Here is a 72,089-nt window from a genome sequence, read left to right on the forward strand (position 1 = left end):
CTTCTGGTAGAGGACTGGATTGACGTGGCACATTCTGCCAGCTGACATTGGTTGGGGGTACCTGTGGACATGTATGATATTTGTTAAATTCATTCTCAGATACATATTCTGCATTTCTGGGTTTCCTGTGGGATGGGTGTGGTTTTTCCACATTTGGTTTGTGTATGGTGATGCATTGTTGGATTGGTAGTGCTACATGCTGCCCATGCATTACTGATATGTGTGAATGCTGACCTTGGAGAAGTGTGCTTATACCAGGGGTACATTGTTGAGGGTGGTTATTGTGGTGGTTCTCTGTTTGGGATGGAGTGTTCTCTGTTTGGGATGGAGTGCGGTGAAGGGAGATAGGGTGACGGAGAGACATGCCATGCAGGTGTAGGTGATGGTGGGGAAGTAATGCTGACTTGCCAGTGTCCAGCCCTCCAGTGATTCCAGTGAGGCCCTCGGAATGCAGGATAGCCAAGACTTTCTCCTCTCATGTTGTCAACTGTGGGGGAGGAAGTGAGGGTCCACCGCCAGTCTTCATGACCGCAATGTGCTGCCTGGATGCCGTTGCACGCACTCTCCCCCGTAGGTCGTTCCACCTCTTTCTAATGTTGTCCCTTGTGTGTGGATAGATTCCCGTGGAGTTCACCTTGCCCACGACTCTCCGCCATAGCTCCATCTTCCTGGCAATGGATATCTGCTGGACCTGTGCAACTGACAGCTGTGGCTCTACCCTAACGATTTCACCTACCATGACCCGCAACTTCTCATCAGCAAAACTTTTTTTTTATTGGGACATGCCAGTTTTGTAGTGGGTGTAGTGTGTGTATTGTTCAGAGGGTGGAATGTTTGGTCGGGGTGCAGGGTGTGTGAGTATGTGGGATGCTGTGAAGTAGTGATTGTGTCCAGTGTTGTTGTGTGTGTTAGGTGTAGAGATGTAGTGTGTGATGCGTAAAGGGTGTATAGATGGTTGTGTGTGCAGTTCTGAAAAGTTGTGGGCTGGCAACGTGTAGCTAGATTTTCGCGTATGCAAAGAATTGTGGGTTGTGTGGGGTTGTCTTTCATAGTGCTTTTGGTGGGTGTGCACAGTGTGTGTATGTGTGCCAGGTGTGGGGTTTTCATTCTGGCCAATGTTGCCTTCTGTTGGTGTGGAGTGGCCAAATCAACCGCACCGGTCCGCACCGCCAATGGGTTACCGTTGTGGTGATTCGTGGGTCACTATTTGGAGGGTGGTGTGCTGTAGGCGTGGCAGGGAGGGTGGTGGGACCGACTCTCTAACGCCTTTGTTGGGTTTGACGGGATTGTACCTTTGGCTGCTTTCAGGTGGTTTTGTGTTTGTGACTCATGATCTGGCGGGCAGATTGCCACCTCCGCAGCAGTCTTTTGGTGGCCATCACCACGGCGGTCTTCAGTAAAGACCGCCAAAGTCATAATGAGGGCCAAAGTCTGTTCACAGGGGACAAGGATGATTAAAAAAAAATCCTGCTGGCTGGAAGCAGAATTTTGATATATTTTACTGCCCGCACTGATGCCGGTAGAGAATAGATCAAAATATTGCTCCCATCTGGAGGGAGCAGCATAGGTAGCTGCTCCCTGTGGGTTGTAGCAGTGCTAGCTCCAACACCATGTGCTAGCTGGGGCCCAGAGACCTTGGGGCTCCCCAAGCATCCCCAACAGGTATATGGTGGGTATCCACTCTTAAGTAATGAGAGCCCCAGGTAATGGGGTCCTTAGGGGCCAATAACGGCACAAGGAGGGGGGTCGCGCAGCCCTCTTCCCTTGTATTTTAAGAAATGGCCCTTGGAGATGGGGGCATCCAGGACCTAATAATAAGGCTCGGTGAGGGGTGCTACATGGCCCCCTCCACTTTCATTTTTTTAATACAGCCCTGGCGGATAAGGTCCCCAGGGCCTCATAAGGGTTGGAGAGGGGGGGGCCACTTGATCCCCTCCCCTTGAAAATTCATAGAGCCTTGAAGCCTCCCGAATGCCTAATGAGGCTCTGGCAGGGGAGCCACGTGGAACCCCTCCATCTTTAAAAGATATGGTCCTGGGAAGGTGGTGTCCCCAGGGCTTTTTAAAGGCTCCGGGAGAGGGGGAGGGCCCCTTTGCTTAAAATAACCATAGCTACGGGGGTGGGATCTCCAGGGCCTATTAAAGCCTAGTGAGGCTCAGGGAGGGGTGGAGGGGTGCAACTTGGCCCCCTAAAAAACATAAGGCCATGGGGTTCACAGGGCATATTGGGATTAATGAGGCTCAGGGGAGCACGTTGCCCCCCCTCCCTTTTGAAAAAACATAAGTCCCTGTGTCCCCCATGGCCCAATGGACGTAACGAAGCTCAGGGAGGGGGGAATGGCCAATACCCCACTACACGCAGCCTTTGGGTTGGCTTTACATATAGTATTAAAATATTACTTATGTTAAAAAAAGTAGAGGTTCACTGAAAAAAAACAAAGACTAAATTAACGTTATACTGTAATTAGGTGTGATAAAAAAAATCTGTTTTTAAAAAATAAAAAATAAATCACAGAAAGTATAAAGTAATGGTATAGTTAGATGAATACGACAGTGACAACATTTTAAACTAACTAAAAAAAGACAGAAATTCATCTGTTATAATTAGCAGAGCTAACTATAACTTGCGCCCCCACCATGCACTGCTTTTGACCTTACATATTACATCACTCATAACAGGTTCTATGGCATCATTTATTTATAACATCACTGATGATATCTCAAATTACATAGTGACGACATCACTGATGACATCCTGCAAGCTTCTTTTGTACACATTGCTCTTTAAATAGGCATAGTATTACAGCTATGAAAGTAAGTGCAACATTGTACTGCTATCATACGTACAACCCTCATACAACCTTCATAGGTAAAGCAAGCTTGTGGTATGTGACACATTGACCCTATACCATACACTTCATGGGTAGCCAAGTTCATGTTGACTATGAACCACAGTTGAAAGGGTAACCTATCCTGCATACAGTGTTCAATTTGTATACATCTGTTCAGGGAAACCCAAGTGCCTCCAGAGATTGAAGCCCTGATACATAACTAATGCTGTACTGTGAGCAGTCTTTACCTGTATCAAGCAACTGAAAGTCACTGAGCATACATTGAGAAACAAAGTAGAATAAGTAGAAAAGTGGATACTGTTACATTGTTTACTCTATATATGAAGTTTACTATGTACCACACTGTTTGCAGACAGTGAAACTCTCACCAGAAATATACCACAGGGTATTAAAAAGTATACTTGTTTCAAAACGTGTCCAAAGAAAATTCACTTAAAATAACAATGGCCTGAAGGTGCTAAAATCATACTATCTGCAGCATTCCTGCTGTGGTGAAAGCCTTACAGATGGCCCATCTTCTGAAGCAAAACAAGCACATGTACAAGGATTAGGACCAGGTGCACACAGTCTTCTATATAAAGAAGAAATTGGCATGCTGAGAAGATTATACCTGATAAGTCAAGGCCGCTTACAATACTTAGCGTGTGATAAGTAGAATCTTTGCCTTGCTGGAAACTTTTTCTGCAGTACCAAAGAACATGTGTGGAACATAATGAACGCAAGTTGTCAACTGTCAAATGCACACAGAGTTGTTCTACAATACAGATATTTATAAAATGTTCAATACCTCTACACACCTATAATGCATAGGAGCACATGAGCTTTGCAAACATTTACACCCATTAGCTGGGCCTTGGCTGTACAAAATTAGGTAGAAAATAAATATAGTAGTTACCCACCACTATGTACACCATAAAACAAACAAATGCATTAATTGAATGATGCCATCAATGATGTAATTTGAGACATCATGAGTGAAGTAATATGGGAGGTCAGAAGCACTTTATGGCGAAGCGCAAGTTATAGCTAGCAGTGCTAGCTATAAATGGTGAATTTCTGTGTTTTTTTTTAGTTCAAAATGTTAATGTTGTCACTGATGTATTCCCCTCACTATGACATTATTTAACCTTTGTTTTTTTTCAGTCAATTTCTAAGTTATTAAACAACAAAAAACAAATCTTTATATCACACCTAATTATTACATTACTTTAACCCTTGTTTTTTTCAGTGAATTTATATACACTCACACACACACGCACACACACACACTCTCTCAACAGTATATGCTATAGTAAATAAAATATTTAGCAACTGGAGAGAAGATTAAAAAGAAATGTTCTTTAAAGAGTTATGAAGTAAAGAAAACAGTGGTATTTGACACAAATTGTGTCAATGCAAAGAGATAAACATGAAAGATAAGCAATAGTCCATACCAATCAAATAAAAATCAACCATTTAAAACAGCATATAAGAGATGATGAGAAAATACGAGTGATCTAATATAGTATTAGAACATTGGAATGCTGGGGGCTCCATTGAAAACAATGGAGTGCTGCGGGCTTTTACTGGCCGGTAAAAGCCCGCAGCGCCAACATTCCAATGTTCGCTTTGTTCACAGCAACAGCTGTGAACAAAGCCTCATGGAGCCCGAGGGGATTTTAATCCCCTCGGGCTCCGTGAATTTTTTTTTTTTTAATAGAACATTCTGCCCTGAGTGGCAGAATGTTCTAATAGCCTTAGAACCCGCCGTAGCAGGCTCTACCGGCTATTAAAGTCCCTCTCCCTTGTTAAATGCCCTCGCCTTCGGCTCAGGCATTTAACGCGGGGAGCGGGCCTTTAATAGCTGGTAGAGCCCGCTACGGCGGGTTCTAAGGCTATAGTAGATGTTCACTGACCTAGTTGATCAATGAATGGTAGAGGGTTAAATTACTGCTGTAAGGAAGTCCACTTTTGTCTTTTGGAATATTGGTCACAATGTGGACACCAGAGTCTCACTAAAGCTGGCAAAAGTACCTTATACAGAGTGAAAGAAAGCCAAAGCCATATATTAGGATGGTATGGTTACATAGTGGATACACAGTGAAACAAACACATGAGGCATCCTTTCTTGATTGTTAACAGTCAAGTCATAACATTATGGAAGTGTTGGAGGATGTCATTAATAGAATAAGATGGAAAAATGGGTGATTTTAAAGATTTAGGTCAGTAGACACTCACCTATTCTGTCACTTGCGGACAGAGAGAAATGTTTTACCTAAACCCAGAAGAACACACAGCATACTTATCCATCTCTACCATCCATCTGCTGTAAATAGCCACTCCTGGCTTTGGTGCACTACTAGGAACAGTGTTGAGGTGGAGGCAGGTGGTGGATGGGACAGCAACACAGTCCTCTACAAGTGTATTAAAACAAGAAGTGATTGAGGATATTTGTGAGTTAAAAACTTGACTATAAGTTATAGTTTGGTACATTAGCTCTTCAGAATGAAACACCAATGCAAATGTGAGGGTGCAGCAAACAAAGGTATAGAATTCCTTAGGTGTGTTAGTGACATTGATAGCATATAGACATGCTGGTGTGTGTTGTAGGGATATGCTTGGAGACAGGCCCTGTGTGTTGCCCTGCCACATTTTGAAATACTCCTGCCCCATCCGTAGCAACCAAATTACTTGTGCGGTGACTTTATGAGAGGAAAGAAGAAAGACAATTATTATAGAGAATATTGGAGTTGAAAGGGAAGTGCATCAGCAGCTGTGTGTGAGGGACATGTGTTGGATATCTGCATAACAGTGTAAGATGGGAGAAGGACAGAGTTGTGTAAGCGGTTGTAAGATCACCTTTAGAGAGAGAGGAGATTAGTGCTTACCTGACCTGATGTTAGGGTTTACTGCAACATGCAGGCTATATTGCAGGTCACGGTGCATTGTGGAGAGAAGACACTGCTTGAGGGGTGTGAAACAGAGACGGGATCCAGGTCTGACTCTATAAATAGCCTTTGCCACCTGAACTTTGGAGAACTTCTCCTTCACCCATTTTCTCTCATCCTGCCTTTCTAATGCTCTGCATGGTGCACGCCTTCTCTCTGAGTACATTGTGGTCAGGCGGCCGTTAACCTCCTGATCACAAATTTAACTACAAAGATTGACTCCCCCACAGTGAATTTCCTCTTCCTCTCCAATATTGTAGTTTGTATTCTGGGGGTTGGAAGTGGCTCCACTTGGCTGCAGGGTCATGTAGTTCAAAAGGAAGAGGGCAGGGCCTTTGATGTGGGTTGTATTTATTCTTATATATAAGTGGGTGTCAAGTGTGTGTATGATTCGAGTCATGTATATAGTAACTGCCTATTCCCTGCCATTCAGAGGGCTCCACCTAGGAAGTGGAGGTCTCCCAACTTCTGGTGAACATCTCTGCCAAACAAGTGGAATGTAAAATATGATCATAAGGTTACTTCTAGCAAATTTATAGTCATAATTGCATTTACAGGAGGGGCTAAGCACTCTTAAATCTACACATAAGTATAAATCTGCATTCAGAAATGAGGAATAGCTAAAAAGTGGAGAGTTACACGGAAGTGTAGGAGTAGATCCACATGTATAGATCTAATCATGCGTACTTACCTTTGTGAATCGGGCCTCCGATATTCAGATATGCACCTTTAATAAGCATGCACAAATATCTGCTTTCGTATTTGTGTTCAGTCTTAATCATGTGGTTCGTCCAAGCTCATATTATATATAATGCAAGTGGAGAAGAAACTATTTCTCACATTACAGTGCTGCATAGTTATCAACAAATGGTATTACTACAAGAACAATAATGAGTTAGCATTCATTCCTTGGCACTTGATTTGCTGGCACATCGAATGTGTTGGGTCTTGGGCTGGTAGAGGTAAAGGGAAAACTGGGCCTACTAAAACACAGTGGGGGTGATTCTAACCCTGGCGGTCGGTGATAAAGCGGCGGCCAACCCGCCAACAGGCCGGCGGTCCAAAAAATGGAATTCTGACCCTGGCGGGAACCGCCAACACAGGCCGCCACATTAACACTCCGCCCGCCACTGCGGTACAAACAAACAGCGCGGCGGTCACCGCCAACAGACAGGCGGCAGACAATGTACCGCCCACACTATCACAACTCACCAATCCGCCACCTTTTCCGGGGCGGGAGCACCGCCGATAAAAAAACGGCGGAAACAGACTACGAACGGGAAAACGCGCACCTCTACGCACTCCACGAGGAAGGAGGACAGCATGGAACCCGAATTAAACATCCTACCTGCTCTCGTCTACCTGCTCATCTACCACGAGTACGAACGCCGGCGCAGACGACAACGGTGAGTACTGCACCTACGACACAGGGGAGGGGGGAGGACGAAAGGTTACGGCACACACATATGTGACCCCCACCCCCCCCCCAAACTATGTACACACCAATGCAGAGCAACAAGTCACAGTGACACCACCCAAACCCCCGTGAAAAAAGCAAGGACATAATTAAATTGTGAATCGAAATTTATGGAGAAAAAAAAAGCCACTGATAAGTCATGGTCAAATAGCAATAACAATGTAAAAAAATCAATTCAATATTTAGTGCATTCGATAAACCGAGGCAATTAGTCCTGTACATCTAACGAATTTCCAAGTGTCCGTGGGCCAAAGTGTATCAACACAAGGGCAAAGCCCACACAGGACACCTGAGTCCTTTGGAGAGAACACTGCAGGGGCATCTGATGACAAAACTACAGGCACCTCAGGGGGAAGGGAAGGGGGGGGGGCACCACAGCCACATGAGTCCACGACGCCAGATCCACGAAGGGGCCACCATGCCCACTGTGCCATCCTGGGGAGTGCAAAGCCACAGTCTCTCAAGTCTCTACAGTGGGTGGCTTGCCCACTGTGCCATCCTGGGGAGTGCAAAGCCACAGTCTCTCAAGTGGATAACAGTGGGTGGCTTGCCCACTGTGCCATCCTGGGGAGTGCAAAGCCACAGTCTCTCAAGTCTCTACAGTGGGTGGCTTGCCCACTGTGCCATCCTGGGGAATGCAAAGCCACAGTCTCTCAAGTCTCTACAGTGGGTGGCTTGCCCACTGTGCCATCCTGGGGAGTGCAAAGCCACAGTCTCTCAAGTCTCTACAGTGGGTGGCTTGCCCACTGTGCCATCCTGGGGAGTGCAAAGCCACAGTCCATCAGGTGGATAACAGTCTCCACCGGTCAAGGAGGAGGCATGGTGGGCACAGTGAACCGTGAACAGTATCTCGAGACAGATCCGGCACTGTCATTGTGCCAGTGGTGCTTCAGACGGCGGGGCCCAGCGGAGCGGTGCTTGACAGGAAGGGCCCAGCAGAGCGGTGCTTGAGACGGCGGGGCCCAGCGGAGCGGTGCTTGAGACGGCGGGGCCCAGCGGAGCGGTGCTTGAGACGGCGGGGCCCAGCGGAGCTGTGCTTGACAGGAAGGGCCCAGCGGAGCGGTGCTTGAGACGGCGGGACCCAGCGGAGCGGTGCTTGACAGGAAGGGCCCAGCGGAGCGGTGCTTGAGACGGCGGGGCCCAGCGGAGCGGTGCTTGAGACGGCGGGGCCCAGCGGAGCGGTGCTTGACAGGAAGGGCCCAGCGGAGCGGTGCTTGACAGGAAGGGCCCAGCGGAGCGATGCTTGAGACGGCGGGGCCCAGCGGAGCGGTGCTTGAGACGGCGGGGCCCAGCGGTGCGGTGCTTGACAGGAAGGGCCCAGCGGAGCGGTGCTTGATAGGAAGGGCCCAGCGGAGCGGTGCTTGACAGGAAGGGCCCAGCGGAGCGGTGCTTGAGACGGCGGGGCCCAGCGGAGCGGTGCTTGAGACGGCAGGGCCCAGCGGAGCGGTGCTTGAGACGGCAGGGCCCAGCGGAGCGGTACTTGTCAGGAAGGGCCCAGCGGAGCGGTGCTTGAGACGGCGGGGCCCGGCGGAGCGGTGCTTGACAGGAAGGGCCCAGCGGAGCGGTGCTTGAGACGGCGGGGCCCAGCGGAGCGGTGCTTGAGACGGCGGGGCCTAGCGGAGCGGTGCTTGACAGGAAGGGCCCAGCGGAGCGGTGCTTGAGACGGCGGGGCCCAGCGGAGCGGTGCTTGAGACGGCGGGGCCCAGCGGAGCGGTGCTTGACAGGAAGGGCCCAGCGGAGCGGTGCTTGAGACGGCGGGGCCCAGCGGAGCGGTGCATGACAGGAAGGGCCCACAAAGCGGTGCTTGACAGGAAGGGCCCACAAAGCGGTGCTTGACAGGAAGGGCCCTGTTCAGCGGTGCTCTTCTGCGCTGCGGGGCCCTGTTCAGCGGTGCTCTTCTGCGCGGCGGGACCCTGTTCAGCGGTGCTCTTCTGCGCAGCGGGGCCCTGTTCAGCGGTGCTCTTCTGCGCGGCGGGGCCCTGTTCAGCGGTGCTCTTCTGCGCGGCGGGGCCCTGTTCAGCGGTGCTCTTCTGCACGGCGGGGCCCTGTTCAGCGGTGCTCTTCTGTGCGGCGGGGCCCTGTTCAGCGGTGCTTGTCCAGTAATTCAAGGGAGCCAGACCTGGCCTGGACTCCCTGCTCAGTCGCCCTCCGACCGTGCAGTCGCAGGACCCTTCGGTGACAGAGTCCTGGGCCCTTTGGTGTCCTTCCTTACAGCCGGGATGGGGCTTGTGGGGCCCTCCTGCTCCGCGCTCCTGCTGGCTGACTTCTCCGCCCTGCTGCCATTTCGCTCCTTAGAAGAGGCTCTCTGGCCCTTGCCTCCCCTGGATGTTGTGGCAGGTGAAGTGGCCGAACTCTGGTCCTTGGGGGCAGCCGTGTCAGTCCTCTCACGGCGGCCCTTGAGTTTCCGGGTCCTCTTGCCTGGGGGGGGGGCTGGCTGTCCCCTTGCTGCTGATAGAAGTGTTACTGCTGCCAAAGGGGGGACTCCAGAACCCATGCACCACAGTGACACTCGATGCTGGGCTGGTGGTGGCTGAGGTGCTCTTGGGACTCTTAGCAGATGGAGGGGGTGGGTCAGGGGAGGGAAAGAGGTTAAGATTGGAGAGGTAAACTTTTTTAGGACCAAGGTAAAGGGTGGGAGTAGTGGTGATGGGAGTGGAGGAAGAGGATGTGGTTGTAGGAGAGTCAGGTGTGCTGTCTTTGGGTGCAGGTGATTGTGACTTAGGCTGTCGTGAGGTGGATGGCTGTTGGGTGGGTGGCTGCCTGCGTTTGTGTGTCTTGGAAGAGGGGGTGACAGACACAGTGGGAGAGGACACAGGGGACGTGTAAATGGCAGTGGGGGTGGTGACTGCACGTGTGCGGACTGTACTGGAGGGTGTGCTGGTGATGGAAGCACTGGCTGATGGTGGTGTGCATGCAGGTGTGAGTGTAGACGTCACAGGGAGGGAGGAGGGAGACGAGGAGGAGGGGGACACAGAGGTGGTAGTGACTGTTGGAATGTCTGCATCTGGATGTTGCTTGGGTGAGTGTTTGTGGGATCTGTGGTGCTTGTGTCTGGATGAGCTGACCTTGGGTGTTGACGTGTGTGCAGGCTGGTCTGATGGTGTGGATGGGATAGGCAGAGGAACAGGAGACAGAGACAGGGTGGAGGCAGTTAGAAGAGGGAGGCTGGAAACAGGGACAATGGCTGCCGTCAGTGCTGAGGCCAGAGCATTGAACGATCGTTGATGGGCAGCCTGACCCGAATGAATGCCCTCCAGGTAGGCATTGCTCCAATGCACCTCCCTTTCTACCCCCTGGATGGCATTCAAAAGGGTAGTCTGCCCAACAATGATGGTCTGAAGGAGGTCAATGACCTCCTCACTGAGGGCAGCAGGGGTGACAGGGGCAGGGCCTGAGGTGCCTGGGGCGAAGGAGATGCCCGCCTTCTTGGGCGAGCGGACACGGAGCGTAGGCTGAGGGGCTGCTGGGAGGGCGGGGCTGGTGGGCTGGGTGGCGGCTGTACCTGTAGAGGCGGGGGGCCCGGATGTTGCCGCCACCGATAGGGAGCTCCCATCCGAGGACGTGTCGGTGTCGCTGGTGTCACCACCGGTCCCCGTTGTGGTGCTCCCCTCGCCCTCCGGATCACTGGTGCCCTCGGTGTCTGTACCACGGCCCACCGGAGCCTTGTGACTTGCAGCTCCCTCGTGCTCCGATGCCAAATCTCCTCCGCCTGATGATGCTAATGCACACATGCACAAGATGATCAAGAAAAAGGGTGGGGGGAGAAATAATAAAACAGGTTGAGTGCATGCAATGTCAACACCGTTGGCGGAGAGGACAGACACAGGAGCCTCATGCACTACGCTGCGCAATCGGGGTATACTACTCAGTACTTGTGACCAGGCCTACAGGTCTATGCACAACAAATACACACATGGATGATGCAGAACCATGGATAGCTGTACTTGGCACCCTACAGAGGTGGGGGGCGGGGGCACAGGGCCATGCCTAAAGGAGAGGACTACACTACAGAAAACGCCCTGGCCTAATGTCACCCACAACCCTCCTCCCCCACCCAGACGCCTCAACTGCGCATAAAGATAGCAGAATGTGCTGATACTCACCCCCTTGTGTCTACTGTGATGTCCTCAAGCGCCCATCCAAATCAGGGTAGGCCACCGCCAGGATCCGGGACATCAGGGGGGTCAGGGTACGACTGGCACCCCTCCTAGGTTGGGAGGCCATCCCCAGCAGTGACTCGGCGGTCTTCCTGGTCCCGCGGCGGATGTCCTCCCATCTCTTGCGGCAGTGGGTGCCCCGTCTGACGTGGACCCCCAGGGCCCGGACTTCCTTGGCGATGGCACGCCAAATGTCGACTTTCTGATGGGCGCTGACCTATTTGACATGTACAGGGTGGGAAAGGAAAATTCATCATTTATCTGCATGTTAGATGTGATTGCCCCCCCCTCCCCAAATTTGCCATGTGGCACATGCTCTCATCTGTTGTGCGTTGCACTCCTCATTCGCTCCCCACCCCACCATCTTACATCCACCCCACTCAACACAGGCATAGCCCATTCCATGTGCACCCAGTGTACTTACCTGTTGGTCTGGAGGACCGTAGAGTAACGCATACTGGGGGAGGACCCCATCCACTAGTTTCTCCAACTCTTCAGACGTGAAGGCAGGGGCCCTTTCCCCAGTCGCAGCAGCCATTGTATCTTCCAGACCGAGGTGACAGCAGCACTTCCAGTATAGGTCCTCTCCTGTGGATGATCAGGTCTCGAGTGATTAAGCAGATAGAAAATGGCGGTCACGCCCGCGGCGGTGCGTACCGCGGCGGTGCATACCGCGACCGCCGGCGCACCTCGTCATTGGCTCCAGAAACCCATAGGCTTCAATGTTAACCAATGCGGCTTCGTATAGCGGTCTTCGACCGCCTACCGCCACGGTGTGCCACGCCAGCGCATTGACCTCACATCCCATTGTCCCACTTCACAGGTCAGGCAGCCGCCATTTCAAGGGCCCACATGGCATAATTTGTACTACGTCACACAGGCCTAGGCCTTGCATTGCCACACATACACGCCTTTCAATACCTAGATAATCGTGTGCTATGCATGCTGTGGTGAACGTACCTGTGATTTGCTTGACTCTGTGCTCCATGTTGTCCTTCCTAGGCACCGTCCGCTGGGACTTGCGAGGAGAAGGATGAATCCTCGCGTGTACCGACCGCTGGTGGACCTGTCGACAATGGAAGAACGCCATATCATACTACGATGCCGCCTTGACCGAGCCACTATACATGAACTGTGTGCCCAGCTGGAGCCAGCCCTGATGTCCCCCATCCGCCAACCCACAGGAATTCCCCCTCTAGTGCAGGTTCTGTCAGTCCTCCATTTTTTGGCAAGTGGCTCATTCCAGACAACAGTGGCCATGTCATCTGGAATGTCTCAGCCTATGTTTTCAAAAATTTTGTGTTGTCTGCCCTGACGAAACACATGCGGAGCTACATTGTATTCCCTGAGGAGGTTGATTTGGCCACTGTGAAGGGTGATTTTTATGCCGTTGGACATATCCCCAACATAATTGGTGCCATTGATGGGACCCATGTGGCTTTAGTACCCCCAAAAGACGATGAGCAGGTGTACAGAAACAGGAAAAGTTACCATTCTATGAACGTCCAGGTGGTCTGTTTGGCTGACCAGTACATCTCCCATGTAAATGCCAAGTTCCCTGGGTCAGTGCATGACGCGTATGTGATGCGTAATAGTAGCATCCCTTATGTGATGGAACAGCTACAGAAACAACATGTGTGGCTAATTGGTGACTCTGGTTACCCCAACCTGCCTTGGCTATTGACCCCAGTGAGGAATCCCCGGACCAGGGCAGAGGAACGGTACAATGAGGCCCATGGGCGAACTAGGAGGATCATAGAAAGAACCTTTGGCATCCTGAAGGCCAGGTTTAGGTGCCTGCATATGACAGGGGGATCCCTGATGTACTCACCAAAGAAGGTGTGCCAGATCATTGTGGCCTGCTGTATGCTTCACAATCTGGCATTGCGACGTCAGGTGCCTTTCCTGCAGGAGGATGGTCCAGATGGTGGTGTTGTGGCAGCTGTGGAGCCTGCGGAGAGTGAAGAGGAGGAAGACAAAGAGGACGACACAGACAACAGGGACAGAGTTATCCAACAGTATTTTCAGTAGCACACAGGTAAGAATCACCCACGCCATTTAACATTTACTGAAAGCCCCCTGCATCTTTACTTTGTGTATTTCCCCCCAGTTCTTTTAAACTGATGTTTGATTTTCCCTTCCCTTTTCAGTGCTGTATGACCCACTGCGTGACTTCTGCTTGGTTAGCCCATGGACTAATGCTTATTGACATCGGTATGTTGTCATCACAAAATTAACTGAACATTATTGATCAGTAATGTGTTATACATTCGTAAATAATACAGGCTGACTCCTGAATGATTTCAGTGCAATGAGTGATTTATTTTTAGTGCTAGATATTGGTACATGATATTAAAACGGTGATGGGTGAGGGTGGAGTTATGTCCATGGCAGAGTCCAGTTCTCAGTCGCACAGGTGCATTGTCCATATGCCTGTGGAAGGATGGAGCAGGGGCAGTTCAAGGTTGGACAGGGTGACAATGTGGGACAGTGGGATGACATCAGGGGGTATCTTATGCTGGCGGGGGTCTTGGCATCCTACTCTGTCTTCCTGTGAGATCTCAGGTTCCTCTTGCGGGGTGGTTGTTCTTCAGCAGGAGGTGGGGTTCTGGTGGCCCGTCGTTCTGTGGGGGCCTCCTGACCACTAGCGCCGGCGGAGGTGGTAGGCTGTTCCTGGCTAGTGACAGGGGCCCTTTGTGGTGCCACATGGTCCCGCAATGTGTTTTCTATCCGGTTGAGGGCCTGGACTATGGTCCCCATAGCGGTAGCGATGTTCCTGAGTTCATTGCTGAACCCCATGTAGCGTTCCTCCTGCTGTGCCTGGATCTCGGTGAACCTGGCCAGTACCGTCGCCATCGTCTCTTGGGAGTGATGGTATGCTCCCATGATGGTGGTGAGGGCCTCTTGGAGAGTCGGTTCCCTGGGCCTGTCCTCCCCCCCCTGTCGCACAGCAGCCCTCCCAGTTGCCCTGTTTCCCCGGGCCTCTGTCCCCTGGACGGTGTGCCCACTACCACTGCCCCCAGGTCCCTGTTGTTGTTGTGGTGTTGGGTCAGCCTGGGTGCCCTGTAGTGGCGGACACACCGCTGCTTGACGTGTCCTGGAGACAGAGGCATGGGCCCGCTGGGTGGGAGCTGTGCTGGTGTTCCCAGAGGGGGTTGGGTCTGCTGTGGCCTGTGTCTGTGTGTGGGGAACCGACTGTCCAGAGGTCCCCGATGGTCCGGGCTGGTCATCAGGTTCGAGGTCGACAGAGCTGCTGTCCTCACTGGGGGCCTGTTCTGGGGGTGGGATGGACAAATCTGGACCCTCCGTGGCGGTGTGTTGGCGTTCGGGCCCTGCAGGGGTAAAAGAGTATGGTTATTGTTTCTGTGTGTGCCATGGCGTGCATTTTGAGTGCCCTTGTCCCCCAGTGCTGGCATTCCCTTGTGGGAGGTGTTCTGAGGGTGGTGGGGGGGGTGTATGGGTATGTGCAATGGTCATGCTTTGGTGGTGGCTGTCTATGGTTTGTGTTGGCATTCAGGGGTTGGTGTTGTTTAGGGTGGGTTGTGCTGGTGAGAGATTGGCAGGGAGGTTGTGTGCTGGGGGGTTGAGATTGGGGGTGGGGGGGGGTGGGGGTTGGCATGCTGGTGGTTGGAGGGGGGGGAAGTAGTTGAGATTCGACTTACCAGAGTCCATTCCTCTGTGTACTCCAGCGAGGCCATCAGGATGCAGGATGTTTACTACCTCTTGCTCCCATGCTGTGAATTGGGGTGGAGTGGGTGGGGGTCCGCCGCCAGTCTTCTGCACAGCGATGTTGCGTCGCGACACCATCGAGCGCACCTTCCATCGCCCTAGGTCGTTCCATCGCTTTCGGATATCTTCCCGATTTCTGGGATGCTGTCCCACAGCGTTGACCCTGTCTACGATCCTTTGCCATAGCTCAGCCTTCCTTGCTATTGTGGTGTGTTGCACCTGTGTGCCGAAGAGCTGGGGCTCAACCCTTATAATTTCCTCCACCATGACCCTGAGTTCTTGGTCCGAGAACCTGGGGTGTCTTTGGGGTGCCATGGGGTGGTGTGGATGAGGTGTGGGGTGGTGTTTGTGGTGATGTGCGTGGTGATGTGTGTGTAGATGTGGTGTGGGTGATGAAGTTGGGTTCCTGTGTGTGTTGGGGTTTTCGATTGCTGTGCTCGCTCTCTCTATCTCTATCACCTTCTCTCCGATTTCCAACTAGTGGGGGTTTGTGGGTGATGTGGGTGTGTGTTTTATAGTTGATTGGATGTGTGGGAGTGTTGTTTGTATGTGTGTCAGGTGTGTGTATTTCAAATTGTCCAATGTGGCTGTGTTTTGGAGCTGTGTGTGTATTTTGAGCGCGGCGGTGTGTACCGCCAATGGAATACTGCGGTTGAAAGACCGCCGCGTGGATTCGTGGGTCAGAATGGCATGGGCGTGTTTGTGTTGGCGTGACGGTGGAGGTTTGGTCATCTCCAGTTTTCCGCGGCCCGCTGATGAGGCGGCCTTCCTTGGATGTCGGGTTTTTGGCGGTTTCACAGTTGGTGGTCAGAATGACCGTGGCGGTTTACCGCGGCCGCAGCGGTAGAATGGCGGACTTCTGACCGGCGGTAAGGGCCTTTTACCGCCGAGGTCAGAATGACCCCCAGTGACTACTCTGTGAAACAGATTACAGTTGCTAACTTTAATACTTTAGCAGACTCCTCGGGGACCTGGCTATATATCCAACAGAGAGGTTTCTTCTAGGAGATATTATTGATTAGAGCTATCACCAATACTGCAAAGCTATAAATATGTGTCTGTGCTGTACCTGACCACCATTATGAGTTGGAATGTGAACAAGTCATCCTTTACGTGATTGCTTGTAAATGTGTAAAACAACACCTGTTTTCCATTATGTTATGTTAAATTAAAATGCATTATACCTCAGAATGGCATCTTGCCATGCTTATAGGCTTATGGCACCTTACGTACTACAGCAAGTACTCATTATGTATAGGCACGAATAGAACATATTCACTATGTTTAACTTTGGCATACCATCTGCTGGCACCTGGATACTAGGAATGTGCTGACACACATTTGAAAGTGAAACCCTTCAGAAAATAGCCAAATAAATTTCAGAGTAATAATATCTGTTATTTGGATCTGTAAGGTTAAAATGGGATACAATATCTAATGTCTAGCAAACAACCCATCAGTCAGTTACCCACTGTTTTGGAGTACAAAACTGCCTAAATTATTGAATATGAAAATCCCTAGGTGCCGCTTGCATAGGATTCCATGCATGTAGGATAACACAGGGCTTTCCATTGGCTATACGTTTTCTATTACTTCTGCCAAAGTATTAGTTCAAATATGGCGTGTAAAAAAATGGTTATCTTCAATGAAATAATTTTTAAGTTGCATTTAGAACAACAATTTAGCAAGCTTTAGGAAGTCTAAGCTTCATTCTGTGTCTTTTCCAGGTCTGATACATTTTGTTAATTTCTAGAAAAACATGACAGGGAAGCTTCCCAGTGCAGATGTGTAAGTTAAGTATTTACCTGCTATTCTGCTTGAGAAGATCAGGAAAATATTAAAAATGGGATCAAGCCATTTGACTGGGTGAATTTTCCTGATGTGCTGGAAAAGAAATGACAAAACTGGCTAAAATTCATCTGATTGTTTTCAAAGTTGGATATCTTATTTCTTTCACATTTAATCCTGAACATCAAAATGTTCACAGACCAAACATTAAAAATTGACAGTATAGTGTAGCATGTTCTTTATAGGAAGGACATTTTTTAAAAACCTCTCCCAAAAATTGTTGTAATGGGAAAGAGTTAAAAATCGACCGGTACAGCAGGAGAGATTAAATCACTTATACAAAATCTTCCTGGCTGGCCATGGTGGCCGGGATAGAAGGAAAAAAACAGAAGGGCTCATCTGCATGAGTTGTGTCCATAAGCAGAGGTGTATTTCTATATCTCGTAAACCTTGCTCAATGGCTGGGAAACTCCTAAACAAAATCTTCTCTGGACCTGCCTATGGGCCAGTGAGGATTTGCCTGGCTCACGTCATACATATTACAAACACCTCCCTGCCCTTTGGGCAAGGTTATGCTGTCCTGTGCCCCCCAGACTTGTACCAGGTTCGGAAGGGTTGTGTTAGCCAATTGCCAAAATTCTAATTTCTTCCAGGATTTCTCCCTAGTCTTGCATAAAGGCCAGGAAGTTTTCAGATTCCCCACAGGTGAACCCTCCCTTGCAAAAGGACCATGTAGTATTCTGTCTCTGTTACCAGCCATTCTTGTTTTCTGTGCGCTTTGGAACATTAGACTGCTGATCAAGTGTCCCAACCACAATTGTGAACTTCAAGTCATCCTCCTTCCAGAAATCGATGTGTGAGAAGAAAGAGTAGAACAGCTGACAATTGCCAAAGTTTCCTAATTACACTGGCAATGTGTATTCTTGGGTATATGTCAGTCATTTGCTCTAGCCAACATAGGTGTTACATTAATGTAGGACACATATGAAACACTAATGTAGGACACATATGAAACAGTAGGGGGACTCAACATCACCCGTAGTGTAATACATACTATTTTTTTTAAAAAGGGGGACAACAGAGGTCTAAACCAAGATGTCATACCTCGTAGACACAAAAATGGAATCGTCAGTGGGGTAACTTTTCAAGTAGCTCATTAAACTGTTTAGAACAATATAAATTACTATGGCCCTCATTTTGACCTCGGCGGTCTTTTTCAAAGACCACAAAGGAACCGCCGTGCTGAAGACCGCCAGTTCAGGCAGTTTTCCGCACGGCGTAATAAGACTGCTGGCAGCCCTCCGTCCTTTTTCGGACAGAGAGCCGCCAGCAGCCATACTGGCGAGGTATAATACCCATGATTCGGTGTGGCAGTGTTCTGGTGGCGAGGTGCTGGCGGCGGAGCAGCCCCCATGGATCCCGTCCCCTCCCAGAGGATCAACGGACAAGGTAAGTGGATCGTCCGTTAGGGGAGGGGGTGGGGGGGCGTTGTGTGTAGTGTGCATGCATGGGGGTGTGCATGTGAGTATGTAGAGGGGGTGTGTGAGTGCGTGTATGCATGCGGGGGTATGTTGTGTGTATGGAAGTGTGTGCGAGTCGGTCTGTGTGCGTGTCTGTATGTGTGTGGGTATGTGTTGCAGTGTATGTGTGCGTGTAGGGGTGTGTGTCTGTGCATGCTGAGGGTGGGGGTGGGGAGGGGGTGTGTGTCTGTGCATGTTGGGGGTAGTGGTGGGGAGGGTAGTCCTGCCACGTTTGGGGGGTGACAGGGGGGTGTGGGGGGAGGACTCAGGGGTGGGGGAGACCCCTATTAGTGCCAGGGAAGGAATTCCCTGGCACTGATAGTGCCTACCGCCATGGATTTCGTGGCGGTTCCAAACCGCCCGAAATCCATGGCGGTATGCAGGGTCATGATACCGCCAGCGGTCTTGTGACAGCCGCTGGGCTGGAGACCGAAGTCTCCAGCCCAGCGGTCGGAGTGGAGAAGTGGCAGATGACCATGGCGGTAACCGCCATGGTCATAATTCAATTTTTTTTGCTGCTGGCCTGTTGGCGGTATTACTGCCACTTCTCCCCCGTCCGCCAGGGTTGTAATGAGGGCCTATATGTTCTTCATGTCTGCTCTCATAATGTTTTTAAGCATCAGGGAAACTAAAAATTATTTGAAGTGCAGGGGAGGGGCTGGCCCAACCATCCTTTTGAGAACAGCGAGGCAGTGGCCTCATTACCACATCTTCACTAGCTTCTGGACACAATCAGGACAAAAATTTAAATTGAGACAATGTAGGGTCGACTCAATTCTCCCTTTTCCATGGATATGGTCAGGAGTAAAGGTGAGCCTCAGAAAGCCTAAACTAGTTCAGCTTAGAGGTGAGCATTATGACTTTTGACTTTGAGATGAGGCAGCCTTCTTAAAAGCTATCTCTACTGAATAAGGCACATGTCTGTATGATGGTGGTAGATTGCAATGAAATACAGATGAGAGGGCATTTTTTAATAAAGCAACAGTACATCATATTGGCAGCAGACCTGTGCATAAGATTGTGGAAACGTAATACAGGGGGCAGTATGTCAAGCTGTTTCTAGTGTTCTCTTGAATCTGATAGCAGTACCTGAAGCTGTTACTAGAAATAGAGAGAAGGACTTGAGCGAGGGTGCGAACAAGATGGCTGCCCTTGCTGATGATCAATACGTTGATTAAAGGATGGTTTTCCCTCATTAATAGCCTCTATCTGGCAGCTCTCTGAGACCAGCACTTTGTGGGGCTACCTTTTTCTGGGACTTTTGAAGTGGGTTTGAGGTTGTTTTGTCGAAGAGTTTCTCACCGGTCTTTCCAGCAAGGCTTTGCTGAAGTTTCCTGTCGGGAAGAAGGAGTTATCCTTAGGAAAGTGTGGGGCTGATGCCTCAACCACTCCCAGAGCTGGTTTTAGCTGCTGCACAGCCTTTATTTGTGGTGGTTTTTATTCAGGATTATTTATACTTCAAATATAAACTGTGCTTATATTTAATACAGTTTAGTTGCTAATATGGAGCGGAAAAATGTGCATGTTGTGAATAATACGCGTAAATAAACATCTCCACCACCAGTCAAATCTAAAATAGTTGATTCTAATGAACTTTCTTTATCCACTGTATTGGATGAATTGCAAGCTATTCCCTTAAACACAGATAATATAGCAGCAGAAATAAAAAATATTCTCAAAGACATGGCTAGTCTTTCTATTAAAGTTTGAATTACTCTTTATCACATGTAATGATCTAAAATATAAAATAACATTGCAAACACTTTGTTATGAGTTAAAATGTACTTGTTAAGTCCAATATTAGGCAAAATGACCAACATTCAAAGCTAAATTCTGTTTTAGTGCAAATAGGACCAGGAGAATTTTGGCAAATTATCTACATATTAAAAAAGATAAAACTCAAATTAAGGTAATCCATTGGTTTAATGGCAAGATTGCACTTTCTCAAAGACATAGTTGATTAATTTTGTTGTTATTATTTTGAGTAATCCTCCATCGAATGATACCGCACTTATTGATATTTTCTTTGAAAGTTGTGGACTGCCAAATATTTCCCATTCAGTTAAAGATAAATTGGATGTACTGATTTCTATAGAAGGAGTTGAATTGGCTATTAATTCCTATACATTGCTTAAATTTCTTGGTCCAGACGGTATTCCCACTGAATCTTATAAGGCATTTTCAGTGCACCTTAGACCCCATTTGTTCAATCTTTTTACCCACATTAGTATTTCAGGATCAACATCTGGGTCCTTCACTGAAGCATTAATTATAGTTTTTCCAAAACCTAACAAAGATCCCACCCTGTTTCAAATTATCACCCTATTTCATTAATAAATTAAGATTGTAAATGCTATGCTAAAATTCTTGCAACAAGGTTGACCTCCGTACTTGATTCCCTTATTTATATCGATCGATCTGCTTTCATGAAACATAGACATTCTGTAAGCAATACTAGATTGACTTTGGCTTGTCCTTGAGGATACCGACTGGTGTAATGCCATTAGATGCAGAAAACGTTTTTTACAAAGTACAAAGGCAATATTTATTTTGCACCTTATTTGCATTTAATTTTGGAAGTTCATTTATTCATATGATTTTGGCACTTTGTTTGAGTCCTACAGCTCGACTTTTCATCAATGGTAAAATCTCTAATACATTTTTCCTTTTTGGGGGGCACTGGCCAAGGTTGCCCTTTGCCATTACTACTTTTTCTTCTTGTTATTGAACCTTTGCTCAAAGCCATTAAGAATTGTGAAGGAATAGAAGGTAGCAACATTAATAGTGTCATTGTACTAAAACGTCAGTTTATGCTGATGATGTACAGCTGTATATTAATAATCCAGAATCTTCCTTTCTCTTTTATTTGATATGATTCATTCATACTCGCAGATTTCAGGTTATGCCTTAAACATACAATGCAAAATATTTTCCTTTGAATGTTTATTGTGCCTCTGACATGCTCCACATCATTAAACAATCAATTACATCGAATAATAATACTTGTTGTATAAGCTATAAAAAACTTTAAATAGCTTTTGGTTTACCAGATTTTCTGAACCACTATAAAGCATTTATATTAAAACAAAGCTTCTTTTGTTTCAAGAATTCTCATCTTAATAACATACCTGTGTGGCTTCTCAATTCCTTTACATGCTTTACTGACTATGTCAAATTCTACAACTTTATTAAACAAATTCCATAATATTGAAATCTGCAAAATTAATATTACAAGATTGAGACTCTCTTTCATTCTCATATCTCACATACATTAAATATGTCTTTATGGTTTAATCTATTGCTAAAACGTGAAAGAAATACAAAAATTGTGGCATTCAAAGCTGGCATTTTTTATGCTAAAGTTGTATATGAAAACAACACCTTTTTCAGTTTTGATCAGTTAAGACAAAAATTTATTTTACCTCCTTCGGGTTTCTCTAAATACAAACTTTTATGTAATTCTATCCTTGATTATTTTCTTGGCACTTTTCCTTCAAATGTCACCTCAGATTTAGAAATTTACATTCAAACAATAGTTACATCATTTCATGCAGTATCAGAGTTTTATAAAAAAAAACATTTTGAAGGGTAAAAAATTAATTTTCTCTCTACCTTTTGGAATATTATACTAAATGTATTGTTATCCCTTGCTATATGGAAGAACATTTGGATGAGTAATATTTCTGTAAGGTTACTTATGTCTCTGTAACAAACCAATGACTTCATATTATTTAATTGCCCAAAGACTCTGTTAAAGTTATTTCATGTAAAACTTTTATCTTTTTCTATTTGTTTGCAATGTAATCTTAATCCAGATTCATAAACAGATTTGCTTTATGACTGTAATATTGTTTCTAAGTTTTGGAGAGAGGTTTGGGATGTCATTACAAAAATATTTAATTTCTCTGATACTCTTTTGTATAAAATATTGATTTGTAAATTGCTTTCCACAAACACGTTTGGCTTAAATTGCAAACTCCTACATTTTTTTATATTCTCAGCTTTAAAATCTATGACTGCTAATTGGAAAAATGCTTTGTCGTTATCAGTTCATACTTGGTCGTCATGGATGATTTTTACTAGAAGAGGGGCCAATTTGCCTTTATTGGGTGTAGTAAGCAACAAATCTACTTGTCATTTCTTTTGGAAACCTATTGATAAATATATAGCACTCAATTTATGATTAAATGCCTCATTACGAGGCTGGTGGGCTGGCCATCGGCCCCGGCATCCCCATTGAGAGGAGACCACCGCGGAGCTAGCGTTCTCCCACCCCCCCCCGGGCCCACTGAGAGGTTTCCACTGGGCTGACTGGCGGAAGCCTCTGAAATCAGAACCATGAAAACACTAGCAGAAGCTGGACTCATGATCAGTGCAGCAGCGCTGAATCAGTGCTTCAGTGGCTGCCCACAACTCCGACTGCCGCTAGCCCATCGGGAATCATGTTCCTGGTGGGGACAGCGGTCCCCTGGTGGTCTGACCCCCAGAGTTGTAATATGGCAGTTGGACTGCCTGGAGTGCAACGGTCTGACTGCCACTGCGGCATTGGCATGTTGTAATTAGGCCCTAAATGTTTTCTAATATCTTGTTCTTAATATGCTAAGAATTTAAGGTTAAGTAAATAGCACTAGTAAGACATATTTTTATAGGTGTCTAATTTATTTATCCCTCTTTTTATTATTTATTTTAATTGTATTATCATATTATTATAATTATACTTGTATAGGTACATTTATCATATTATTATGTGTATAATGCTATATTCCCCTAAATATGCTCTTTTTTGTATAGTCTTTTGCCTATTTAAAAACTCACTTAAATATTTTGAACACTAGAAATGGAGAGAATGAGAGAGGTGCATTGCTTCAGTGTAGATGTTTGCATATATTGGCGGGTGTGCTGGAAAGGAGTAGTAAATCTGGCACATAGTTCAGAAGTTTACAGTTGACCAACATTATTTGAGGTCTTTAGTTAAAGAGCAGTTTGAAAATGAAACAGATAACCATTATCACTAGTTAGAAAAATGAATACCTTCAAAATGGTGATTATGCCAAAATACACTCCGTGCTTGAAACCATTCCACTTTATGTTTGCATAAAAAATTAGTGGCATGCCACTGTCAGGAATTTTATCAGGGTAGATATTATCATGGAGGTAACATCTCTGGACGATATGGTAATAGTTGTTAGTCCATGCTACTCTCTGCAAATTTCCCTGCACTGCAGTCTTGTCTTGGATTATGTATTTTTAGCCATTTAGCTTTTCCCCCAGGAGCCTGACTTGAGTATTATGGAACAGAAGAAAGCAACTATCTTCCATTGACCATTTGGCTACATGTGGACGAGAAAGAGCCAGTCTGCAGGTCTAATTGGATGTCTGTCTAAATTTCTGCCATACAAAAAAAGTTAAATGGGATTTTTCACTCCAGAAAGGGAGTTGCACCAGCCTTGTGCTGGAGTAAATTTATGACCCTTTCCAGGGTGGAAAGATAAAGGAGAGGAGTTTGGCAATGCCCACAAAGGTATATGGTTGTGGGTGTTCCCAAACTTTAAATGTACATCATACCTTGGAAGGCCAATTTTTGACCACTTCAATGGGATTTACAGCTACAGAGATCTCTGTACTCATGGCACAAATCTTTGACCCCGTAAATGTGTTTTTGCTTTTCAGGAATATCTTTGTGAATTCCTGGCAGGCACAAAAAAGGTAAATTTAAAATAGTTAAATTCAGTTTCAAGCATACACTCCATGGGCAATACAACTAAAGAAGCAAGTGAACCAATCATACATAGGGGTGTGGTGGGGGTTTCTGCTGCCCTGAACTATTCAGGAAACCCAAACCCTTGAGGGGCCCTCCGTCAGCCCAAAGCCAATGAATATCTTTGACACCTGGGAGGCTCCAAGTCCCCTCATCAAATTCTGCAAGGGGGGCCATCATTGTGAGCTACACCACTGATCAAACCGCAGGATGAATATGAGAGGGATGCATTAAATTAAATCACACCTTATTCTAATGCATCCATAGGCTTTATTTTTAAATTTGTGAATCATAATGGCAGACGCTACAGTTTTCGGACTTGGAATGGGCAAAACATTTCACTTAGAAGTGAAGTCTTAACACGTTCTGCTTCACTTCGGGTGGAGAGCCCTGCAATGTCACATGACTCTAATCCGCTTGGCAGAACACCTTGTATATCCCGTTGGCCACTGCTGGGCCGTAGTACTGAACAGTGGCTCGTGCACCTTTTTCTACTGCATGGAACACCCTGTCTGATGCTCTTCCATTTATAATTGTTTTTTTCGGGAACACGGTACAAAAAAGAGTCCTCGCGGTGCACAGCATATCCTATGAGGCCGCACGTCGTCAGGTGTGAATATACAGTTGCGTGAGTGCTGGTTAGAAGCGATCGTGCTTACCCGAGGAGCCAAGACAGGCAGTGTCTGCACTGAAAGCCAGTGAACTATTTGAAAGAGCCTGACTTTATGAGACAGAGTCACAGCTGCGGGGGTCAAGGTGAACAGAGAGCAGTGTAACAAGGAGCACAAACTTCGGGGTGAGACTATGGTGCTTTGCTCACCACTGTGATTCAGTACATTTTGTTAATTTTGAGGCTTTTATATCAGGATGCATGCGATACTTTCGGTTCAAGAATGCGCGCATTTTTAATCATAATGTTTAATTTGCAATGTACCACGTTATGCACATTAAATGCACTTGCTTGTTATAAATCTGCACTATCGCTGATATTAAAGACTTTTCTATTTTGATTACTTTCTTTCTATTGCATATAAGCAGGGCCACTGAAATTATGCAGCCGTAGCTTTTTTTTTCATAATTATGGATTTGCCATATTTCCATGTTATCCATCGTCTGCTGCAAAAAAAATGTTTCTAGTTCTAATGGTTCAAGATTACTACAAACGCAGCAACACGAGTTGCCCACAGTGGAAGGCCCTTCGGAAAGTTTGACTGGTCACTTTATTTTTGCTTATTGCTGAATTTGGGTGTTGCACTGGTACTAGCGAATTACACCTATGCCCAGACAGTGTTAACAATTGTAAAAAAATTAGAAAATAATGAAGTAATATTATCACCAAATGTTCTTCATTACTTGCCCTTTTCTTGCTGCATAATTTAGTCAACAATGCAGCATATTTCTAGTGGCCCTTTATAAGCATTCTCCCTGCTCTCCTTTTCCTGTGGTACACTCTGGGATGAATCACACACATATTTACATGTGCTCTTTTTATTTTAATTAAAGTATACTAGCGATGTCATGATGTTTGGTTCTTTCTGCAGACAGATGTTGCTGTCTGCATTAATCTGGCTTTGTATGGTTTTCTATTGCAATTAATCTTGGCCAACCACTGCCTTCTGCACTAATGCATTAAACGTCTTTGATGCACACAGTTAATATGAAAATGCGTGAGTACACGAGGAAGGGAGAGGTAGCTGCGGGTATGGTAGTGATGCCATGACTCTTCCCCTATTCGAAAAGTCTTAGGTGAACACAAATTCCTTAGGGCCAGATTTAGGAAAAGTGGCGCTGTACCCAGTGCAGCACCACTTTTCTTGCGTCCCTTAGCGCCTACCCCAACGCCCCCAAGTGTGCACCGTATCTAACATATGGCATACCATGGCAGTAGTTAGTGAATTAGCGTCAACATTTTTTATGCTAGTTCCGAGCTTTGCAAGATTAGCGTAAAAACTGTTGATGCTAATCCTGCAAAGTTTATTGTAAACAATAGTGTACCTTCTTTTAACGACTGCTATGAACGGATGTTAAAATTGCAGAAAAAGTGGCACAAAGAAATCTCTTAGATTTATTTGCACCAATTTTTCAGCCCCCCTAACGGGTAACGCCCCCTTGCATACATTATGCCTGGCACTGGCATAATGTGGCTCAAGGGGTTACAAAGAGGTGAAATGCATGCATTGCACCACTTTGTAAATTTGGTGAAGCGATTTTGGCCTTGTTGGGCCACATTAGCTTAAAAAAATGACGCTAATGTGGTGCAAGGAGTTGCTAGGGGCTCTTAAATCTGCCCCTAAAAATCACCCAGACGTGAAACGTCAATTTAACATTGAAGAGTGGGGTAGGCCTGGTTGCAGAACGTGCAAGGAGTGTCTTTTCACTGCCACGGGATGGAATCCTTTGCAGTTACCCACCTGGTCACAAAGCACTTACCATCAACCTAAAAACAGCATCATTAACAGAACCAGCAGATAACTATAGATTCAGAAAAAAATTGCCATGTTGAGTAACTAAAAATGCTTATGTAGGAAATTTACAACAAATTAAAGCCTAATGCAGAAATATGACGAACAAATCGAAGCTTCAACTGTATATTAAGTGCAAGTAAAAGCAATTTTAAAAGCATAGATTAATGGAATTTGGAACTGCACAAGCCCATATGGTGTTCTTTCTGCTCAAAATCTATTCACAGCAGAGCATAGACAGTAAACACTTGCTAACCAGCTGTGACACGATCGAAACGCACCTCAATACGGTGCCCACAGAGACACCGGAAATGCTATTAGCTTCAGCAATTGTTTGTGAAATAATCAAGTGTAATTACTGAAGGCAATATCCGCTTCACACACAGTATAACATTTCAGCTACATGTAGCTAATGTGATGACATTGACAAAGCACAGGTCATGCCTTGAGTTCTCTCCACAGAATCCACTTACATTGCAAGGCCTGAAGGTTTACCCAACCATTCAATGGAAATTTGTCTTATGCAACTGTCATTAAGCATTGAAGGTGGTCAACAAGGCAGTGAAATGAATGTATTATGGGACGTGTATTTTTCTATGCGACGAGGAAGGCCATGCTGACCTCTGCATTTAGTACCACATGTTACAACAGCACCAGGGAATGGTAACTTTAAGACCTGAAGTTTTATAATGAACTCAGGGAAATCATAAGGATTTTGGGGGTGGCAACCCAAAAATAATTTGGTTCCATCTGCTCAGAACAGCTCTGAATTTATTATCCATTTTCAGCTCATTCAAGCTCTCGGCAACTGTGGTTGGATCATTCACAACCCTCTTCGTGCGCCAGCCTACATCTGGGTCCACCACTAGACCAAACAGTCTCTCAGTGGCTGGCCGACAACTGAGAAGCAGAAAAACGATGTGGCCTGAACAAACCTGCTGCATGTTGTACAGTGGAGTGGTGCCTCTCCGTTTGAGCTTGTGTATATGAAGCATGTATTTTTTTGTGTACTGCTCTCTTGCCCCTACTGTTTAAGAAACAGGGAATATGAGTCAGGTGGTAATAGGGTGTGATTACACCAGCTTATCAGAAGCTCCACATGGACAGTTCAATCTTCGAGGAACAATAGGATGATGCTTTGTACTGCACATAGACATAGGCCTACCATCACGTGCTACCTCAGCATAAACGGTCTCTTACTGGAATGCACCAGAAAAGCAGAAAAACTAGTGGTCCAACCCGAACCTTCTATCCACAGTGTGTGGTGTAGCTAGACTGTCAGCTACATTTGGGCATATAGTGCTGATGGGTGCTTTTGTTTATTGCAGTGCCTTTGCTGCTTGGGACCGGTATTCAAAGTCATGTGGCAGCAGGATACTATGGTATCGGTCTGGCAGCAGCTCCATAAGGATGATGCAGCCACAGAGCCAGCACAAAATGCCAATCTTTACGGCAGAGTAAGAGGCATATGCTGCATATAAGGCAACAGCTTGTGTTGTTGGGCTGGGCCTATGTACTTTAAAAGGTTAAAGTTCATGCTGAATTTCACCAGAATCTGTAAGGTATTTTTCTTTATCCTTCACGATCTCTCAAGTGGATGACATGCTGGCTGGACAACCTGGACTGACTTAAAAACAAAGCATTAAGTAAACAAAATAGCTATTTTTAGGCTCTAGACAGTCTGGGACGACATACAGAGACCTTCATAATGGATCCCCAAGAAAGGTGAAGGCCCTTGGGCAGAGCCACTTTGCCTGTCTTAAAACTTCTCAGGATGAACTCTATGAAAGATTATGTCAATGCCATGTTGTCTTTGCACCATATATACCATTTCACACACCAGCCAAGACTGAAATATGTGTCAGGTAGTTTAAAGAAAGATGCCCATCTGCTGATAATGCTTCAGTGTATACATGGGATATTTCGATGGATCTTCGAGGTACTTTGCTTCACTCACCAAGGCTCTCAGCTGTGGTGCCACCCATCTGTAAAACACATCTCTCTTCCTGCAAATTGTTTTAGCTCTTGAAGGGATAGCCGTCATGTTTATGATGAAGTACCTGTCTGACAAACTCTAACTTTAGCCCTAAACCTGTCCAGCAGTACAAAATGACACAGCCATTTGCTTTTATTTGAGCCAGACTCTAAGTGACTCATAAGAATGTGGGGCTTGGCACCAGCACCTCAACCTAGTGAACTAAGACGGCCACAAGTTCAGAGAATAAAGACTGCAAAAACATAGGAGGCACCGAAAGGGAGGTGCACAGAAACCCAGAACCAGTAGCCTGTATGCATCAGTGTGCTTGAAGGAAACAGCACATTAAAGCCATATGTGTTGGCTTTGTCAATGCTTGCTGTTAATCTGTTTGACTTTTCTACATTTGACCATTTCCATATATGGTTTACAATCGAGAGAATGTGCTATTGTCATCATTTTGAAATGAGTGAAGCAGTGATCAGACCATCTAATTTGAGAGGGTTAGTGGTTTTGATGTGGTGTTTCTTTCTGAAAATAAGGTTTTTACCAGAGCCACTATTGTGACTTAGAAAGATAAAATTCAGGAAACGAAATCTTGTAGAAGGTTTTGGTCTGATAGGAAGGATTTGAGGAGGGATAGGTGGGTAAATTTGGGGTGATGAGTCAATTACCAAACTTGCAAGGACGAGGCGGCTGCCAACCTGGGTGCCTCACCCCAAATGTATTATGATGTTACCACTGGGCTGACCGGCAGGAACATCATATTATGATGTTCCGTCCGGTCAGCCCTGCAGGAACAGCGCTACGGTATTGGTTTTGGCTCCCTTAAGGGAGCCGAGGCTAATACCTTAGCACACCAGCACCCTTGGAATGTGCACTGTCTGCAAACCAGACGGTGCGCGTTCCATGGGTGCTGGGCAGGGAGGCTTCTGCACTACCCATGTCATTGGCATGGGCAGTGCAGCCCCCCCCCCCTGGGGCCCCTGGCACAGCCTGTCTGCTAGCCTTTTCTTTGCGATTGAACTGCCATGGAAAGGCTAGTGGAAAGGGGACTTGTGCTCAGCACGACGGTGCTGAACTTAGCACCGCCGTGGCTGAGCAATACTCCGAGTGCCATCAACCCATTGGGAACCATGTTCCTGGCAGGGATGGTAGACCTCTCCAAGTCATAATGTGGCGGCCGGACTGCCTGGAGTGCAGCGATCGACCACCACTGCGAGTATGCCGGTCCTTGGACTGCCAGATTTGTAATGAGACCCTTTGTCTTTTTCACAGGGGATGTGTACAGCTCCCAGGTAAATCTAATCTATATAAGAAATGAGTTGAACAGTGCTATAATCAAGAAAACCATGAATAAAACCCTATTGATGGGCAGGTGCCCAGTATGAGATGTTTAGCCTCTGTGGTTTAGTTTTGGTAATGGTATTCTTTGGTCTCTCTTGTGTATAAAGGCAACCTCACCAATTTCTTTTCCTTCTAACAAATTGGCGATTTTTTGTTCCAGTTGGTAAGACGTGGTTCGAATGAAAAGCAGAATCAGGTATGTGAGGGCATTAAGGTCGCAACATATGTGGAAGTTGTATTAGAGACAGCACACCTACAATTCAAGAGGCTTAGCTTTATTGTGATATGAGGAGATAGGTCACTAGGCTGAAAGTTGGTGGTATTTTTGTTTTCTGAGGTTGCTTGACTAGATTTATCTTTGATTGTGGTCTTGACAATTTGCTCTGGAGATTGAGGATGCAGGTTGTGATGTGAGATCTATGATCACAGGATATTCTAGTCTGTTGGGTGAGTTAGAGGTCATATGCGTCAAGGAATGTTCCAAAGTATTGGGGTCAGTGTGTGTGTGTTGGTCTCTTCAGGAGTAGGTGTGCCAAGTGCAGTGTAATGGAGAGGACACAGTAGGAAACCACTTGTGCAAGAGAGCTGGAGAGTGCAAGTGGTGGACTTTGCATTATTTTGTGCAGAAGGTCCGGAAGCATTTTAAGGTCAATCATTTAATTCTTGGGATACATAAGATGAGTGTTTTCTGGTCAGTTGTATGTGTCATTACTGAAGTATTAGGCAAATAATCACACCCGTCATCTGAATATTGCCTATGGGAAATCTATGCTTGCTTTAGGATAGGTTTCCATATTAATATGAAAAGAATCACATAAAGGGTATTGATCTTAAAATGCATATTTAGTATGAGATAGGCACAATCAGCAGCAGTGGGCTATCACTCAGTATATAAAGAAAAAGCTGTAGTGAGATGCAACACTAGCTATAAAAGGTGTAGATGAATATTATGTCACATTTATTCATAGCACATTGAGATGCAGTGCAACTTCATCACAAGTGTGGAAACCTTTAGGAATACTATTCTTATTTATACTCTAAATCACTTTCAGGTGCAAAGTCACTTTTATATGCAAAATCACCCTTAGTGCAATATAAACAAGGGTATGGAAATAGTCGGTGGAGCTCAAATATATTTTATGAGAACATGTTTACATTTTAAGTAACCATTTGACCGGTATTGACCAGGAGAGTGGAAACACATTTAATTGCAAAATGACTCCCAGGTGCAACATCAGCCTTAGTGCAACATTAAAAGGGAAGTGAAAACATATTTAAGTACACAACACAAATAGGCGAAAAACTCACTTTGGCACAAGATCACAGTTAGGTCGAATATCAACATGTGTGTAACTTCAACAGGTGTGTGGAAATATGTTCAGGTGCAAAAACACAGAGGAGCCATATCCATTTAGATGCACACTGATGGGTGCCTTCATGCTTATTGCACAGTTAACATGAAAGTGGTATCACGTTCTGGTACAAAATGATCAGTCCAGAAATAAAATGCTGTAGTGGGCAGTTATATTTGGTTTAAAATGTGGGCATCATCATGAAATCACATTTCATTCTCATCGTATTGAGAAGCAAAAGAATGTTCATGAACAAAAAGCAGCATTTTGGTATCAAATGAAGGAGAAAATGAGTTGTATGTCACAAATCAGGTTAATGTGCAAAAGCACTCTTGCTGTAGTATTAGTAGGAATGTAAACATCTTGCCCCAATCACATTCAGAGGAAAAAACACAGTTAAATGCATCATAAATAGCAGCGGAACATCTTTGAGGAGCACAAAATGACCTTCATTCCAGTGCATGGATGCTGCACTTCATCGCCAATGCATTTTCATGAGACATTTTAACTGAATGTGTGCGGAGCTCACGGTGTTCTGCTCCCGAAATTCTGCTGGGTTAGCTAAAAATTCAGTGAAATTCTGCAGAGTTCCACGTGCGGCAAAATGCCACCTGCCCTACGTGACAAATGCAAATAAATAATATCCAGGACCAGTGCCCCTGCCCCGTGCCCATAGATGAGACTCTCATCATGGTTTCTGTGGGTATGAGGGGCAGGGCACTGGGCCTGGACTTTATTTATTTGCCTATGTGACGGGAGGGCTGTGCTCTGAAAAAAGGAATATTGCAGCCAGAGCGCCATGGAAAAGAGAGAACATGTTTCTCTTTTCTGTGGAGCTCTGCCTGTTTCCTTTTTTCTGCGCACAGCCACAGCCACCCCTCTCATATACAAATCCTGTCCATGCCCAGTGCCATCCCCTGTGTGCACATAGAAGAGAAAGCGAAACGAGGGCCTGCATTCTGTCTGGATCCAGGGTCCCCATTGCCAGCACCCTGGCTCTCTGCCTCCCTCTGCTCCCGGGTTGCTGAGGACAGTGAAAGGAGGGAGGCCTGGATCTGGAGCTGGCGCTGTTGCATCCCCTAAGCAGCAGCTTGCAGCAGCTCTACGCTGACCGGCAGAAAGCAAAGCCAGGTGTATTCAGTGATGTATCTATGGCCGTAGGCAGCAAAATCTGCTGTTTCAGGCCTCTTGTGCTGATATAGCCCACTGGCCTGGAGCCTGCAGCTCTCAACCACACCTGCACACTACCCTTCACCAACTGCCCTCCTTCACAAACTTGCTATGGAGGGCGGAACACACCACTTCTCTTGCACCAGCGTTGCAATCACTTCCTCTTCACTTTCACACTGACTCTGACTGCCCTTTCTTTAGGGCCCAGCACTAGCAGCAGCAAACCAGCCCACCACCACCAGCCTGGTATTTTCACAAAGTACCTATCTGTGCTTGCCACTGGGCTCTAAGGCACTCTTTCGGGCTGCACACATCTCCATGTGGCGGGGGATGCTGGGCTACCACTCAGCAGCTTATTCTCCCTCGGTCTCTAACTCTCCCTACTGGCCTCAGCACCGTAACCCATAACACCACTTACTTTCCCAGGGACTCTGGGGAGACAGGTTCTTTTCAAGTGGAGCTCTGACTGCAAGTTTCCTTTTTTTCCACGCACAGACCCCCATCATGTGCAAATCCTGTCCGTGCCCAGTGCCGGACCCCATGTGTACACAGAAGAGAAAGCAAAACAAGGGTCTGAATGGTGGCTGGGTCCAGGGTCCCCATTACCAGCGGCCTGGCTCTCTGCCCTTGCTCCCTGGCTGCTGAGGACAGTGAATTTAGGGAGGCCTGGATCTGGAGCTAGCGCCGGTGCACCCTCTAAGCAGCAGCTTGCAGCAGCTCTATGCCGGCAGGCAGAAAGGAAAGCCTTAGCTAGGCTTCCTTGTCTGTCATAGGGGAAATGTTGTCTTCATTTTGAGCCAAGTCTAAAATGAAGCCCATTTATGGGCCACCCAGGGGCAGGGCAGTGCGCACGCCAGTGAGCTCTGCTCCGCTGCTGGGCTAGCAGAGTTTTTTTGCGGAACTCCATGCTCCAAGCGGAGAGTGGAGTGCCAAAAACTCCTTTAGCTCTGCCAGCGCAGTGGAGCTCACCACCCACCACTAACTTTAAATCAAGAAGACTATTGCACCTAATAGCTCATAGTTAATAGTGAGACTGAATTATCCCTCTGGCTTCACCAAAATTGAGAATGACATGGTCTTCAAGCATGGCTTATTGGGGTTGACCCAAACAAATCAATGGGTAAAGGGGGCTGACACAAATAACTCACCAGTTGAAAAAAACGGAGCTACAGATTCTCTCTGTGTTTGTTTTTGTTGTTGTCTTAAACATTGTAGCAGTCCTCAAATAACCTTGTTATGGACTTTTGCAGTAATTTGGTATCCCCCAAGGGGTTGCACAATGATACTGCTTAGCTTTGTCATGTGGCAGCTTTAAACCTGTCCTCCTTCTCATCGCCATTCATTTGTGCATTCATCCCAATGAAATGTATTGTTTTATTGATATAGGCATTTAGAATAATATCCACTGTCTGTCTCCACATATCTGTACCATAAATTAGGGATACTGCACCTCAATTCACAATGTACGCATGTGTTTTATCTTGAAATCTATTCTACTCTCTCTGTACCTTGGATTTCTACCCTGCATCAGTTCGTCTCTTTTTATCCATGATGGATCAAATCTCTATGCATCTTTTTCCCAACAGAATTCCTTCCTTCCCTGACCTGCTGGAATTCTAAACCATGCACAAACAGGAGTTTGCACCACAGTCAAGATTAATAAGAATGCGGGAATAAGTATGCCCTGAGATTCATTATTGCAATTTTTTTTCAGGTAGAACCATCATTACCTAAGGAGTGCAAAAATAAACATGTTATTTTTGCTTGTCACTGAAAGAAGAATAGAGCAGAAGAAACAAAAGTAAAAGTTTATTTTTGTTGCTTTAAACAGCTCTTCCGTGACCTGCCTTTCACCTTGGCTGCTGGCATTGGCGCAGGCCTTGTGAGGTCAGAACTCAACTGTCATAACTTATTACAGTTGCGCTCTGACGTCTTTTCTTTATAATCGGTGACTCGTTGTGTCACGATACAAATTGTAGAATCCCATGTATTACAAGGTAATACTGTTCTGATAAATCGATTTTTAACAGGGGCAGTGTTATTACGCCAAAGTAATAGGACTGTTATACATAGGGCCTAACTACATATGCCTCTGTTAGTTCCCTTCGCGCCCGGTTTATTACTTTTTACAATGACCGATTAATTTGCATCTTTTGTCCTCAACATGCTGTTTTTCACACTATACGACGCTCTGATGACATTTCGAACCTCGCCTACGCTATAAAATAACCATCCATGGCCATGAACCTTTCTCTTCCTGTTTTTGATTTTATTTTGTGCCATATGCGATTCTTTTACTCTGATTTTCAGACGTTGGAAATGTTTAATGTTTTTCAGTCTTTTCCTGCCGATTTCCTCAGATGAGTAGGAAGAAAAGAGTGTGGGAGCCTTGGATGCAGATTCCCTTCTGTTTTATCTAATTAATTAATGAGCACTGGTAATTTTTATCTACCGACGTAATGACAGCGTTTCTCGTCTGTATTTGGAGCAGAAAAAGGGAAAACTAATGGTCTGCTTTCATTAATGTCCCTGAAAAAAATAGACTTCACAAAAGTTCAATACATGACATTTTTAATCAGAAGGAATTGAAAGGATGCTTATCCTACTAATGAATTCTGAGAAACCAAAGAACTACGTGCCTCGTTCTTTCAAGTACTCAACACATACGTCAAGGAGGGAGGGCGCTTATCGACAGCTAAGAAGAACATTAGTTTGCTCCTGTAAGCGTTACCGACTAGATGTAATTAGGCCCTCAATGTTCACCTGGGCCCAGGCGCACGTGATGCAGTGCGTCCACGTGCGTGCATATTTGCTATCACGTTTGTCTATGTTTGACTTCAGAAACAGTGAATGCATTCTTTACTGCTTTCATATAAAGTAGTATGTTATCGGGTGTGTCAAACGAAGAAACATCACTGACAACAAAAATCAAAACATTTATTATGGTGAACAGTTGTTTCTAGTTGTATACGGTAGCCTTAAGTTCCAGTGACAGGTCACTGACAGAACTAAAGGCTGAACAGTTGGTAAAAACCTTAAATCACTGCAAGGCCAGTAGGCCTCACCTGCATTGGGTATCGACCCACACTTTGAAAGTATGATACCATGTGGTAAAGTGTATTCATATGCTATTCCGAAAGGACTGAGCAGAACTACCAAGAATTACACACAGTTGGTGCGCATGCCCAACGCAAACAAGGGTCTGCTTTAGGGGAGAAAGCTAATTGAAAACCTGTCAAGAAATGGCAGAGATTGTGGCTTCTCCTCAGTGAGAAAACCACCCTACTTTGCGATTTGTAGATGATAGACATCTACTGGCGTAATCTTCTGTAGCTCCACGTTTACCTCACCCAGGGCAGAGAGGTTAGAATTGCCATTAATGGTGAAGATCTACGACCCAAACCAAGGAAACGGTGCCAGTATTTAAGGTAAAATTAAACGTGTATGTATTGTGCTCCTAACATGTTAGGGAGTGACAAAATGTGGGCATAACTGCAGATAGATTCATGGCGCATACATAAAGTGGGGTAGATGCCAATGGTTCACTTGCATTTACAGATTTTCTCATTGAGGTGCCCATCCCAAGCGACTCCATCAAAGGCAAGCTCAGCCTGTTTCGGTTAAAACATCTACTTACCCTGGTAGTAGATTGTTTTAGTGCAGAATTCAAAACTTTGGGACTCCACACCCTCACTCAAAGAGGGATCAAGTGTAGTGTCCTTTCATAGACATGTCAATATTTTTGAGCCATAAGCCTATACCGCTTTCCATCTCAAGTACCTAAATGCTAGGGACTAATTCAAAGCTACATGTTATTAATCTTTCCCAGTTTCAGATATTACATTGATCATTGAAACCAAGTAACTACCCCTGATGTGGGCATACTGTTGTGCCGCCCACCCACTGAGACAAATGGGCATGGGTTTTTACTCCCCTGCTGCAACACAGCAGTGAACCTCACAGGCTTATGGTCCTCCTCCTACCTCTGGGAAATGTTTTACAGAACCAATTGTTTTGCTTTAGTCCAGTGATGTCACTAAATGGAGGCTGCTCTCTTTCCATCAATACAGAAGGCATCCTTGGGTTGTTGAGCCATTAGTTGCAAAGTACCCAGAAGCCACAAGCAGCCATTTATATAACTGCTCACTTGGTTGAGCTCAGAGTAGATTATATCTATTGGAGGATTGTTGTCTCTGAGCGTAGCAAGTCTCCAGGCTTTGCGCAATGGCCACAGAAGAGATCGCAAAGCTAAAATCCTAAATCGTCACTGCATTAGAGCAGTTCTAGAGAACCGCCTACTGTGTCACCTGCTGAGAATGAAGATTGCAACTGTAGATGTTTATTACAAATAAAATGCAAAAAAGACAGCGGTCTCAAGAACGAGTAGGCTAGTGCGATGTGGGGTAGTGTAATAAGTACAGCAGTGTGGGTGAGATTTGCCCTATTCTGAAACAGGATCATAAACACATTGAAATATTTCATGAGTTCTCTCTCGGAGTGCAAATTCTGGGCCTTTGATTTTTTTAGCAATTTTTAATGGAACTTGATCTGTAAAGTACACTATTTAACCACAAATGTCTTGGTGAAGAACCCCTCTCTTGGCTCACTCACTTTGATTACTCATTGTAATCCAGATTTGGGTGGTTTTCATGCAGGTAAACAGCAGCACCAGAAGTGGAAGTGGCTGGAACTAGTCATGGGAAGCAGAAGGCACCAGTGGGGGAAATATGGAGGAAGTGCATGACTCTCGTGGGGTTAGTTGGGAGCAGCATAAAAATACAAACTTTAGGCACCTGCACCTATTCTTTTTACAAATTAATCACTGGACAGGTATTAAAAACATTGGGGCCTATTTATGAGACCTTACTGTGTCACAAGGAAAGGGCAGGAATGCACTGTATTTAGGGAAATACGGTTCATTACAGTCATTTCCCCTGTGCTGGTGCACAATGGGCTGCCTAACACGCAGGCACCCTTGCATCAAGGTGCAAGAGTGCCTGCGATGCATGCAGGATTGTTTTTTAGCAGGATGGACAACTTCCTGTACAAAAACAATCCTAAGAGGCATAGTCCTCTTTCTCTAGAAAGAGGAACTAACAAGAAGAAATAAAGACATTTCTCCTCATTACGACTCCCCTCCCAGGTCTGCCATCTCGACTAAATTTGGGAATGCATCAAAAATCATGGGAGTTGCGTGGGATCACCCACGCAATGCCCATAGAACACCTTCTCAGGGCAGAGTAAGGCAACTCAATGATTTGAGCTGTTGCCTTACTTCAGATTTATGGAGCCACTCAAAGCCACACAAAGTCGCCTTGCGTAGCTTCATAAATAATTATTTTAAGTTGTATCACAGCTGCACCACTTTGCTTAGTGCAAGTGCAACGCAACAGGGCTCATAAACGTACCCCATTGTCTTCAACCACACCTCCAGGATATGGGGTGTAGAGAAGATGGATAGATGGTATCAGTCAGTGTCTCAGATATAAAGTGGGAATAGCAGGGCCTGGTGTGCACACCTTCTCAGAGAAAGTGTGTGTGCTCACAGCACTGTCATCACTATTTTCCACCTTTCATCTGTACCCTACGCTGAACCATGCAGTGAAACAACTGGAGCACACGATCCTGGGAGTTGCCAAGCAGCATAACGTCATAGGTCCCTCTCCTAATTTCCATGATGCCTATCGTCTTCAGATATAAGTAAGGAACCCTTGGGTGAGGCCATCACTGTTTGGAACCTAAGCACTGCGAAAGCACCACATTTGTAGAGCTAAGTGGTTCAGTGGTTGCCGAAAGGGAACGTGACTCTAGAGTGTAATAACTTTAGGACTCTGTTTTAGTGACAGACACACAGGTATCTTATAGAGGTCATGATCCAGGAACTCATGGCACACTCAAAAGGCAAGCACTGGTTGTTTCCAAAAGGTGCATGGCGTACCAGATTATTCGTGTGACATCTCTCAGGGCGGCCCATCCTGGCACTCACATTGGCGTCCATGTGGTTGGGATTATTCCTATCAGACATCTGAGCAGCTTCTTTTCAGGAGGTGAACCACCTGTGAATGAAATAATTAAGCTGATTTTCTTAATTCTATTGAGATTTCGTGTTCTTTTTAAATAGCCACGCTAAAGTGTATTTTTGTTCATCATTGTATTATGTGCATAGTACTGCACAGTTTCATTCCCATGTTATCATTCGTAGTAAGTGTATATCCTGAATCTGCTTGTTCACTATTACAATATAGTATAATATTTTTATTTGTGGAACATTTTGGAGGCCAATGTGATTTGCTTCCTTCTTCCCTCGGGAGAGTGTGTAATGTTTAGGCCTGGCCGAAGTTTGTGAAGTCCTGCTACGTGGAACTCTGCAAAGTGCCGAAAAAACGGCCGTGCTACGCAGAGTTCCGCAGCACGCTGTTTGCCTTGATTTTTATTGCAGGAGTTTCTCCCACAAACGCAATCACGCAGAGCGTCAGAGGGCGTTAACTTATTTTTGCCGCTCAAGTAAATTTTCTACTTGAGTGGTAGCTTCTTCACCGGGAACGGCAGCTTTCTCATTGCGAGCAATCGCGGCCTACAGAAATCTCACTCACCAACTTAGCGATTTCTCTCGCTTGCGCTCAACAACTTAATGTTGGTGAGCACGAATGAGAGAAAAAAACTCCGCTCCGTGTCACTTTGTTGAGTTTTTCGGAACTCCACATGGAAAACTCAGTGAGGTCCGCCGGCGGAGCGGAATTCTTCACCCACCCCTAGTAATGTTTAAAAAATCTACCACAGAATGTTTGTTAGATTCTTTAATTAGAAATACTATAAAGTAAGTATGTGAATTAATGAGTACAGCACTCCTAATGCTCCTAGAAGACTGCAACCGTCTGTCACTTTGAGAATTAACAAAATATACAAACCATATATCAGACTTCTTGTGGGCTATTTCACTTCAAGACTCTTCTACCAGTAAACTTCATCTTTGTAAAGAAGGAAGTCCATGCAGGTAAGTGCTAAAGTTGGTAAAGTTTATTTATTCAAAGGAGCCCATGTTTATAGCCTCTCACTCTCAGGAGTGCCTCAACCAACTGCCGAGACAGCAGTAGAAATACCCCATTGGTAGTGAGCACGAACATGGAATGCAATACAAAAGAATACACACTTAAATAATTACAAATTATGCATGCAATAACAATGAGCTCACACCCGAGCGCGAACAACACTTGGCAACAGCTCGCATGCAAACAACGGAAAACTGGCTTACATGCGTTGCGCACAAAGCGTGAGTACAAAGAGCATTACCACAATCTTGATTTTCTCCTGGTGTGAATCCAGTGCCAAAGTAGTTTTTACAGAGGCTACTTATCAAAATGGCTTATTTTTAGTATTTAAAAACCTGGGTCCCCATTCATCATGGCTGATGATTTTTACTTCAAGGTAACTGACTTCCTGTTTGATAAAATATTCAAAGAAGATGAGTAAAGTGTGCATTGCGGCAAAAAAGTTGAAGTCTTCAGCAGTTCTTTGCTGCTGCTCCATTGGCTCTTGTGAGACAGTTGTATTAGTTGTAGCCTGCTGCTACCTGCTCCATCTCGTGCTGTTCTTCTCACTATTTTTTACGCATTTCTTCTACTTCATCATCAGTTTGCCCTACATTTTGTTCTGCCTCTGATGTTTTTTCTAATGGCTTTTACAGTCCCCACTGCGGATACTTTTTTCCTTGCATATGAAGCTTGTATGAAGGCATTGTTGATTCCAGAGGTCGTCACCTATGCCTTGGACAAGCTACAAGATCACCTTCCATCCAGCCCTAGAGAGGTGGAAATTACGTTGTCTCCAACATCAAACTCTTTCATGAGTCGAGATAGCGATATAGGTATAGTTTTACACTAAAAACTGAAGAACCAATGCAAATGCGTACCATAGTGTGTGACTCACCGAAAAGCACTTCAACAATCCACCAGGGATAGTATGCGCTATATAAATACAATTACAAGTGAAGAATACTGCCCTTTGTCTGCTAGAGGTAATTAGGCCATGTTCTCCATGCTTCACAGGAGATCCAGAAAAACTGAAATTATTTTTTTAGGCTCTGTCTATTTTCCTTTTAGACTTGCCCAGTTTGCTTTAGATCGAGCAATGGTTGGATGGTTGGTGTTATTCTAGAATGGGCATTTTCATTGGAATTAGCAGAAGTCCCAAAGTTGAATAGTTATGCTATCTTTCTAACTCAGTGTAAATGAATGTTAGTATGCCTTGACTGAGAATTTCTAGCTGAGGAGGCTTTATGTGATAAGCAACAAGACAGTTCTAACGGTGTTTCATAAGTGACCTGACTCTGTCTACTCTCAGCTGAAACCATTTTGGCTAAATGGATTTAGATAGTATTTTTGCTCCGAGGTCTTGTAGAAGATATTAAAGATGAGAAATACTTTTTCAAGTTCCTTGATGGAGTTGGTCGAATAGCCCCTGATAACTGAACATCAGTTGTCCTAAGGCTTTTTCCATGCAAGTTGTCAGCAAAAACTATCTGAGTTTACCCCCTGTGATGGATCAGGATTTTCTTTGGAGGAACCAAAGGAGACTGGCATGGCTAGAGATGCTCTAACAGAATCTGAAAAGGACATGTGGCGTAAAATAGAACTTATTGTGCTAATCTAAGTTATTTGGTTCAAGATTGTCCTGTGAGATCGGTCTGGCCCTCTGGAAACACCATTACACAACAACAAGGTCACCCAACAGAAGGACCTGGGTAATAAATGATACGTATCAACAGTGGTCCACTAAGGACAAATCTGCTCGAGGGATCAATTATTTTGTCTAATTTCATTATAAATCTGAAAATCCAAACCGCCCCGCCAGTATGTCTAAAAAGGATAATATATATAACTTTATACATTCTGAAAACCAGATAAAAATGCATTGCATCCATGTATGGTTGCTCCAAAATCAGGAAATAAAAAAGAAACACTCCAGAAAAGAGAGCTCGTGCATAAATTGAACAGACATAGGAAAGTGAACTTTTTACACTTATTATTTTTGTACAATAGCCTGTCTATACATAGTTATTTCATCAACATAAGTACTATTCCATCTCAAATTAGGCAATGGTCTCAATTACATTTGACCCTCAATGGAACCAAGCAATAATCCAGGCTGTCAAGGATGTCGAAGTTTCGACCTGGCAAAGTGTGGCGGTTGGGCCAATCTGAGCCTCAAAGAGGGACTTCATCAGGACAGGAGAAACCAAATACATTTGGGAGCAACCTAATAAAAAAGGGTGACAAATGCCCCATTCATTAAAATTATTATCTATGTGTGTGTAAAAATCTCCCTAGGCAAGAGGGAGCCCTCACCTGGTGACTTCATCCAATAGGACCACACTTTGATTAGGTTCCTTAATGTAGGTAGGTTTACTCCAAACCATAGGGCTCAAACATTGGCTATTCAATAACCTTGCAGCACTCAGTGGCATTCTTGAGCTGCAAAAGGGAAGAATATATTGAGGGGTTAGGAGTAAAAACATATACCCCTCATTTCACCCAATTGCGGTAACAAAAACTGATACAAAGACTCACCGGGACCACGATTGAAATGAAAAAAAAAACTTTTAGACTCCCAATCAGGCCTTTTTAAAATCTGAAATGTTTGAGATCTGAAACAAAATAAAACAACATCGCCACAAATTAGCTTTACACAGTAGTGTGCTCGAACATTTAACCAAAAATGAGAAAAGACAAAAACTAGCCGCTAAAAGGTTACCTAGAGGATACTAAATATTAACCACTCTCACAGTGGCACTCCACAGTGGATACAAAGTATTGGTTCCTCTATCTACATTTCAAATTAATAAGCCATGATTCCAACCCCCATGATGGAAACTAAATCTGTGTCGGTGTGTATCAAGACTCAGCTGGAGAAATTAACCCATTGCACTAATCTGCATGCGACATTGGTGATACTAAATTTCTTAAAGGCATTCCAACTCTTTGCCATAATACAATGCAGTAACATCCACAAATCAATGTGCCAGGGCTTTAAAATAAGGGTACCGATTCAATATTTACTCATGGTAAAAAATGCATGCCTCAAAAGAATTTTTCTTTCACTCAAAGAATGTAAAATCATGTCAGGAGGTAAAGGAGGGACAATGTTTATAATTCCATTCGCCGGTGGGAAATAGGGGGTTGGCATAAAAAGTGATATGAATGTCCACTTAAAGAAGTGCATCTATCCCTAAGATGTATACACTAACACTGAAATAACTCTTAAATGTTGAGGGTCACTCTATATTTATACTCTATCAGGGTAACCCACCCAAACTGAGAGACGATGTGAAACAACCTCTGCTCATGTTCGCACCTTAACACTCAATACACATATTAATGAAAGAGGAGAAAAGTTATATACAACAAAATGATGATTGTAAAAATACAGTACTGTATCTGGTAGATAATAGACAACACGACCCCAATTGCAAATTCCATTATACAGTTAAGATACATTCCCATTTCCCACATGAAAGTTGGAATTCAAAAAAGAAAGAAATAGGGAGAAAGAGAGGGGGAGAAAGTGGTAATAAGGGTGTAGCGACCTAGTGACCCAAGAATGCACCCCTAAAGGGCCATGATACACAACAAAACCCTCCTCAAGGTACCCAATTAGCTGTTACTCAAATTTGCCACCTGTTTGGAAATCTCCTCAAACTCATTCAAATCTTCCATCAAACCTTCTACCACTTGGATCCACTTACCTTCCTGCAGGTTGCGAATGTTAGCAAAGTCACACCCTCTAGGTTGAGCACTAACGTTCTCAATCACTTGCCAGTGTAAGCTGTCATTAGGGTGATTCAGGGTTGTAAAATGTTCCACTAAAGGTGCGCCTTGAATCTTGCACCTGATCCTACTAGAAATGCTGGAGGATACACGCTTTTATCTTCTGTCTGGCTTGTCCTACATAAAGAAGCTCACACAAACATTTGATCATATAGATAACATCCACACTATTGCAGTTTGTGTGTTCCTTTAGAGTGTAGGTCTGTTCCTTGTGAATGAAAATGTTTGTCTCTAAAGTCAGGCCACATGCTTTCCACTTCTCACACTTAAAATGTCCTTTAATTTTTGGCAAATCCCACAATGTGTTTACAGATGGTTTTGGTGGTCCTCCTAAAAATGAACTTTCGTCAGTTTCATTCAGGTCCCTTTTCTGGTCATTTCTAGGACATCTGACACTGCCTGTTTTTTATGTGCTCATCTTCGATGTGAGTTTGAAGTACTTGCCTCCTTGGTCTTTGGGGCCTTTGGAATGTAAGGCAAGATCGTCTGATTTCAATGAAGGATTTATGAAGTACTCAAATTCAGGGACAGTGCACAGGCTTTGTTACCATTTAAAGGGCAGAGTGAGGGGCAAAATACGCTTAGACTCTAAAAACATAACCTATTGACCCTTAACCAATGCCAGGGCAGAACCCATTGAAGACAGAATCTGAGAACAGATTGTGATGCACATTGTCATTTGAATGAATCACTAGCCTGCTTATCAGCAACACCAATCCCAGGCACCCAAAATGAAAATGGATTCCTTCTGGATGTGGAGTAGCTGCCAGGACATTCTGACACTGTGAGTCGAAAGTTCCTATGGCCAAAATGGTAAATAATTGACTGAAAAATTAAGGTTGGGAAACTTTATGATTACCAATGACCCTAAGACACTAATGAGGGCGTGGAGAAATGTCTTAAAAATCAAAAAGGCAGGAATCAGGAGAGGCACAACATTTGGAAATCTGCTGGGGAACAGAGTGGTTGCTGAGCAGGGTTAGGCTGTGGGACCTGTCACCATGGTACTCAATGGATATGTAGTGTGTGTTGTTACTGTTGTTATACTGCCTGCACTGGATGGGGGGCTTAGAGAGGTTTGAATTGTTCATTACCACACCTTGTTTTGGAGGGTGGTTGGATAGTGCAGTGCATATGAGATTTTATACTACAACTTTCTGATGGCTGGGAGGGCCTGTGTGGGCAGTTGGTCGGAGGGTAGGCAGGGCCCGCTGTGGTTGAAGAAGTATTGTAGCTTGTCATGGCTGAGCATATGAATATCTTGTCCAGGAACATCTGGGGTTTAAAGGGATACTCCAAATGATACAGGGTTCTTTCATTCCTTCATAGCCATAGGATACATATAGCGTACCAGCAGGAAACTCTTCTCATGGAGGATGAGGCTCAGTGGCTGCAGAAGAGGTGGTTGGGGCAACTGTTTAAAGCCACTTACTCCTCAAATGTGCAGGGGGTTGCCATTTAGATCACGCCTGGGGTACCCTTCCGACATACATACTGCGCGGCAGACATAGAAGGATGTTGTATACTGGTTCAGGGTACGCTAAATAACAGGGCTGTCACGCTCCTTAATATTTATGCACCCAATGTGGGTGATAAATTATTTTTCATTCAGGACCTTTTGGAGGACAGTCTTGGAACCCTGCTGATGTGGGTGGGGGATCACAACTGTATCCTAGATGGGGAGACGGACCGCCATCCACCCAGCTGGGGTACTAAACTGCTGATGTCATCCTCTCTTACAGCAGTCATGCGTAATCTGGGGTTTCCCGATAGTTGGTGGGATCTGCATCCAGATGGTTGTGAATTCACATGCCATTCACTGACTCAAAACACTTATATTAGCCTGGACCGCATACTAGTGAGTGGCATAGATATGCAGCACCTGGCAGGGGTAACACATCTGGGGCGGTTCCTCTCTAACCATGCGCCAGTGCTACTTAGATTACAATGGGGTCTGAGTGTGCAACATATACGTAGCTGGCGCATGCTTCCTGATCTATTAACTGATAGTGTGTGTCGAGACACCCTGGCAACAACCCTTACAGACTATCTGACTGATAACTGGGGATCTGCTTCTACCAGGGCACTAGATTGGGAGGCCCTTAATGCAGTCATGCGCGGAGCCTGCATGGGTACCACATATGGAGTACGATGACAGTTAGAGGCCACTTTGGGGGTGAAGGGGCACCGATTGGCTGTTCATCATAGGGGGTGCGGGTGAAATGGCTACGGGTTCAAAGGGAGATACAGTTTACTTGGGACTCACTAAATAGGTGTATACTCAGGATGTATCACCAGTGACTTCACAGGTAGGGGGACAAATAAGGAAGACTTCTAGCATGGCTATTAAGACGAGAACAGGAACTTTCTCCCATACTCCATGTTTGTACCCCTGAGCGGGCACTGGCAACTGGTTTGCAGGGTATCCTGGGGTCCTATGTGGAGCATCTCCAGGGGTATATTGTGCCAGAAAGGCAGGATCGTTGGAGCAGATTGGGGCTTTTCCTGGAGGGGGTGGGGTTGCCTACTCTGGATCCAGCACTTAGGCAGGTGTTGGAGAGTGAGACTGACATGGAGGAGTTGGGAGCAGCTATTCAGGCCCCCTCAGTAGATCCAAGGCTCCAGGCGGGGATGGCGTCCCTGCAGATTCTTTTCAGGCTTATTCCGTTGCACTGAGGGAAAAATTGTTGATGGTCCTGTCGGAGGCCTGGAACAATGGAATACTGCCACTCACTATGAGGGAGGGTATATCCTTCCAAAACCTGGGGGAGATACTACTGACCCCGCATCATACAGGCCACTCACGATGCTCAGTACAGATATCAAAATACTATGTAAACTGTTGGTGTCGCGTTTTACGACAGTGATCCAAAAACTGGTACATGAAGACCAATGTGGCTTTATGCCGGCACGAAGTACTACTCTCAATATCCAGAGCCCCACACATGTATTACATGAAACTATAAAGCTATTGACTGTGAGGTAGCCCTGGTTTCACTCGACCTGGAAAAGGCATTTGATACAGTGGAGTGGCCGTTCCATACGGCTGTGGTGCGGGAAAGGGATTCAGCTATTGTTTGCTCTTGCCATTGATCCGATGGTGATCCTCCTGCATAGGGAACTGGAGCCATGGGGAATTAGGATTGGGGACTCCATGCATGTAATTTCTCTCTATGCGGATGACGCACTGGTATATGTTCACTCTCGGTGCCTCACAGTGCCAAGCTTGATGGAGTTCCTTGATGCCTTTGGCAGGGTCCCTGCCTTCGGGTCAACCTCAAGAAGTCACTTTTATTCCCACTTGGCAAACTGGTGGATGTGCCCACTGACTGTTTGCCTGAACTCGGCCTCTGATGAGAATTGGAGGGCTTTAGATACTTGGGTGTATGGGTGGCCCATACCGAGGATAAGTATTGATGTTTAAGTGAGGACAGAGTTATGGCAACTCCTGAGAATTCTGTGGCAGACTCCCCCTGTCGGTGATGGGAGGGCTGCAATGACCAAGAAGGTCTTTCTTCCATGCCTCAACCTGATTTAGAATGCTATGTTCCTGAAACAGTCTTCATTTTTTCACAAACTGGATAGTTTACTTATCTCACTTCTCTGGGCAGGACGTCAAAGTAGAGTGGCCTTATCGGTTCTAAAACATGATCTAGAAGATGGTGGTCTCGCTATACCTTATATGCAACATTACAATTACGTGGCAAATTTACAACATGCCACGAGGTGGCTGACAGAGGTGGATAACTGGGAGAAGAGGCTTTTCCTGAACATGCTGGGGAACGATACATTGGTGCACTTGCTGACGTGGGGGATCGGTCTGTGGTTGTGGTCCCGTCTGGTGAAATGGACTACAGCATTCTGGGAGGCAGTTGTGGGAAAGGTGATACACAGGGTACCATTCGATAGAGAGCTACACATTTGGGACCTTGCCCCATTTAGGGCAACTGGTAGCAACATGTCCATGGACCTTTGGAAGGCAGGGCATTGACAGATGACAGGGGACCTATACCCTGGGGAGGTATTTATTACTTTCCAAGAGGCTCGGGAAAGTTTTGAGATGGGACTGGGCCATTTTCTACATTATGCCAAACTGGAAAGTGTTGCGCAGGAGGTATGGTCTGGGTTCCCTGCTGCTCAGTGGCCATCCCGGGTGCTGGGCAGCCTGCTCTGGTGGGGGAAGGAGAGGCACCTTATCTCATTATTCTGTAAGGCGATTAGAAACAATATGGTATTCCCCTCATATGCCTCAAGGGAAGCCTGGGAGAGGGAGCTGGGGGAACCTGTTTCAGATGCCAATTGGGAACATGCGTGCACATTGGTAAGGAACGTGTCCTGCAATCATAGATTTATGCTGCTTCATTTCAACTTTTGCATCATGCCTACATAACTCCCAAACACTTAAATAGAATAACTCCCAATAGGGAGGTGCAGTATACGCAATGTGGGGAGCTGGGTGCTAGCTTTTTGCATCTGGCTTGGACATGCACAGGGGTTCAGGGATTCTAGGAGGAAGTGGTGCCAAAACTAATAGAGGCCACAGACATTGAGATTCCATTAACCCCGTTGGCATGCCTCTTAGGAGTAGTGATGCAGCCCAAGGGACTGAAGATACACCACTAGATGGCCCAGCTGGCTCTGTTGCTGGCCAAAAGAAGAGTGGCCATTGGATGGGTGGGTATCCGAGCTCCCCTAATGTCTTCATGGCAGGAGGATCTTCTTGAGTGGGGGTGGCTGAAGAGATGCATATGTGCACCACTTGTGTGGATGGGTGGGTGTGATCATGTTGTAGGGGTCTCTCCTTAATAGATACATTGCGGAGGATGAAAATGACTCACTGGAGGGCTCTGTGATGAGTGGTGACGTGGGAGCCTCTATAGAACAATGTGACTATGACAGCCAACTATGTAATTCTATAGTGCTTACTGTACACCTGTCTGGTGGACTTGGCCTCAGGGTGCCCTGGACCTCTGGTGGTCTTGCTAGGTTGATACCTTAACTCAGATGTATGTATTACCTCTCCTGCATGTACTGCTATGAATTAAGACTAGAAATCTTCCTCCTATTGAAATGTCACTGTGCACTGCTTGTCCATTTTCCTTATATTTTTTATTATTAAAAATAAATAAAAAGAGTTTAAAAAAATCAAAGTCCTGTCTTGGCATAAGACTAAGGTGAGCTGTGCTAACACAAGACCTACGGATATAAAGGTGATGCGAAAGGTTCAGATCAAGGGTTGGTCTATTTCTGAGAAAAAGGAATTAATCTTTGTGGTTGTGGAGAAAATACCTCTCTTTTGTATTAGTTATTTATAATGATTTTGCAACTGTTCAATAAGATACGGTCCCGCAAATAATACCCATGAATTAAAGTATATTAGACAAAAAAGTCTAGATCTGTTGTTAACCCTTATTCTATCTAATTTTCTTCGGCCCTCAAACCTTTTGTCATCATTTACTTATTCATTTGAAATACAATCATGTATCAACTGTTTTATATTGTTTTTCTGTATCCCATTTCAGTTTTAGTGTGTTATGTCCACAAATACCCTAAAGGCCAAGAGGCCGAAATGTGACTAATACATTTTATTTTAAACTAAAGTAACACCAACAAAACTTTCAACTAGACATATAGTAGCATAAATACATACTGAAAATTAGACCAGGGTATGTCCAGACTTGGGTCCCTAGCTCACCATGCCACTGGATTAAAGCTAGCCTGGCTGCTGGGGGGTGATACTGCAAAACCAGTCCCAGGATGCTTGTTTCCAGTCCAGGGAGGACCTGGCCTGGCAGTTTGGGTGGGATTATTCCCCTGGGGAGCAGGGTCAATATCGCTGGGTCCAAACCGGGTGGCATGGTGAGCAAAAGAACAATGGATTTAACCCAGATCTGTGAATAGGGGTAAGTGTTTGAAAAGTTTCAGCGCTCCATCCATAATCCTTTTGTGTTGCTAATCTTCTGCAAAAGCCTTGTTCTAAAAATTAACTACATTAAAACTGTTGCCTCCATTGATCATAGATCCTAATCATCCTTTATCTAAAAAAAAATCTAAATTCCCCATTTGTGTAATTCTTCTTTACTGCCCCTCAAATGCCCCTTTCAATCAATTTGACATACAATCTGGAGATATCAGTTCTTACTGCCTAACCACCATTACTGTTCAGTCCTAGGAAACCTGAATTTACAGCTAAAGACATCCCATAAGAAGGCATCTTACTTTAAGGAAAACCTGAAAATCTTTAACTAATCTTTAAGCTAGACTCAATGTTTCACAAGCCTACCCATGTCAAAAGTCATTCCCTGACCTTGTGTTTCCTAAAAGTGACAACATTGACTTTGAAAATGTGTTCCCCATCCTCTGGTCTGATCATTCTTAGTATCGTTCAGCCTATTCTTCTCCAAGAGGCAATCCTTATCATTGGCCAGCATGCAACAAAGAAAAAGTAACTGGAAAAAAAGCCAAACATGCTATGATTGTGGCCAACATTCAAGGCCCTCTTAACCAGTGACTCAACTGTAGCTCTTAAGTACATGTTAATGAGTTGCCTGGTTATTTCTGTCAAATTTAGCAAGATAGCTTAGTCACTCTTTTTACTTTGTAACTTGTAAAATCTTGTCTCAAACAAAGAAACAGCCTGTGGTTTACTCCCATATTAGTAAAAATAAAGCGATCAGTGCATCAGACCAAAAAACAATGGAGAGAATGCTATAGTTCTGACCTCAGAACAATTTAACCAGCATTGACCAAGGATTGTTAACAAGAAATTAGAGATTCCGGTGCCTCATTTCATAATGGGTGATTCTCCAGGGCTCCTAACTTATCAAACAAACTGTTCTGAGTAATCAGACTGAGCTTCAATCTCCTTCTGCAATGAAAAATTAAATCTCCTCTTCTAAGAGCTTCTGCAACGAGCTGTCATTTTTTTTCATAAATAAAATCTCAGACAGTAGGCACTCGATGTCTGTAGACTATTTCTGACAGTGATTTATGTGTCCCTCCAACTTCCTCCTCCCAAGTTCTGATACGTTTCAACATCTTTTCCAAAGCCTAAACTTTGGAAGCACTCTAGAATAATTGTCCTACCAAAAGTCAAGGGTACAGATAGGATAGATAAGGTACCAATGGGAAATCACAAAAACAAGAACAGGACACATAAATAGGGAGGTTAAATAGGTAAGGATACAAATTGGTTAGATAAGGTACCATTGGAAAACCATCTTCCTCTATAAATCAAGGATAGCAATAGGTCCCAGTTGAAATCAAAGAAAAACAGTTTGTGTTCCTGCTGGACCCTGATTTTACCAAGATGAGATCTAATTAGGCCAAAATATTATCCAAATAAGTAGCCCTTAACATAGTGCCAATCTAAATATGTCTATATGTGTTTTTAGAAGCACTGGACACCATATTGGCAGCCTGCAGTACCTTTGCCAGTTCATAAACTAGCAGGTACAACAAACTGTGTGAAGTGCACCGAACAGACGTGAGTTTTTTAGTGATAAGCTAGACATAGGAAAATTTATGGTGCCTCTAAGGCAGAGAGCACATTAAAAACTCTCAATGTGTAATATAAGTTGAGTTACAAAATTGATTTTTATGCTGTGCAGGTGATTGAAAATGCTGCTTTAAGAAACAATTTATTGACTGTTGAGATCTGCATTATCATACAAGATGTTTTATTTGGGGCAGGAAAGGAACAGTAGATTTGCCCTAGTTGGATTATCCATGTGAAATTTGAGTTGCAAAGTCTTAAATACTAGGTGGTGTAAGATCCTGAGTGACATGTATGGGTTTATTAAAACTTATAATTGTCATTATAAATGTTTGAAAAAGGCCTTTTATTCCTCCAGTGTTTTATTATATTGTAAAAGAAACAGACTGGTCGTAATATTATGGGGTCTTCAGGGCTGCAGCATTGATTGTGCCACCCTGCTTGACCGGAGTAAAAGCAAAGCCTACAGAGCTGCCATGTCAACCTAGATGGGCAGCTTGTCTGCTTGAGTTCAACTCTGCCCACACCAGGTGCAGGCAGAGTCCCTTCACTACCCATAGCGCAGATCAGTGACCCCTAAGGCAGGCCTCCTGTAGCCCAGGTGGCAGTATGCACTGTGTTATGAGTGAGGACATGTATGCCCGAGCATATATGACCCTGTGACAGCATTTAAAACATAATGCTACTGCAAGTGACCATCAGTCCATAGGATATCATGGGCTGGCACTCGAGAACGCCCCAGATACCAAGCTCCATGATGGCCTGACCAATTTCCCCCATTTTTTAGGTCAAACACCGTGCTTATTAACCCTGAGCATGATTCTCGTGCCCAGAGTTACCTAGCATTTACTCTGGTGGCATCCCTAGTGGATGCCCACTAAGTTGCCAGCTTTTTCTTGCTTCGGCGGGCTCCCCCAAGCCATTTGCCACCAAGACAAGAATCTGCCCTCCTGCTAGTTGTGCTAACACCTCCTCCAGGATGGAGATAAAGGAAGTGGGCAGGGAGGAGGTCACACCTCTGCCCTCTCAGAATGGCTAGTGTTTACAGTGATCAAGCCGGTTAACCTTAAAGGCTTTCACTGCCCTTGATATGTAATCTCTTGTCCCCCACTCGAGGACAAAGCCCTTCCTGTCCTGTCCAGGGCAAGCAGGTGAGGAAATTAGTTATTCAGGAGGCATACACCTCCAAGAAGCAAGCCACACTTTTAGGGTGAACTAGGAGGTCTGTACAGCCAAGGAAGGGTTCTGCCATCATGGCAAATCCAGAATTAGTGGGCTCTGGGTAGAAAAGTGAGGTACTCCAACAGAAAAACCTTTCTATTGGTTTGGATGAACCCTATCCACTGTACCTTATTAAAAGGGGTTATTCTCTAAATTGTTGATGTCCTACCAGCTCACCATTAGATATTGGTCCAGCAATATGGTTGTGTGAGTTCAGTCTGACTCACAATTACTTGTATTGTTCAAAAGCTGGAAAACAGCTATAACAAAACCTCTTCTAACAGCATGTCCAGGACTTCTCTGATTTTAGCATCTTTTGATGCCTCTTCATTCATGGTAATTTCTAAGAATCTCCCTGGATCTTTGTCAGTCCTGTTTTCTGTTCTTTCAGCCTTTTTCTTCTTCAGGTTCCAGCTACGCTTTACTGTTTCCATCAGCTGCTGCTGACAGCAAATTCCAGTTCCTGCCACTACCATCTTCTTCACCTTTAGGCAGCCTTGACAATTTTTGAACCATGTCATCTCAAGCCTGCTCTGGAGCTCACCCGTCACCTTCCGAGGTTTTTTCCTGTAAGAAATTGGGGTACTGGTTGAGGATGGTGAAAGCTCCACACAGGCAACAACCATAATCCTTGTGAGGGTGAATCACAAAAGGCACTTAATTAACCTGTGCAGAAATCTCTGGTAGCTAGACACAAAAGCAGTCTGGCTTAACTTAGAAACAATGCACACAAACAGTAATAAAGTAGAAACACAACACAAGAAAAATCCCAAACCAGTCTAGATAAATTGAGAACATTTAAATAGATAATATGATACCAGATTGACAATATTCCAAACAGTAGTACTCCACATTTGTCACATTTGTAATTTCAAAGGTTAAGGTAAAAATTGCTCTTTGAAGCACAAAGTGGTTAACTAGTTGCTCTGGACTGGAAAAAAGTGATAAGTTCAGGCTGACCACAATCGAGCGCGGACCAGATACAAGGACCAGGTTAGTCCCACTGAGAATTGTACCTTATGTTCTTGAGGTGAGGCTTTGCCTTTACTGCATCAGTTCAGAAGAGGAGCTGCAAAGTCTGCGATGTGAGGTCCTTTGTTGAGTTGTGTCACGCTGCATCAGTTCAGATGAGGCCACCAATCAGGAGCTGCAATGCGAGGTCCTGTGTTGATTTGAGTCACGCTGCATCGGTTCTGATGAGGCCACTGATCAGGAGCTTCAAGACGCTGTGATGCATTGTCCTGCATTTAGTTGCATCACACTGCTTTGGTTCTGCTGGAGCCCATACTTAGGCAGAGAGGAGTGTACTCCATGCCAGCCAAGGGCCCAGGACCTGGAGAGGCTCCTCTTGGCAATCAGGAACTAACTGCAGCAGAGGTCAGTGGTCAGGCAGGTCCAATTGCAGGTCCAGGCAGATGCTGTTAAGCAGGTCAGGTCAGGTGGGCAGTTGCAGAGCGGCCTCTGGAGCTTGTTGTGTCCCTGTAGTTCAGACAGGAGGCCAACTAAATGACTCTTGGATTCACTCATGTTAGCCTGGGATTAAGAGAGCAGGCCCAGTCTTCTTTCTCAGAGTACAAGGCACTCCTCAAGCAGCAGGACAGTCCTCTGGTGGCAGGGCAGTCCTTCTCTTGCAGTGTCCTTAGTCCCAGGGGTGTACTGAAGACTGGCTCTGGAGGTCCAATATTTATACTTGGTACCAGTCTCTGAAGTGGAGGGATTCTCCACATCTGGCTCTGGAAAGTTCTTCCCTTCCTCTTTCAACGCTCATAGACGGGTACACAGAAACTCTAATGGTACACTGGGCACGATGGGAGTATTGGGTCTAAGTTTTAATCAAAAGAGTTGTTCAATGTCAAATAATTGGTGCTTGTGGCCCACCTATTAGCACTGAAAATTAACGCTTAAGTAACTTTCTTTTAGCATATTTTGCATTTGCTCTATTGTCTAGAAGTTACATCTGACAATCATCCCCAACCCAACAAATTACACTCCCTTCATATGTGTTACTACTCAGTTTGGTTACTAAGTTGATACATGCACTCAAATGTGACAACAGCAATCTGACGCATGCTGGCCTTCTTGAACTCTACAAAAATGTGCTGCAATAACACAGCTATGTTCACTATGCCAACATTCTCAATGTTGGTACTGGAGAAGGCCACACTGCTGTTTTGTCGTAAAGCTGGCTCAACAAACAATATTGTGGTCAAAGGTTCTGACGAGAATACACCACATTCCTATCTAAAGGGAGAGAGGGCACAAGAGGGATGGTACTCTTCCAGCCACTCCCATTGTAAGAGAAAATGAAGGTAGAAAATGAGAAAAATAGAGAAATACTAGAGATTGTCTCACTGGTTCTTTCTTAATTTGTTTTTTATCAATCATCTAGTAACTCCTCTCTATCACCTTGCACTGGGCCCAGGCATCCCACATATGTGACTCTTTAAATGCAAATGAATAAGTATTAATAGTATTTTCACATGAATTGAGAAGGTTTGTAACAGCACTGAAACACCCCTTTGTATACCTCATGCTCCAGTGAAAGGGCTGTAGACAACCACAAGAGTTCCAGGCAGCCTCCCCAGTTTAAGAAGCCCTAGCATCTAACACGTGCATAACAACAAAAATAGTAGTAATTATCAAACGAAGCACAGCTCCTCAAGGTAGCAAGTAACATGATGGAAGAATGAGTAACCAGGAGAAAGGGAAAAGAAACAAAGTAAACATGCAGGAAAAATGCGAAACAGTTTTGCAAACCCTACAGGGAAAGTGCATTTTTTGTTTTGCCAACTCTACTTAAGCTAACCCAGAAGAACTTACCCAGTTCTTCCTGTTCTCCTATTAGTATTCTACTTGTTTCTGACCTAAGAGTTCCTTCGCCAATTCTAGCTTCACAGTTTGCATAGACCCATCTACCGCTTCCTCAATTCACTCAGTGCTCATTTCTGTCATACCTTCACCAGAGTCGGCTGATATAGATCCAATTGTTTGATTCCCTGTCATCTCACAACCTTTCACCTCAAGCTTCTGACACTATGCCCCCTGTCAACCCAGATAGCAGGTTATTGGGAAACTGCTCATGATAGGCATTCACTAGTTGACAGGTGTGTACAAAAAGCAGATTCCCCAGATTTACCATCAGCATTGTACCACTTTCATGAGATGACATGCTGCAAAACTCCTCTCATATTGGGAATTAAACACCACCTCTTCCCCAAGCTCAGGGTGTGTCTGAGCCTGCACTAAGAGAAGGAGGAGGTTTGACATTGAGATCCTACTACAGATGTGCCTCAGATACATGAAACATCAGCAACACCAACACCTTCTACCTGTTAGGAAGGTGGATTCTTACAGCTCTGGTACCCACAAAGTTTTCAAAAAGGAGGTGAGCCACAAACAAAGGTGTACACTTGGATTGGGATGCTGGGATGTTCAAATGCTCAGTGGCTATCCACACCTGGTTTCCTATTTTATAGTTAGGCACTGGATCTTGGTGATGATGCACAAATCATTTTCCTGCAGCTTTAGCCTGTAATAGACTATGAATGGCTGTTATTTGGAGGGTGGAAGTGGACTGTAATAGTGATGAAACTGTAGCAGGTCACATATGAATATACGATAACCATATATGTAAAGGAATGGGTAGAAACACATGGAACTCTGCAGGGAGTTATCATATGTGAACTCAGCTTTTGGTATCCAGGAACCTTGCCTGTGTTGCAGCTCTGATATGAAGCACTGAAGATACTGTTCTATAGTCTGATTGAGTGTCTGTTTGATATTAGCCGGTGGCTGATGACTGGTGGATTTAAAATAAATTGTATTGAGTCTACACTTCCAGAATCTGGATATGAACTGTCTTATAATGCTGTATGTTATAATGAGCTCTGGAAGTTCATAGACCTTCCCTAGAAGATTTAAAAGACTTTTGGCTATTTCAGTTGTAGTGAGACCATTTTTCACAGCAACAAAAAGGGCCACCTTTGTCACTTCAACTACCACCCATAACACTGTACAGCTCTGGGAAGGAGGCAGTTCTACAATACTGTTAATTGATATGTTCGAACAAGGTGGATGCAGTGTAGGGAGTTGCTATACCAATGCGCTTGGTTTTCTATGATTTCTTTTGCACAGATACAGAACATTTTCCCATATACATGGCTACAATCACTTTTAAATTTGGCCACCGAAATGTTCTATTTACAAGTTCTTGGGTCTTTTTTAGCCTAGGCTGTCCTGCCCTAGGAGTTTCATGGTAGGCTTTCAGAATGGAATTATGTAGCTTTGTTGTTGGTATCAGTAATTTACTCTCATATAATAAAAGTTCTTGCTTCCTCTCTCTCTTAGTGGTGCATTTGTGAAGTTATTTTTCTTTTACAGCTCATTGGATCCTATCTATTATTTTTTGTGCTGGCTTTACTGTAGACTGCTGTGTAGCCAAAATAGCTGGAGGTGTACATGTGAAGACTTTTCTTCCTTATGTCCTTGACACAACAAAGGTTTCTGCTTCATCTTGACTAGATCCTCTTCGGTACGTGATCTTACATGCAAATTATGAAAAAAGTGACCATCTGGCGTGTTGGGCTTTGACACATTTCAGGGTCTTCAGGAATCTTGACGTTTTATGGCCTGCCTTTACTGTACCATGAAACTCTGGGCCAACAAAGTCAAGTTGCTAATGTGCAAAGGTTTCCTTGACCTCCAAAAACTCTTGATCGTAGATTAGACAGTTTGCTTCTGCAGGTGATAAAGTAAAATAGACATAGACTACATGATGCAGATTATTGGCTAGGGGATGTATTTTAGAAAGAATGCCTCCAATGGCAAAAGGTGAAGCATTGGGTTTCTACAAAAAATAGTCATGTGCATCCTGGATGGGGCAGGATTAGATCCTTAGCGAGGTTGCTTTGAGGTATGGGGATGAATCTTCTTATCCTTTTTGCCAGAAAAATGTTGACCTTTCCTAGTGAGTGCTGTGATGGGTTTTTCATTGTGACAGAGATAACGGGATCCATTGAAGTCCCATAGTTGATTAATCACAAATAAATGTTTCTCTGCTTTGGTATATAAGCAATGTTATTGAAGTCTACTCAAAACCTCAAGACTGCTCAAAATCTCCTTAATGTATTTGTGATGGTGTTCTTAGTTCTCAGAGTGCACCAAGATGCCATCTAAGCAAATCACTACAAAGGTTCTAACATATCTTTGAAGATATTGTTAATGAAGTACTGGAAGACAGCCAGGACATTACACAATTCGAAAGACATAACCAAATATTAGTAATGCCCATAATTGTTGTTAAAGGCCATCTTTCACGCATTGACTTCTTTGATATGCACTAAATTGTTGGCTCCTTGTAGATCCTATGTAGAACACATCATTGTGATCCTTACTTAATCAAGCAGTAGCAATATTAGCAATATCACATGATGATTGCAAAATGTAATGGCATTTAATTCTCTATAATCGACACACTGCCTACCCATCATCCACTTTTGGAATAAGCAAAATGGATACACTAGCAGGGGAAATGGAATGTTGAATTAAACCTTTTTCTAAATGTTGTTCTAAATAGATATTAATAATGGTATCTTCCTTTGGGGTAAGGGGATATACTTTAGGATTTGGAAAGAGGGCAATTAAATATATAAGATGCTAAAAGTTCAATAGCTCTATAGTACATCCTGAAGAGACCCATTCATGTTTGGCATTTTGTAGTCCTTTTAATAAATTTGTTCGCAAAGCATAACAGTGGTTGCTGTATTGGCATATTTTTTTCTCAACCAGCAATTATCTTGACAGCATGGAGAAAGTAGCATCATGAATTCTTCTTGTCAATTAACCACAGAAACATGGATCTGAAACCACACCCCAGACCTTAACTGAGGTCCGTCATTGCCTGAAATTGTATCATTCAAAGCATTTTCTTCCAAAGGAATGCCCTTCCTTTGAGTCACAAAATAATTAATAAATCATCTGGTGGCTCCACAATAAATCCTAGCTATGGTTTTCCTGGGACCTCTAGGCACGGTGAGGTGAATTTGTAGAATAAAAATATGTATATTATTGACAAACTATGTGTGACAGGATAAGGAATAATGGAGGCTGGAGGGCGTAAGATATAGGTTTGATAAGGTCTCTTTATTTCTTCTTTTTTCACAATTCGTTTTCTCTCTTTCTTTATCTATCTATTATTTGAACTGTTATCTGGATGTCTTCCTTGGTTCTTGTCAGGGTTCTTGACTTTATTCTTCTTTCTCTCTTTGCAGGTGGGCGTCTCGGAGATCAGCAGATGAGGTCATGGGAGAGGAAGGAAAGAAGAAGCCGGTTTAGAAGGTACGTTTATTTTCTATTTGATACTTCTTTTTTCCCTGTCCTCTTTATTTCTTTTCTTTCTCTCTCTGTCTCTCTTCTTTCTTCTGTTTCTCCTGTGTCCCTGCTCACTTTCCCCTAGTAGGTTTAGGATTTCTTTTCTTTCTTTCCTTTCTAGTCTGAAGTCTCTCTTCTCATTCTCTGGTGTTCTATGCTTTTCCTACACTCCTTTTTCCTGTTCTGGTGTCAGATACCGTCTCTGCTTTCTGTCCGTTGCTCTGTTTATTAGTAAGGTGCTCCCCTTCTTTCACTCCCCATCCCCGTGCCTTCCTTACTTCCTTAGCCTAAGAGTGTGCCTTTATTATTAAGTTTCTCCCGGTGTTTCACAGTGTATAATAATCATTGGTGCCCCCCCCCCCCCCCCTTCTTATCTCTATCCCATCTTCACCTGCCCCACTAATACCTGGAATGGCCACATTCTTCCCAGAATGTGGCCAGCTTCTGCGCATTTTCTCCCTCCTCAATCGACTGGATCCTCCGTAACTCCGTCTCCTTCCGGGTTTCCGTCTTCTCGAGTCTCCGAGGTTTCGTCTTCATCCCACGATCCTGCTCCACACACCGCCATCTCTCCATCTCCTCTCAGTCCGCTCTCCTGGTTCTTGGTCCGCCCCGTCTCTCTGTCTTCTTCCTCCCCTGCTGACGCGCCATAGCCATTCCATACGGGGCTTATGACCCCCATCACTTCCATATTTTCCTGCCGGCTTCCGCTCCACAGGGGTCAAGCCTCTTCCTTCACAGTGCCATTGCGCCGACAAGTGCCCCCAGGGTACTTCCCCTCCGGCGCCGAACTCGACGCACTATCACACTCTGATTTAGTAGGGATGTCTGACTGGGGTTTGTTGATCAAAGGAACATTTTCTGGTTGCCCTGCAAGGACATTGGTGATCAAAATAACAGCATAAACAAAATATCTTACCTGCTGTGATAGTCCATTTTTTCACGAACAAATGTCTTCTTCATTGACCCAATCTGTAATGGATCTTCAGTGCTTTTTCCCTTTTTAAAAGATTTCCAGCTGATGTGATGGAATAAAGCATCTAACTGCTGATCAGTTCCCATTCCTCTGAGCGCTTTGCGTTCTTCCACTTTCAATATTAAATCAATTAAAGCATCAGTTGTTGTTGGTCAGTTTATTACTGATGTCAAATCATCCTTTATTTCTTATTTCAAGCCATATTAAAAATCTGCTTCATTAGTCCATTTTGCATCCGACCCAAGTTGCTGGACTAAGCTGATACATTGAACAGTGTCCTTATTTCCTTGCTGCAAAGCCAATAGTGCATTGTGCGCGGATTAGGCCGTTTGTCTTCAGTTGAATACACTTGAAAATCTGGGCTTGAAATTGTCCCAATTAATAAACGTATGACTATCATTGTTGATTACTTGCTTGGCCCACATGAAAATGACCTTGGATAAGATAGAACAAAAGGAACGCAATCCGTATGTCATCACTTGGAAATGTTTGTGGGGATTCAAAAAATGTAAGCGGCAAATGAAAAATTGAGGGCTAGAAATTGAAAGGCACCTACTTTCACTTATTGTTAATACAAACTGGCAGCAGTTTGGCCACATGAAAAATCGCAATGAATTAGTCTTACTACAAGTATGTCTTCTACCTCATTACGACAAAAGTTGCACAGCATGGGTTCTAAACTAGAGCCTGTGAATACTGAACACATACTGCAATCCATAAGACACACTCAGTCGACTTTGCAGCCAACAATGCATCACATATATACACATTCCTCACTTACCATGCTTAGAGCTAAGATATTTGTGTCTATATGTAGTGTTACTCAAGGAATTGTTTGCTACGAAAGAGAAGGGGGACCTATGATTTTTTTCCCTTTACTACGGGTGAAACATCAATAAAGAAAACGATTGAACAGGCACATTTATTTTTAATGTGTTTATTAATTTATATTTATAATGTAGTCATTAATATTCACGAAGTATGGCAAATAGGTTCCCCAGTTACTATTGTCTCAAATATAAAAAAGTGTAAAGGGAGCACTCACTCTGCCTGGCTACACCTAGGATCTCATTCACAATGTTAACTTACACTTTTAAGTAAGTTTACACTTTTGAGAAAGTTTACTACTTTTCAGTATTCACAAACTCTGACTGTACGTTATTACTAAACAAAAGTAGCACATTTAGCACTACACATTACCAATCACTGGTACTGCAATACCTTTCCATACAAAATACTGGAGGTATGGTAATAAAACCGCGTAGGAAAAAAAACAAAATTAAATTACATTCTTTAAAAAGTTAAAAATGTAAAGAAATATAATTTAAAGTTCAACATAATTTGTAAAAATAGTAAGTTTGATAGATAAGTTTGGCATGGGTAGGCCATGACACACTATTCTTAGATCAATTGAGGAGCCTATACTTGGAGAGAGGCTGGAGGGCCTCCAGGAACAAGGACAGAGCGGTCCTGGTGAGTTAAATTAGGATCCAGTTAGAGAGACTGGAAAGGCATGTAAAAGCTAGGGAGCAAGTGTTGCAGTCAGGCTTAGTTAGCCTCTTAGCACAGATCCCGGACACACCCCTTTTTTATCCCCCCAAATTGCTGTTCAGTGTTTTCCCAAAACAATCACTGCCACTGATCCCAAGACAATGGTACTGTCACTACTGTACCATTGTAACCAATGTCAAGAGCTATTACCTTGAGAGGGAAAGTCTAGTTTCGACCCCAGACTTGCAATAGGCTCTCTAGAAAACTAAGGCTGAGGAATAGGTGAAGGCTACGGAGTTTGAGACATAGAGGTTTTCTCCATGCACCTCAACTTACAATCCATTACGCATTCTAGCAAAGGCAGAGGAGGACTGGTGGAGGATTGGTACCTCAAATGTCATACAACCTTAGTATTCGTCTAATAGTGAGCAGGGCCGGCTCCTCCATAAGGGTGGAGGAGTATTGCCCCCCCCCGACCAGCAGCAGCAGCTGCAAACTTTTTACCAAAAAACGATAATAAACTGTGTTTATTATCGAATTTTGGGGAAAAGGGCGGGGCCACGGGGTGATGAGCAATGATGTGTGTTTGTCCCGCCGTCTCGGGCGGCCAAACACACATGCGCACAGGGCTCTCTCCAGCCCAGCAACACAGTGGCTGGGCTGGAAAGAGCCTGCACAGGCTCCCAGTCTGCCTGGGAGCACCCTGGCTGGTCGGTCACAGCCAATACTGACGCTGCTCTAAGTAGCGTCAGGATTGGCGCAGGGCAGGCTGGGAGCCATTTGCCTGCCTGCAGCGAGGAGATGCAGGAGCGGAGCGGTGCGCGGCAGTAAGGTAAGTGTTTTAAAATTATTTTTCATTTCATTTAATCCTCCCACCGCATGCCACCCAACCCCTTCTGCTTCACGTGAGCCACAGCTGATAGTGAGGTGGTACTTTCCCAGAGGACGTATCACAGGAGGTGAGAAGCAGAGAGCTGCAGTAAGTCACAAGAGCATTAGTGAATTCGGGGTCTGCAGTGTCTGCACAGGTTAGAGGGATAGAGGAGGGTGGGGGCAACAGACCAGACTGTGCATAAGATGTGGATTCTGTATTAATAACACATTAAATTCACAGAATATTGTACATAAGACACTAAAACAAGTGGTGTCTTGATCGTTGTATTCTAGTTGCAGGTATTACAACAGAGAAACATGGATCCTGTGTCCCACAAATGTATTTCACAACTCTGCAAAAAGACGCACCTGCCCGTGGTAAAGGCACACCTAACTGTCAGCTTTGCCAAATACTTTAAGGGGCATTCAAATACAGTAGAAAAATAATTGATTATGGATTTGTGTTCAATGCAAAAACTTACCATATGTTCACAACAAATATATTTTATAATATATCATTCATTCTCTATTTGTGGATAGTTTTGTCGTAATTTTTTCCCAACCTTTTGCCAGCCAAAGCCTTCCTTTAACCTATTTTTTGCAGCCATGAACATTTACTTTTACATGTTCTTTTTCAGGGACCTTTTAATATTAACCTAGTTTGACTCGCAGAGTCAATAACTTTCACCTGCCTACGTGCAATGATTCATGCCACCCTCTCTGTGATTTTCACCTGATTAAAGGCTTCCTAATCAGTATATACATTACTCGACAAGAAGAAAATATAAAGGGTGTATTAGAGACTGCAGAAAGAGTCGGTGCCACTTTATTATACTTGGTAGATTGCTACAAACTTCAGAAGCAATCTTAATGCTTCTTCTGAAGGATGAACTTTCAGCTCCCCAGCAGATTGTATATTAATGTCTTGGTACGTGAACCTATCAACCTCTTGCGTCTGATCTTTAAAAAGATCCCCATTTGAAGGTTGCAATTTGTGTTTATTTTATCTTCTCTTCCGAGGATGAAAGCAGAGTCGGCCTTATTAGGGTTTGAACTTGTGATCTCCGGCGCGGATGGTGCTCGAAATGTGCTCCTATCTTCCAGGCTTAGATGAAATGTAATGGATACCGGTTTCTTGTGTTTGGTTCTCATATGTACAAAATACAAATGAACGAGTATCGGTTTTAGTCACACTTACGTTGGACATGTCTTGGTATATTTCTCTACATTTATTAATAATTTTGGGAAAGAACAGGCGATGATCGGATATCGTTATATTCTACTATCTTCTTAAGATATTAATACATTTCCATCAACCATTCCATTTGTTCTTCATCCTTGTTTATCTGTTTTCTTCAAAAAATATAATTCAGTTTTTCAATTATATTCCCCTCTTCTGCGTGTGTCAGTTTATGTTTCAGCTTTTATCATCGCCCTATACTTTTCACTTCCACTCACTGATGGGATCTTTGACACAACGATGGTTCTGTTGTCCCTAAAGTTCGAAATAGAGTTTTAAAAGTATGTTGGATTATCCATAAAGTGTACTGCATTTTGTTATCAAAAACTAACATTATATAGACTGGAACTGGACATGTGAGGGTTGTTACTATGGACATGAGTTTGCAAATGGATAAGTGAAGCTACATCTTGCCTCATTGTCTCACACACCCTTGTGTATATAGTAACCATGATAACCTCAAAGACACTAAAACGGCCTCATGCTCCTTGCCTGCCTTGTGCAGTAAGACAAACTGTGTCGCATGGTCAGTTGTAGCATCATCGGACCAGGCAGAGTCTAAAGCACCCCAAAAAAGCCTTATATACAAAGACACATCCTCTGTTTCTATTATTCAGTATCGCACGAAGTGGTAGAGTCTCATTTTCCCAGCTGCGGCTTGTCCATAGGGGCTGAGGGGCCACCACCCCACCTTTGTCCTGACGTGAAGAGTCTCTGTCAGACTGAACATAAGTCAGCCTGACAAATACTTTTCTAGTTCAGGTGAGCCAGCCAGGAGCTGTACATGCAGTAAATTCCTGGCTGCCTGAGCTGAACTTTTCTGGGCTGAAGAAGCCACAGGTCCCATGGGTGTGACTTCTTCAGCCTGGCAAAGGTGCCTCGAGGCCCACGCTCATGGCAAGGGGGAGCATCACTGATTGCTTTGGACCTGGGCACTTCAGTTTCAAGCCGAGAAGTGCCCAGTGTCAATCAGTGACACCTTGTCACAGAGTGGGGTGGGGTCAGCAGTCTCACTGACCCCAACCACTCTGTGAAGAGGTTGGGACTGCTGCCTTCCCTCATTGGCTGACCTTACATCAGACAATGAGGGAAGGCAGCAGTCCCAAACTTCCTGGGACCGCCGAAACCTGGGACTGCTGCCTTCCCTCATTGACTGACCTTGTGGCAGCCAATGAGGGGGGGCAGCAGTCTCAACCCTCCTGGGACATCTGAGGCTTCCTGGTTGGAGCTGCTGGTCTTGAGGTAAGTGCATCTGTCCATTTATGAATGCATGTGTATTTGTCAGTGACTGTTGTGAATAGGTGTATGAGTGTGTGTGAATGAATAGGTGAGTGAGGTGTATGTGTGCATGTGTAACCTCCCCCGCCCCCTCCCTCGTAAAATTGCGGGGCACCACTGCATTTGCCACATCAAAAGTCCTTTTACGTTATCTGAAGCCACACATCATACTACGTCTCATACAACCTTAAAAGGCCACATACCCCATCTTACTATTGATGCATCATCATATTTTCAGTCTCACCCTCAAATGACTCGGTACAGCTTTGACTCACATACCCGAAAACTGTATTTTTATTTATTAAAAATGGAATCCAATCTAACAAAGGTGCTTACATTGAAATTAAAGGGGTACCTAAAACATCTCTATTGTGGTGTTCACACAAGTCAGTGTATGATGGCACACAAGCATTGACAGTACTTTACAGATAGCTACAAAAACATTCTATGAATGCATGACAAGGAAATTATTACATTGAAATGCATATAGTTGCATTGATGAGTTAGATATGGTTGGTAATGATGTAGAAGGTAAGCACAACTAGGTGTGTCAATTGTTTAATCACTCAAACGTGAAGAGATTAGCTTTCAGTAACCACTTAAATTCTGAGAGTGATTGGGTAACTCTGACCTTACTGGAGTGGAGTTCAATTGATGAAGTCATGGGATTTGAAAAAATGTACATTTTGAGGATAAACCTAGTAATCTTGGTGGTCCTGCTGTTCTAGCTGGCTAAGTATATGGGATCAATGTGAAAGAATAACCTCACATGGAAAAGCACTTCCAGATTATGCTTTTAACAAGGTCAATGAAGCTTTTCATCCAGCATAAAGGGTAGAGAAATTAGGCACCAAATCTTAAATAATACAATTTAAAATTACAGTATTTCCCACTTGGCCATACAGGGGAAACTCTAGTGTGAAATAAAGGTAAGGGTTTTATTACAGATCACGGCTCAAATATATCCAAATGGTTCTCAAAACAAGATTATGAAGGTACAGAATAACCATGAGTTGACTAAGGCGATGGATAAGATTCAAGAAAACTAACATCAAAAGAACTAAGGGCCTCGTTACAAGTATGCGGTCCATAGGACTGCTGTACCCGCTGTGGCGGTCCGACCACCGCATTCCTGGTGGTCCAACTGCCAGATTACGATGTTGGCAGTTGGACTGTCACAACACTGCCTCCACAGCCAGCATCAGAGATCTCGACGGGTTGTCGGCGGTGAGAGTCTTGAAGGTCGACACCACCTTGCTGATCACAACTTTCCATTCTGATGAAAACGCTGGCAGAAATGCAGAAAAGGCTGACAGAAAGCCAAGTTATGGGCAGTGCAGGGGCCTCCTTCTCAGCACAATCGGAATGCACACTGTCTGCCATGGCAGACAGTGAGCAATCCGAGTGTGCTGTGTACCAGCGGCATTGGCCTCGACTCTCTCTGGGAGCCAAGGCCACTGCTGTTGCACTGTTTCCACCGGTCAGCTCGGCAGAAGAATTGTAATACAGCAGTGGGGAGGCCACCGGCTTGGCGACCACCTTCCAACTGCCACATTGGCTTCCAGGCGGTCTCACCTCCGAACTCCTAATTAGGCCCTGAGTACTCAACAATAGCAATACAAAACATCAAAAGAATGGTTTGATGAGTAGAAAACAAGCGCTATTTAGTTCTTTTAAGCATTAAGGCAAAGTCATCTAAATTAGCTAGGTAGAAAAAAGGGAAAATCCTACAACTTGATAAGTTTCAAATTAGCATGTGCTGGGCTAAAACAAAAGAGGACAAGGGGCCAGATGTAGCAAATGTTTTGCATGGCGCAAACTGCGAAATTCACAGTTTGCGGCATGCAAAATGCGCATCGCGATGCACATTCCCATTTTGCGAGTCGGTACTGACTCGCAAAATGGGAATGCGACTTGCAAATAGGAAGGGGTGTTCCCCTTCCTATTTGCGATTCGCACTGCGATGCAGAATTGCTTTGTGACCGCGAACGCGGTCGCAAAGCAATTTGCAGTTAGGACCATGTGAAGTGGGTGCTAACTCATTTGCAAAAGGGAAGGGGTCCCCATTGGACCCCTTCTCCTTTGTGAATGCCTCTCAAAATATTTTTTCAGAGCAGGCAGTGGTCCAATGGTTTAATTTTCCCAAGTGTATTGCAACTCGTTTTCCTTTAAGGAAAACGGGCTGCAATACAAAAAAATATATATTGCTTTATTAAAAAAGCAGTCACAGACATGGTGGTCTGCTATCTCCAGCAGGCCACCATCCCTGTGAGTGCAGGGAATCGCAAGGGGGCCCAATGCGTCGGTTTGTAAAGCTCTGCGTCACTTTATACCAGCGACAGGTATAATGTACGCAGGTTAGAGGTTCCCACAGGAAAAGCCACTCAGAACTGGTGCAGTGAAATCTACAACATTTCTCATCATCATTCAGAGTTAATTGTGTCAAAATGTTACTTTCCTATTGGAGGACGCGCAACTCTGGTCATTTTTTTTTTTGCTTACCTTGCTACAGGACACAGGGCTGCCGGCTCGGACCACCGCAACTAGCGGCACCCGCTTCGCGGCCGCCGCCGTTGTAGGCTGCCTGCTAAAACACGCTGGGAGGACTACAATACCCAGAATCCTCTGGGTTTCCTGTGCGCCAAGTGGCACGAAAGTGCTGTTACGCCCCCCGGGCCCTTAAATTGCAACAAGGTACACCGCACCGCGGGACGCGCAACTCTGGTCATTTTCTTTTTTGCTTACCTTGCTACAGGACACAGTGCTGCCGGCTCGGACCACCGCAACTAGCGGCACCCGCTTCGCGGCCGCCGCCGTTGTAGGCTGCCTGCTAAAACACGCTGGGAGGACTACAATACCCAGAATCCTCTGGGTTTCCTGTGCGCCAAGTGGCGCGAAAGTGCTGTTACGCCCCCCGGGCCCTTAAATTGCAACAAGGTACACCGCACCGCGGGAAGCGCGGGCGGCGCCGGGCTAAGCCCGGGCAAAGGGCGGGCCCTCTGTGGCCCTCTGAGGCCTGAAGAGTCTGGACTGGGCACGGGACTCTGCCTAAACTGTAAATCAGCTGTATTACATCTTGATTACGCGGTTTTGTGTTTTGTATTGCTGAATTATAGCTGGTGGTACTTATTGCAACCAACCTATGAAGGCTAACTGTAATAACTCCGCCAAAAATCTAGGGGCTACTATGCTTGATAACTACCTGGTTAAGGTGGTTAAAAAGATTAATAGCGATCGCAGAGTCTCCCTAGGGAAAGGAGGTTCCCCCGTTCAGACACACCCTAGTTCCTCCCCACATATAGTGTCTACTTTTGAGGATCTGGGCGCCAACACTGATAAGGATATGATACTAACTGAGGCACAGATACACTCTAATCCCTTAGACTCAACGGGTATAATTGGCGAGAGCCCATCTAGCCCAGTGGTTATGGCAGAGACTCCCCCCCAACCAGCAAGAGCAGTTAGGGCTTGTAGAAAGTCGTTGGGCAAAAGAGGAGTGGGGAAGGTCAGCAATTCTCGAAAGCCCCTCGAAGCAAAATCCCATACTATTAAAACAAAAGGATTAGACGGGGGATCTGATAAGCCAGTGGGTTGCTGTCATAACAGGCAGTATATAGAAAATATACTGGCAACAGTAGAGGATAAGTTAGCGACAAAAATGGCTGAAATTTTTAGCACATTATTGCTGAAAATTGAAGTACTTACCCAAGAGGTTCATAGTCTAAGGGTACAAGTAACATCGACACCAGCAGATGTACTAACGGTACCTCTAGATTTACCATCTGGAAATTGTGTTGAGCAGGCAATACTCGCGGGCAGCAGTTTAAGACACAAAGCCCCATGTAACTAAATAAGTTTGGAGGTGGAGCCCACTATACTTAGGGAACCCGAAGTGATTCGAGGGTCCCTAGAGGGTAGGCCTCAACCAACTCGAGTCCATAAGGAAGTAAGAGAGCACAACAATAATTATAATGTTAGGATTGATCTCCCACAGGAGACCGCTCCATTTGTAAGTATATTGTCAGGAGTCCCAGAACTTAGTCCAGGTAAAAAAGAAGGTTACAATGACTTAAAAAACAAAGTAGCCTTCTGGCTTACTAAGAATAGACCCCTCCCCCCTACCATTGATGGTAAAATCTTAAATGTGAGAAGGGTGGGTTGGCTTGGCCACATGATTAAAGATATTCCAGGTGATCTGGTAATAGTTAATTTCAGGAGTATTAATGTGTCCCATTTTTGAGAGGCTGGTGTCCGCAACTTGCAGATGGACCAATAGTCACGTGGGAACTACTAGATTTTTATCCTACGGTGTATCCCGAGGTGAAGGTGCTTTCCCAGATTAACAAAAATGTCATTAACCTTCCCAGTGGATGGTTCGCATCAGGAAGCATTGAACCCTTGATTACTGTCGGGAGATATGGGCCGTTATCCTGCCTAGATGAGAATGATTGACTCATCGGGAGAGAAGAAATAGTTAATTTAACTTTATTGAAATCCCCCCACATAGAAGATATAAGTTGGAAGGCTATTGCTACAGATCAAAGTAATAATCCTGACACTACCCTTGTTGGTACATTGTCTGCATTACCCAATTTTAGTACGGACTCACCCTCTGCTTTAGCTGAGCCTGTTGATATGTTATCAAGGTATATATCCTGGAATATAGCCGGTCTGGAGTCCAGCCAGTGTATTCCTGATTGGAGGGACTTCATAGATCAGGGCGACATAATTGCATTCCAGGAAACATGGGCTATAATACCGATATTTCGGGTGGGGTATCTGAATTTTAGCAAGCCAGCAATTAGAGGCCAGAAAGGGCGTCCTGTTGGAGGTCTTACAATTTGGGTCCGCCAAAGTGCGGGTGTAAGAGTTGAAGAAGTGACAATTGATAGTCCAGACATAATTGCTTTAAAGATAAAGTCCAACCAAGGTACAAACATCCTGTTGGTTAATATTTATGTCAGGGGTCTCCAGGGAGGAAGGGTTTCTCCGACCCTCCTCCTGTTGGATGACATTTTATCAGGAACAACGACCGATGGCCACAAGATTGTGATGGGGGATTTTAATACTTGTTTTGAGCCTTTGGGTATTGAGGATGGCCGCTCACCGAGGATGAGGATCTATTCTGGGGTATTCCCCAACTCGAGATACCTCCGATTGTTAAGTGGTCGAGCTCAGCCACCTATATCAAGGGGCTATGCCTGGACATGGGTTTAAGAGCTGTTAATGGAAGGGTCAAGTCAGATAGGAAGGGCAGGCATACGTTCAACAACGGCAGACACAGTAGTCGTATCGACTATATTCTGGTCGATGTGAGGCAGTGGTTTGCAGTTGTTGATATGCTAGTTACGGAACGCCCAGAGAGCGACCATGACCCGCTGGTTTTGACCTTAAGGGATTCCAGCTTTCAGAGGTCTGAGGGCAGTGGTCCTTATATAACAGAAAAATAGGTCATTGTGAGCAATGATAGGCGCAGGGTACGCTGGCCTAAAATAGCTGTGGACACTGGGGCCCGCAGGGCGATAAGAACCTTAGTGTCTAGTTCTGTGGAGCTTTTAAACAATTGTGGCTCACAGGACGAGATTAACAGCGAACTTATACGTACCCATTCCGACTTGTTTCAGGAACTTAAAAAGTTGTTCATCAAATTTAGCCCTAAACAACCTAGGACCAAGAAATACTCATCCACTACCTGGTTTGATAAAGAGTGTAGCAAGATAAAAAGAGTTCTCTTTGAGGCTATTAAAAACAAAAATCATAGCCAGATTAGATCTTGTAGAAAACTCTATAATGAGGCAAAACGCAAAGCAAAACATAAGTGGGATGAGGAACGCTGGCTTATGCTGTCAGAAGCCTGTGGTAAACGCAATATGCAACAGTTTTGGTACCTCATAAAATGGGGTATCTCGCAGGATGCGCACTATAGTCCAGCAACTGTCTCTAATCATCAGTGGGTAAAAAATTTTGAGGATCAGTTTAAGTGTCATACAGTAGAAGTGACTATACCCTACTGTCTTGAGCCCGTCGAGCCGTTAATATTCTCAGTTACTGAAGTTATCAATTGCCTGCAAAACATCCCCAAAGGGAGGGCCCCTGGCCCAGATGGTATTCCAGCTGACATTTTTTTGGAAGACCAGGTCCTGTGGGTACCTTATATACTCCACCTGGTGAATGCAGTTGCAGCAGGCGCTAAAATTCCTGACTCATGGTATGGGGCAGAAATCCTTCCTATATACAAGAAAGGCGATTGCTCAGTACCCTCAAATTACCGGCCTATCAGCCTTATTGATGCGATCCAAAAAATCATAGCGCGCCTCATTTTAGGGAGGATACAGGAATGGATAACAGACTCAGATATTTTGACTCCGTTGCAGGCGGGTTTTAGACCTCATGTAAGCACCCTCGATCAAGCCTTTCGTTTTGCCCTTTTATATTGGAAAACAGTTTTTTTGGGTAAGGGCAAGTTGTATGCAGCTTTTGTGGATTTAAGATCTGCATTCGACTTGGTCCCTAGGACTAAGTTATGGAATTGCATACTGGAACAGGGAATGCCCAGGGCTCTAGTGCGACTCTTAATGAATCTTCATGCACACACTTATGCCCAAGTCCGCTGGGGTAAGCCTGGCGAGGTTACGGACAGGTTTCATGTTTTGAAAGGTGTTAGACAAGGATGTGTCCTGGCTCCCACTTTGTTTTCCCTGTTTATTAATGGGGTTACCAAATATTTTGCAACACATCCCACGGATGCTCCCCAGATAGCGGGAATGAAAGTACCATTGCTCATGTTCACGGATGATACCTTGTTATTATCAAAGACAAGGCAAGGGCTCCAGCAGGCCCTACTCAGATTTGAGTTATTTTGTGACGAGCATGAGCTAGAAGTAAATGTTCTAAAACAAAATTCATGGTACTAAGAGGTCAAACACAAACTGTGGCAAGGGTTAAAATGGGTGGTGCTATTCTTGAGCAAACTAATGAATTTACATATCTGGGTGTGCATTTTAGTGATAATTTTAGTTGGAAACCCCAGATTGATATCAAAGCACTTAAACAGGTTCAATTAGGCGGTGCCCTTCTTAAGGAATATAAAAGATCATTTACCCGCCTGATGTCCTCACTTATGGAAATCTATGGGTCAAAAATTCTTCCCTCAGTCTTGTATGGGGCAGAGCTTTAGGGTTATAGCAATCTGGACCGACTGATGCTGGCCCAAAATAGATTTACAAGAGGGGCGGTTGGTCTTCCGAGGTCATCCCCACGCATCCCGCTCCTTTATGATCTTGGGCTCCAACCGGTGGAAGATCAAGCAAGAATTCGGCCCTTGGCCTTCTGGCGGAGGTTGTGGTCTACCCCAGAGCTGTTATTATATGCGAAAGCATGCCTCGAGGTAAGGGACACCCTAGGATCCGATAAGATTGGTTGGTTTAAGGGTGTTAGAACCACCCTTTGTGCCATGGGTTTAGGTGCCCTTTGGCACAACCCAGACTCAGCTACTTTTCCTTTAAAAAAAGAGCTGAAACAACTATATTGGGAATGGGTGGTAGGCATAAGACACTCATCCCTTATAGGTAGTTCCCTTACAACAACATTTGTACACGTGAAAGATGTCTCTGCAATTGAAAAGTACTGGGATGTTATTACGAAACCTATGGACCGCAAATTATATCACCAAGTTAGAGTGGGCTCAATACCATTAAGGTGTTTAACCTCAACCTGGGGCACTGGAGGCCCAGATAATTGCCCATTGTGTACTGAAATGCGGGAAAATGTGAGCCATTTGTTTTTTGTCTGTCCATTATATGCTGCCCCA

The sequence above is a fragment of the Pleurodeles waltl genome, chromosome 6, assembly GCF_031143425.1.
Source record: "Pleurodeles waltl isolate 20211129_DDA chromosome 6, aPleWal1.hap1.20221129, whole genome shotgun sequence".
In the NCBI taxonomy this organism is placed as follows: Eukaryota; Metazoa; Chordata; class Amphibia; order Caudata; family Salamandridae; genus Pleurodeles; species Pleurodeles waltl.